This window comes from Lycium barbarum, chromosome 7 (assembly GCF_019175385.1).
Source record: "Lycium barbarum isolate Lr01 chromosome 7, ASM1917538v2, whole genome shotgun sequence".
In the NCBI taxonomy this organism is placed as follows: Eukaryota; Viridiplantae; Streptophyta; class Magnoliopsida; order Solanales; family Solanaceae; genus Lycium; species Lycium barbarum.
Window position 1 is genome coordinate 10157051 of NC_083343.1, and position 68840 is coordinate 10225890.

The 68840-nt window shown below is 36.3% G+C and overlaps 2 protein-coding genes and 1 long non-coding RNA gene across 3 annotated transcripts; 2 read left to right on the plus strand and 1 right to left on the minus strand.

Annotated features, from left to right (window-relative positions):
* The first annotated feature begins 23526 nt into the window (after window positions 1-23526).
* Window positions 23527-25629, plus strand: LOC132603099 (premnaspirodiene oxygenase-like). The gene is made up of 2 exons (XM_060315992.1): window positions 23527-24467; window positions 24800-25629. Exons 1-2 carry the CDS (start codon window positions 23574-23576, stop codon window positions 25409-25411), a joined length of 1506 nt encoding a protein of 501 aa, XP_060171975.1. The 5' UTR covers window positions 23527-23573; the 3' UTR covers window positions 25412-25629.
* A 10929-nt stretch (window positions 25630-36558) lies between these two features.
* Window positions 36559-42465, minus strand: LOC132602118 (uncharacterized). Its single transcript, XR_009567604.1, has 3 exons — window positions 42246-42465; window positions 41674-41750; window positions 36559-36921 (listed from the first exon to the last, which is right to left on the minus strand). It is a non-coding gene; the product is annotated as an uncharacterized LOC132602118 (long non-coding RNA).
* Window positions 42466-48180: 5715 nt separating this feature from the next.
* On the plus strand, window positions 48181-50872 carry LOC132601264 (uncharacterized). The gene is made up of 4 exons (XM_060314363.1): window positions 48181-48440; window positions 48500-49428; window positions 49722-50521; window positions 50666-50872. Exons 1-4 carry the CDS (start codon window positions 48181-48183, stop codon window positions 50870-50872), a joined length of 2196 nt encoding a protein of 731 aa, XP_060170346.1.
* The last annotated feature ends 17968 nt before the right edge of the window (window positions 50873-68840 follow it).

Consider the following 68840-nt stretch of genomic DNA (forward strand, 5'->3'; position numbering starts at 1 on the left):
TTAAAAAAAAAAAAAAAAAAAAAAAACTGAAACTCTTAAACTAGTACTAATAATTATAAGGAATGAGGAAGATTGGGATTAATAATTCAGATTTTTGTTATAATATAAAACAAATTAAATTAGGTGAGAAAGATCAAATAGAGGAGAAAAAATATAAATGAAATTCCTAACCAAAGAGAGTTGACACCTCACTTCTCTATATGCCACAATTTTATAATGTATGAATTTGTGTAGATTTGCAGGAGGTGGAGCTTTAATATATGATTCTGTTTGTATATTAGACACAAGTACTTAGGTATTTGATTTTTTTCTTTTCAATAGATAGTATATTTTACCTTTTAAAAAGTTTTTTCTATTCAAATAAAATCATGAAATGAAAATTAGCAAGACTAAAAACAAAAAAATAAAATAAAACCAAATAAATAAGAGGCATCAGTTAAATTCATTTCCGTTATGCATTTCTTCTCTTATTTTATTTCTTTATTCTTCTTCCTTTTCTTTTCTTGTTATTCCTTAATTCTCCGTCTCCTATTCAGGAAACTAATCCGTGGGTATGTACTCATAATATTCTTTTTTTCTCTTGCTTGGTGCTTCAAAGCCGTCTTTAACGTTCATTAGCAGCACATATTGCAAGACACATGATAATGTGAAAATTTCGCCGCTATCTTTTTTGTTTCAAAAGTAAGGCCATGTATATTCAGCCAAGAAGCTAAATACCACCACTAATTAGCTAGTTTTTGGTGGAATATTAATAAATAAATATAAAAAGTAATAATTTAAAACCATAATCATAAAATTTAAATCTATCAACTTAAACAAAATATTTTTTTATGCAAAATTTTCAAGGTTTACCATGCTAAGATATATCATCATCTTTATCATCTAAGAACATTTGTCATCAAATTCTTCAACTTCGAAATAGAATCATGAAGGTGAAAATTAAAGTTTAGTTGAATTATTTGAATTAATTTTGTAGTATTTTCATACTGCAAAGTTTATGTCTCTTTTTGTTAAAGGGGGGTTAAAAATTATAGTTATAAGTCAAAAATTGCAGAAAACTTACCGTACTTGATGGGAAAAATATTTCAAAAATAGTAGTATCATTATGGTGAGGCAAAACACGAGCAATATTACGAGTTTCTTCCTACTTACCCCTATCATTTGGTTCTCTAAAATATAGCATAGCCTCCAAGCAAGTTAAATTATGTTTCATGTATGGACGACTTAGCAAAAATTATCATCATAATTTTACCTTTAATTTGAATGGGGGAGATATGGCCTCTCTCCTGATCTTTTCAACTCTTTCAACTTTTTCCGGCTGATATAAGTTCTTCTGATTGGCATTTGCGGGAAGAAAAGATATAAAATGCACATTAAAAACATCGATCTAACGGACAATAATTAAAGCTTGTAATTGACAATGATAAAAAATATGGTTTTTACTTGGAAACTAATTGTATAAATACATTGAAATCCAAAACAAACCACACGATTTGTACAACGATATTCCAAATTAAAATTAATCTATCAAATTGATTTTAACAAAAAAAACATCAAGATGAAAAAGTAGAATTACTTGAAAAATTAATTGTAAAAACACACGAGAATGCCAGACAAATCTGATATGGTTGGCTACTAATTGTATAAACACAGGAAAATGCCAAACAAAATGTGCGACACCCAATAAAATGCCAAACAAAATGTGATCAGTACATGCTTCCAAAATGAATTTTTGGAATGAATAAATTGCATTACTCATGAGAGTTAAATTGGACTTTAAAGATTATAACAAAGATAGGAAAACACAAGAGACTCAAATCATTATGTGTATAGAATTTAGTGCTATTTAAAGCTATAATGAATGATTTTCAATTGAAATTCATGAAAAATTAATATTAAACATTTTTATTTAGAGGAATAAGGAAGAAAAATACTAAAAAAAGAAGAAAAAAGATAAATAGAATCTTTAGTCATAGAGAGGTGTCACATTACCTTATTTATGCCTAATTTTATATTATATATAGATATAGATTAATTCTGTTGAAAGGCCAATCGAATGACACTTAAACGGTTAGGGAAAAAAAGAGTGTAAAAGTTATCACACAACTTTTTAACTTTTGTGGATGTCTACTTCTGTGAAAGTTTAGTATTCCTTCCGTCTCAAAAAGATTGTTTTGGTCTAACTTGACACGAAGTTTAAAAAATAAAGAAAGACTTTTGAAATGTGTGATTCAAAACAAAATTTAAATATTTGAGTGACTATAAATTATCTCACGAAGTCAAATTGTTTTTAAATTTTGTCTTTTTGGAACGGAGGGAGTAGTATAAAAGTAGGCAGAGAGTTGGGACGAGTATCATTTTGGAATGTGACAATTTTAATGTGAATTTTAAAAGCTGTCATTTGAAGTTATTTTAAACCACATGGTGTTACAGAAGTGATCACATTTCTCATTGTTGATGACATTCAATGCTAGGTTGATGCAGAATAGTACAGTATATCTGTCTAAAATGTAGATATTTTTGAGCAAAAATCAAACAAATTACTTCACCATTAAGGGACGTAGTGCGATGGTTCAGGCTTTGAAAATTTGATACGCTTAATCAAGGGAAAAGGTGTAAATATACATATCAATTTTGTAATTCAGAGCAGATATACTCCTCGTTAACAAAGTGTTGTGTGGGGGTGGGCGTTCGGGCCATCGGATTGGATATGAATTTTCGGTTTGAATATTCAATTTTCGGATTGAAGAAATTACAATCCAATCCAAATAAGTTCGGATTGGATTGGATATTTTAAGTTTAGTTCGGATTTTCGGATTTGACTCTTGAGACTTAAGGTAAACTTATTAGAAACGAAATTCATGTGTTAGTTCCACAGAGATAAATCTAAATCTTAATTGCTCAGTAAAAAAAAGCCTTCCGTCCAAATTAGGACTAACAAATCCAAGTCATGTCCAGCATAGTAAATCCATACCAAATAAAAGCATTCTGGAAAAGTGGTAATGAACAAAATAAAATCTTAGTCTGGAAAAATAACAACGAACTTTGCCGTGTGTGAAATTAACGTGAGACTTTTGAGACTTGAGAAATAAGAACCCTATATTATATTTGATTTAATAGAGAATTGTATATTGGACTTAATAGTTTAATAGATAGGGCCTTAGGTACTAATCTATCGGACCTTTAGAAACTAGACTTATTAGTACTGGGCACATATGATATAGGTAGGGCTAGATATAAGGTATAAAAATTTCGGATTTTCGGATATCCAAAAATCCGTAGTACTAAATCCATATCCAATCCGAAATCCATAAATTTTAAAAATAAAATCCGAAATTCAATCCATAATTCAAATATCCAAACCAAATGTTTAAAAAATTTGGATTTCGGTTTGGATTTCGGGTTGGCCCAAACTGTGTCAACCCCTAGTGTTGTGTATATACCTCTGCCGCTACAAAAATAGTGCAAATATATAAGCAAGCCCTCAAACTTGGCCTCAGCTGATATGCCTCCAACTTTGGGTATGCACAAGTAGGCACATCAACTCGTCTCCACTTTGTTAGTTGAACACTCCAACTTACAAAATGATCATCTAGACACCTCCAAAATTTATGTGCTACGTCAGCATTTGTGTTTATGTGTTCAACTTTATACAAGTTGAGGTGCCTACTGTGCACACCTAAAATTGGAGGACATAAATACTAGCTGAGACCAAGTTTGAAAGCTTGTTTATATATTATGTCATTAATGTTCGAGCTTAAGAATATAAAACTTCTTGATTGAGCACTTTATTCCCTTAAATTCGAAGTAGTCGAACCTGAAAATTTTGAATAGAGATTACACTATTAAAAAAAATACAATATACTATTCTCTCTGTACCAATTTAAGTGTCTTACTTTCTTTTTTAGTCTGTCTAAAAGAGTATTTCTTTCTATATTTAGTAAGTTTTTCAATTTCAAGGCAAGTTTAAGACCACAATATTTAAAAGATCTCACACATCTTTAATTTACGACAACAAGATTCAAAAATCTCCCTTTACTTCTTAAACTTCATGCCTAGTCAAACTAAGACACTTAAATTGAGATGGAGGGAGTACTATTTTTTTTTTTTTTTTTTTTGGGCAATAACCTAGAACCTAGCATAGAAATTTATATCTTTTAAAACAATTTTACTATACATGTATGTAGTTCGAGTTGGTGCCAGGCTGCCCAGCATACTGCACCACCTTAATGCTAGATATTAAACCGTTTGGTATGTTATCAATTACTATCCTACTGTATTTGTATTTTGTACAATATCAACCTCCCGGAATTTACACCGCAATAGAAGATACAAATATCATTAATTGGCCATTTTTTATTTTATTTGAAAAAAAATCACAGTTTTAAGAATTCATATACGATCCGAGGGCGACCCGTGTAAATAAATCAATTTCTTACTCGTGCAAAGGAACTATTTCTTGATAATTTGTCCAACTTATAACAAAATTTGTTCGACAAAAAAAAAAAAATCAAGAAAAACAATGTTTGTCATGCATATCATTAGAAGATCAGGATCTTTACAAAGTTATATTTCTTTCGTCTCAATTTATATTTAGTTGCGAGCAATATTAAATAGTTTCTTGAGATATCTTTACTCCAAATGGAAGCAAGCTATCAAAGAATTCTGGAACTAGAAGAAAGACACCAGGGCTACGCTAGGACCAACAAGCAATGATTGTGGAGGCAAACAATTACTATCAAAAAATTTAAATTTCATAAGTAAAATTTCATGACATTATGTTATATTTTTTCTTGTGAAATTCGAAACTCTAAAATTTAATAGTTACTTTTTAATTACAAAGCTAAAAAGTAATTATTGGTAAATAAACATTTCCCTAAAAGATACCTTCGATACAATAGGACTCCCAGATGTAGTGGTGGCTTGGAGAACATTTAAATCATATCATATTAGTAAATACGTGGCATCCATTTTTCACCTATATTTTATCACTTAATATTAATTAAGTAGCCGTTACTCCAATTTATCATTTCTCATTTAATCATATTAATTGATATGATTTGATGTAAAATTGAATATGACTATCATTTATTTCATAAGCATGTGAACAAAACACCAACGCCATTTGGAGAAAAGTTTTGTAAAGCTAAAAATCTACTCCAATATATGTTTTTCAGTTTTTCAAATACTAAACTTTTTTTCTCTAATGATATTTGGTCGTAAACAATTTTCAGAACGTCACTGCCATTGAGAGTGGACAAATTCCCTATAAGTTTGTCTTTTAACGAGCATGTAGTGACCTTGCCTTCACAAATATATACATCAAAACATTCTAATTTTCTGCATTATGGTGGTGTTTTGCTAAGTTCGGAACCAAAATGACCCCTAAAAAAACACAGTGAACCAAAATACCCCAAGAAAAAAAACTAGTACCAAAGTACCTTTAACACAGTAAAATACTGCGTTATTGGACTTAACTGTAACGGCTCAGTTAAGTCCAATAACGCAGTATTTTACTGCGTTATTTTGGGTGTCTTTTTTTTTTTTTTTTAACATAATTCTTACACTTTTTCGTACTTTGGCCATAGATTAATCATGCTTAGAGATTCCGGAACTTCAATATTTTATATAGAACCCATTTTTTTTTTTTTTTGTGTGTGGTTAATAATGAAGGCTCAATATATCAAGGATATGCAAAACTTCAGGGTCGTCATTTTAGTGGTTGAAAAGTGCTCGAAGTAAGTTTTGTTTGAAAACTTGTTATCATTAGCTTAAAGTTTTTTATTTTTAGGGTTAGATTTAAGTGAATTATATTTTAATGCGTAACTTTATTTCAAATATGTTGCGATCTTTGTAAAATAAGATTTATTATTAAAATTGAAGTGTGTTATTTTTTAATCCGTAACTTTATTTCGAAGCGATTTTTTTTAAAAATAAAATTTATCATTAAGAAATAGATACACAAAAAATATACTTAATATTTACTTAAACATGCACCATGCACCCAACCAAGGCTTTGGGGCATAATATATCTAATGTGGTTGGGACATACCATGCACTCGCCTAGCTAGGTATATCCCTGGTGGTTGGGATAAAAACGAGGTAAAAAAGAGATGGGTAAACCACCAAGCCAAGTTTGTGAAAGTGATAATGTAGACATTTTTTTTATAAAGTTCACTAATGCCATCAAACTTATTTTCATAAATTGAATTTCGAACCTTAAAATTGACATTCAAACATCATGGGATAAGGCATTGTTACCCTCATGAATTTTGGCCAAAGTTACTACGACATACCGTCAGGGGTGGGTCCTATTATCTCCCTGAACTTTTTTAAAATGGAGTAATTAACACCCTAAGCGCTGACGTGACAAGGAGAGTGTATTTCACTCTTTTTGGGAGAGTGACAAGCATAAAAATCTAACACGTGTCATTTTTTAATTGTGTAAATTACATTTAATTACACCTAATTAATTATCATTAAAGCTTAAAGTTTTTTTTAAAAAAACTGATTACTTTTTCTATATATGAAGAAAAATCTAGTTTTCCAGATTTAGTTTAAAGAAACGGGTTTTCCACATTTTAAAAAAATAATTAGTTTTTCCATAAAAATTTAGCTTTTCACATTTTGACAAGAAAAAACACTTTTGCCAGATTTTTTTAAAAAAATAATCCAGATTTTATTTGAAAAATAAAAGTGTCCTAAAAAAATGAAATCATGAAAATGTAGATTTTAAGACATTTTAAAAACAAATCAAGTTTTCCATATTTTTAAAAAAATCCATTTTTTTTCCATATTTTTAAAAAAATCCATGTTTTCAAAAAAAATTTAAAAGATGGGTTAAAAAAAATCAAATTTTTAGATTCTTTGCTAAATATCCATTTTTCATTTTTTTTAAGAAAATTTAGTTTTTCAAATTTTTTAAAAATTGCCACGTACGCAAAAATAATAATAATAATATATATATATATATATATATATATATATATATATATATATATATATATATGTGTGTGTGTGTGTGTGTGTGTGTGTGTGAGAGAGACAAGGAGAGTGTATGACACTCTCTCATAAGAGAACATATATCCAGTTTCAGTATGGTAAGTATTCTGTTTTAAAAAAGTTTAGGAGGGTAATAGGACCCTTGAAAAGGTAAGATGTGTCGTAGCAACTGCGGACAAAGTTCAGGGGGGTAATAGTGTCTTATCCCAAACATCACTACCACGGGATTACCATCTTCAAATATATTTTTTATCACTAGAGTTTTACTAAAGATGAATGAAAATTGTGCACCAATTTGGGGCAAAATTCAAATTGAATGGGAAAAAAGAGGTTTTTCTAAAAATAGTGCTGGCCAAACCTGCCTTGCGGCAGTTTGCGCGGCTAGATCTCCAAAAATACCCAAAATCAAAAAAAGAATCACGTAAATTGGACGACCGGACGCAAAGTTATGACCATTTAAAGCTTCACCAATTTACAACTACTTTTTCTCCTTATACTCATTATTTGATAATTTTATCTTTATCAATTTATATAACTACTTAAGTTCATGCCACATCAAATATCACTAATAATCGAGCACTTTTCAACCATGCTTTGTTTGGGTGCATGGTGCATGTCTTAATAATAAATCTTATTTTAAAAAAATCGCAACATATTTGAAAAAAAGTGACGCATTAAAATATAATTCACTTAAATCAAACAAAAACTTACTTCGAACATTTTTCAACCACTAAAACGACGATCCAAAATTTTGCGTATCCTTGATATATTGAGCCTTCATTATTAATCTCACAAAAAAAATCGTATTCTATATAAAATATTGAAGTTCCGGAATCTCGAAGCATGATTAATCTATGGCCAAAGTATGGAAAAAGTGTGAGAATTAAAAAAAAAAAAAAAAAAAAAAAAAAAGACATCCAGATTGGACTTAACTGAGCCGTTACAGTAAAAGGTACTTTGGTACTAATTTTTTTCTTGGGGTATTTTGGTTCACTGTGTTTTTTTGGGTTATTTTGGTTCCGGGCTCGTCTTTTGCTAGCACTTCACATTTTAATCATCTTAGTTATTTTTCTTGGTTACTTTTAGTGATTGTACATTTGATAAGTGACATCAGAAAGGTAAATTCTTTCCTCCTACTAATTTACAAGATTGAAAAGTAAAATCGAAAAGGGAAAGACACATAAAGCGTGCAATTATTTAATTATAGAAAAAAGTGGTTTTTGGCAGGAAAATCAAACGAGAGGGCTTGTGGAATAATCTTGTTATCTCTATGTCTGCACAGAAAGAGTGCAATTAGGGACCTCTTTTGGCAGGAAAATCAAACGAGAGGGCTTGTGGAATAATCTTGTTATCTCTATGTCTGCACAGAAAGAGTGCAATTAGGGACCTCCTATAATATAACAGCAGTAAACTTTCTTTCTCTTTTTTCTTTTCTGTTTTTTCACATTTTCTCTTTTTGACAACTGAATCAGTGACCTCGAGCCATCTAGCTCCAGCTGGTTTAGTTTCCAATTTGGAATAAAATAACATAGTTTTATCTGTGGCATTAAAGAGTTATGATGTTTTGGTGAAACAAATATTAAGATGAAAATTATCATCTTTTAATATCTATCATGTTAAATTATCAAAATAAATAAATTATATACGTATATGAATTTATAAAAATTGATGATTTTTTTGAGTCTAACAATTATTATTCTTGCAAGCTCGTTGTGTATATTATGTGTAGTTCCAAATGTGAGTTCCCGTTAAATACTCTCTATTTTCACAGTTCTGATAATTTAACAATAAGAATTTTGTAAATATTTGACGGAGATAAAAAAAATGCTCACTTTGACAAATTTAAATGACCAAAGATGTTCAATTATACTTAAGGGACTATCTTGAACCTACTGCCACACATAACGAGTTTTTTATTTTAATTTTCTATACATTAGAAGTTAATCAAATCTACTTGACTTTTTTACGGTAGAGTCAAAATTTTCAATTGTTTCCCTCATCCTCCATCCAATTCAAGCTTCATCAATTCATTTAACTTGTTTTCTTTTTTCTTAATTCCAATTATCCAACTAATGCTGATTATTCTAATAAAGAGAGAAAGTTTAATCGGGGAATAGTTTGGCATATACTAAATGTCAATAGTTGAAATAAAAGGGTATATTTGTAAAGATTTAACACGCAAAATGCACTGATGTCATGTTGTTAGCTAAATCGACAAAACATGTTATTATTCACATAAAAATGTTATTCCTCCTATAATTATCAGGGGTCGTTTGGTAATTTGTGAATAATATACTGGAATTATAGTACGTGAATTTATTAGTGACGGGGTTATTCACTGGGTATACTTTTTTGGGCGGATGTTTACTGGATCAAAATGTGATATACATTGAATAATATAAAACATATGTTTGGCTTTTAGTATTTTTAAATCGGAAAAGGCTTAAATATGCCGTCGAACTATCGAAAATGACTCATTTATGTCACTCATCAATAATTTGGCTCATTTATGCCATCAAACTATCGGAAATGACTCATTTATGTCACTCATCAATAGTTTGACTCATTTATGTCATCGCCCGTTATCAAAATGACCCATCCATGCCATTTTTCATCAATACCGATTTTACAATACCAAATATGATACGTGACCTCCAACTAGATTATGGTTATGGCTGGGTCGGGTGTATGGGTCGTATTTTTATTAACTTCGGATTTAAAATTGGGCTGGTTTAATTAAACGAAATATACCTCTAATCATAGACGAAGCTAGAATTTGAGGTTTGTGGGTTCCGAATTCAAATCTTTAAATTACTTCAGTTCTAAATTACTAATTTATATATATTACACAAATTTCTTAAAGTTTGTCACTGCCATTGAGAGTGGACAAATTCTCTTTCAGTTTGTCTTTTAACAAGCATGTGACCTTGTCTTCACAAAACATACTAATTTTCTGCATTATGGTGGTGTTTTGCTAGCACTTCACATTTTAATCATCTTAGTTATTTTTCTTGGTTACTTTTAGTGATTGTACATTTGATAAGTGACATCAGAATGGGAAAATTCCTTCCTCCTACTAAGAGCCCGTTTGGATTGGCTTATAAATTGCTTATAAGCTGTTTTCAGCTTTTTTGAGTGTTTGACTGGCCAGCTTAAAGTCATTTTGTGTTTAAAATAAGTTCAAAAAAATAATTGGGCCCATTTGACTTAGCCTATTTAAAGCAGCTTATAGTTATTTTTCTTGGTTACTTTTAGTGATTGTACATTTGATAAGTGACATCAGAATGGGAAAATTCCTTCCTCCTACTAAGAGCCCGTTTGGATTGGCTTATAAGTTGCTTATAAGCTGTTTTCAGTTTTTTTGAGTGTTTGGCTGGCCAGCTTAAAGTCATTTTGTGTTTAAAATAAGTTCAAAAAAATAATTGGGCCCATTTGACTTAGCCTATCTAAAGCAGCTTATAAGCTGAAAACAGCTTATAAGCCAAAAGTAATATTATAGGAGATTCTAAGTTTGAATTTTGAGAAAAAGTGGCGTACAACTCGATTAAAATATCTACAAAAAATCTTCAATTAAGGTTTTCTACTATGAACTTTTGTTATTATTTTGTTATATACATTATATTGCATGCATGTTTAACATTTAATCATCATTAATAAGAATCTGTCAGCCCTGGCCCGCCGTAACTCCGGAGGCAGAAAATGACTAAGAAAAGCCTGAGAAAAATCATCCCAAACTGCTGGGGGAGCGCCGTCACCCCTAGATAACTTCCATGACTCGTACCAATTAGCCGCCACATCATACAACCGGTACGAGGCCAACGCAACTGACTCTGTCTCGGAAGCATTAATCAGCTGTAAAGTGCGCCGCATCTTCCTGATAAACTCCTCAGGATCCTCCTCGGGCTTAGTCCCGAAGAACTCTGGAGGACCACAAGTCAAGAACTCACGGGCTCTCGAACTGTCACGCCTGTAAGCCCGGTCACCTCCCAGTCCGTGCCCCTAAACCTGTCCTGCCACAAGTCTGGTCAATAGCTGGACTGCCTCTCTCATGGACTGATCCTCAGTGCCTGGCCGTGGAGCTGGGGGCTCAGGTACTGGAATCTCGGGAGCTGGCGGTGGAGCCGCCCCTCGACCTGCAGCTGCTGCTGCTCCAATCTCCTCTACAAGTGGCGATGTGGAAGAGCCCTCTGCCGGGGGCAAAATATCAGGAGCAATATGTGCATGGGCCCTGGTAACCCTCTGGGCCCGACTAGTCTCTCCCACAGCTGCTGCTTTGGCCTTTTGGGCCGCTGTCGCCTTTTTTGGAGGCATAACTGCAAATGTAACAATTCGTTAGGGAGGGATCATCCTGATAACACAGCTCTATCGCACGATCTAAGACAGAAAGAAGGGTAGTATCCTAAATGCCCTGTAGCCTCCTGTTTATAGGTGTGGTGCACAACACACCGATAAACAAGACTCTACTAGACACGGTCTGTAGACATTCCGAGGACGAACCGCTCTGATACCACTTTTGTCACGACCCAACCCCGTGGGCCGCGACCAGTGCCCGAGCTGGGCACCTATACGTACCCGATACCCAAATTATCATATTAACAAAATAATATAATAATAATAATAATAATAGTGGACGCTACAGAATTTAGCAGAAAAGTAGACTTGGCACGCATAGGCCGATAAGGCCATCATAGAACAAAATATCCCAAACATATGTACAGAACCCACACAGATGTATCCACAGACCTCTACAGAACATAACATAATCATAAGACGGGACAGGGCCCCGTCATACCCTGAACAATGTACATATCCAGATAGCAGTGACAGACTGTACCAAAAGATGGGCTCTGAAGAAGAGAGCGCCCCAAAATAGCAGAAGTGGGATCCTAAACGGGTGGATCAGCGAACCTGTCGTCTGTACCTGCGCGGCATGAAAACGCAGCCCCCGAAGAAAGGGGGTCAGTACGAAATAGGTACTGAATATGTAAAGCCTGAATTACAGAAACAAACCCATAACTGGTGCAGAACATACAGAAAGTAAACGGAAAATCCAAAGTATCATATACATAATTCCAAAACATGCAGAGTGTGTACAGAACATATGTCGTATCAAATCCGGCCCCTGCCAAGGGACTCGGCAGACAGAAAGTGGCCACCCTCCCGACGCTGGTGCCACAACACAGAAGAATCAGAATAGGGGCATAACCCCGTAGCATAGTATGTCATATCAAATGGCCATAGCAAATCATATCAGAACAAGCGGACATGGCACATCATACTCCACAAACCCATGTACGCAAATACCTGCCCCCTCACATCGAGGCACGGCGAACAATGCAGAGGATCACGCTTGACAACATATCCTGGCCCGGGCTCAGTGTGGGAAACATTGGGGCATCCACGAATGGAGTAGTGAGAGACTAATGCAATTTAAAAATATCATAAATGTTTTCAAAGACTCGGTGAAGCGTATCAAAGCCAAACAAATCCAATGGAGTTGGACGGGATCATAATAGATGCATTTCGGATATCATAATAAATTACAGAAGTATAACCTTCCTGAAGTCGTTCCGGGTGTCAAAATAATTTACAAGACTTAATAGGATATTTAAAACAATATTCGTTAGGTAATTAAAAAGGGTAGTCAAACGTTTCTTTCAAAAATCGCTTAAAAGGAAAGCTTTAGTACATTAAGGGCAAAACCGGGAATAGTGGGCCCGCCTCGGGACAAACAAGGCGGCGGGCTCAAATTGTGCCCTCTAAGCTTATGGGGTCACCTAAAAAGGTTCTACAATCATTCTATGACTTTCCAAGTAATTTAGAGCAAAGTTGCATTATTTCATGCAAAGCGTACTGAAATGATTCAATTCTACTGAAGGAAAAACTGAAATTTTCTCTTGCGGATTCCGAGGGCCAAGAAGTCTTTCGAGGCCCGGATCCGACCCTAACACACTAAGGGCATGCCAAGGGAAGAATTGGGGTTGCTTTACATACCTTTCAAGCTCCTCACGCCTTTCCAAACTCACTTCCCGTCTCGTCAAAAATCTGCAATTGGTCAAGTTTACCAATTGTGAGTTATGAATACCAAAGTTTCAACTTAATGCATAATTGTCTACCGAAATTTCGGCAGCACTTCCCCTATACATATAGCACCCCCGAGAATTCAACTCGGTTAGAAACCATCAACAACAACCCAAACGACAACATCAACATCAACAAAGAACATTAAAAACACAAATATCCTTCAACTAGTCATCTTTCTCACAAGTTGCCATAACCTTCATTCTAACCCAAACTTTCAAACTAATATCAATAATTTTACATTCATCAACAATCAAGATCATCACCATATAGTTCTAGAAACATTTCATATCGTTTTCCTTAAGTTATACACTCGATATACATAATATACAACTTTCCATCAAAGTCATAACTTGTGCAAAACATCAAATCTTTGGCATACAACTTCATAACATGTTTCCAACTTCCAAATTCATCAATGATCATCATAATTAACAACCACACAACTTTATTTCCTTACTGTCGGAAAACCATACTAAAACGACATAAGTTTCTACATTCCAATTCAATACAAACTTATATCATTCTAACTTCATTTGCATTACAAACATCACAATAACACACTAACATACTAAACAACTTAATTCATTCCCATCCCAAGTTCAATACACCACACGGCCGGCCATAAGCCTTTTTTTTGTCAACTTCAACTAAATCATTCAACTTCCAATTCCAATATGCATTTCATCACAACCACAACTAGAATATAACATGAATTCAACATATTGTGGCTATACCACCTATACATACACACGGCTACAAGACATATTCCAAACCCACTTTGCAAACTTCCATTTTTCCATACAATCAACACATTTCTACATACTACAACACAAACAAAACTTAACAACACAATAAAAAGGTAGAAATTCTTACCTTCTCCTCAAGTCTTCTTCACTTGGAGATATGATCACTTTGAAGAATCTAAAGCTCCTCCCTCCAAACCAACTATACCAAAATACAAAGGAACCTTAACTTAGTAGGAAAACCACAAAAGAAAAATTTTAGGAACAAGATTTTTGGGGGTCAAAATTCCAAGCCAAACCCGAGAGCTTCTTGCTCTTCTTCTATTTTTTGCTCTTGATTATCTTCTTGTTGATCTTATCATAAGTCTTCTATGTATAAATAATTGAAGTGCTTGGTCACATGACCAAGCACATGACCCATAAAATGGGCTTGGACCAAGCCAAAGTGGCCGGCCAAGGACCCCCTTTTGGGCCTCACTTCACTTCAATTTTTTTTTTAGCCCAATAACTTATGGATCACATTTTGTAATTCCCGAAACTAATTTTCAAAATTCCAAAATTGCCCTTAGTCTTGTCCCACACTTTCATGACTCTATTATTTCATGCATAACTCCTATGTTCAACAAAATATCAAATTTGACCTTACATCTCAAAAATCCAATATATATCAAGTTTTTTCCAAACGTGTGAAAACACGGGATATAACACTGAGGTTCTGAGCGTGCCAGCGGGACAAGATCCCAAGAAGAAGCACGTTCTAGTTAAGGGCGCAAGGGCTAGGGGAAGAAGAGATAATCATGACTTGGAGCGCCCGGTTATTAAGAGGAAAAAAGGCGACAGAGACGATGGCGAGGGCGGTGGGGATGGTATGAGCCTTAGGCCTAGGGATAGTCTCCGCCATACTACATGTGGGACCCATCCTCGATAGTGTATATACATTAGTGTTATACAATTTATCGTAAATATTATACATTTTTTGCATATTTATAAATATTATCATTAGTCTTTATTATTGATAATAAAAAAAAAACGTGACACATTGGAAATAAAGTTAAGCATTAATTTAAAAATAAGACGAAACCCTAAAAGATAAATAACTTAAAGCTAATGACTACAAGTGTTCAAACAAAAAAGGATTTCGAGCACTTTTCAACTATGAAAACGACAATTGAAAGTATCACGTATTCTTGATGTGTTGAGCATATTTTATTAATTGTACAAATATAACTAGAGTTCTATATAAAATATTAAAGTTTCGGAGTCTTAAAGCATGATTAATATACGGCTAAACTACGTAAAAAAGATAAAATTACGTAATAAGGGAAGAATGGAAAGGGGGACTTGTGATTTAATGGTCTCCTATAACGCAGTAAAATCATGCGTTATACGTTGGACCGTATTCCGTATAGCGCATTATTTTACTGCGTTATAAGACTTAACGGGGCTGTCTCCGTTAGTGCTATAGCGCAGTAAAGTACTGCGCTATAGGTACTTTGGTAACTTTTTTTTTGTTGGGGTATTTTGGTTCAAAATGTTTTTTTTTGAGCCATTTTGGTTCCGGACCCAGCCATATAGCTCCAGCTGGTACTTCATGAATTTTAATTTCCAATTTGGAATAAAATAACATAGTTTTATCTGTGGCATTAAAGAGTTATGATGTTTTGGTGAAACAAATATTAAGATGAAAATTATCATCTTTTAATATCTATCATGTTAAATTATCAAAATAAATAAATTATATACGTATATGAATTTATAAAAATTGATGATTTTTTAAGTCTAACAATTATTACACTTGCAAGCTCGCTGTGCATGTTATGTGTAGTTCCAAATGTGAGTTCCCATTAAATGTTCTCTATTTTCACACTTCTGATAATTTAATAATAAGAATTTGGTAAATATTTGACGGAGATAAAAATGCTCACTTTGACAAATTTAAATGACCAAAGATGCTCAATTGATACTTAAGGGACTATCTTGAACCTATTGCCAAACATAACGATTTTTTTTTTCTTTACAAAAAGTTAGAAGTTAACCAAATTTACTTGACTTATTTACGAAAGAGTCAGAAATTTTCAATTGTTTTCCTCCTCCTCCATCCAATTCAAGCTTCATGAATTCATTTAACTTGTTTTCTTTTTACTTAATTCCAATTATCCAAGTAATACTGATTATTATTCTAATAAACAGAGAAAGTTTAATCGGGGAATAGTTTAGCATATACTAAATGTCAATAGTTGAAATAAAAGGGTAAATTTGTAAAGATTTGATACACAAAATGCACTCATGTCATGTTGTTAACTAAATCAACATTAGGCTAAATAAAAAACATTCACATAAAAATGTTATTCCTCCTATAATTATCAGGGGTCGTTTGGTAATTTGTGAATAATTACTGGAATTATAATTCGTGAATTTAATAGTGACGGGATTATTCACTGGATATACTTCTTTGGGTGGATGTTTACTGGATCAAAATGTGATATACATTGTATAATATAAAACATATGTTTGGGTTTTAGTAGATAAACTTGGATAAACTTTTATTTTTAATTTGAAGTTGATTTTCCGAGAAAATAGCCAAATGAGCCCCCAACGTTTGGTCGAAATCTCAACTACACACTCAATCTTTGCAGGGGTCCAATCACCCCACTGGACTGTTTAAAAGTGAAATATCTTGCTCCCTAAATGCTGAGGTGGCAAGGAGAGTGTATTTACTCTCTCAAAGAGAGTGAGGGACAAAATTTTTTATTAAAACATTATTTTAATATTTCTTTTAATAAATATATGTATTTATATTTTTATTTTCTTTTCTCTCCCTCTTATTGCTGCCGCTAGAGCTGACCACCAGCCAGCCGGCCGGCGACCACGACCATTGCCACCCTCCCCTCTCTTTTATCTTCTCTCTTCTTTTTCTATTTTTATAAATACCAATGTTGGGGAAAATGCTTTCAGATCTGGCCAACCTTTTCAGATCTGGCTGAGTTTTGTTTTTTCCGGCAACTTTTTTAACCGGGCTTGTATTTTTCCGGTGGATCTTGTCGTTTCGGTGTTGCTACGTCATTGCTCCGACGGTGGCCATTGTAGCACCACCATCAGATGTGTTGCCATAGTTTCGGTGGATCTCTTTCTCCCTCTCCTCTGTCACTATCGTCGGCTAGTTGTGTCGCCACCGAAATTTTCTTCTTCACAGAGCATTCACCACCCTAAAACATCCATTGTTTCCACCATTAACGCCACCCTTTAGAACCTCCATAGCACCACCACTTTTAATCACCAGAAAAACAGAAGCTCTAACTATCGAAAATAGAGCACCATCGATTGTCGTCTTCTTCAACCCAATTCTCTAGCATGTCATAATTGGCCTTGCAATGTAAATTTGACATCCATGAGCTTATTTGCTAGTACAAGAAATGTAGAATGGTTTCTGCATTGACAATGGTCGAATTATTGTCGATTCCGTCCGACGGTCGAATAAAGTCACATTAATGGCAACAAAAAAAAAGTGACTCCTATTGCTTCATGCTTGGCCACTGAACCAGTGTTCTTCAGTGGTAAGAAGGAGACATGAGGAAGATAAAAGAAAGAAAGAGAAAATGAAAAAGAAATTAAAAAAAAAATAGAATAACAAATAAAAAAACTAAAGCTAATTTTTTTTTTGAAATTTTACACGTGTCAAGCGCGTGTCCTTCACATAAGAACATATATGTGGGTGTAGCTTTTTAAGAGTGTAATAATTACACTTTTAAAATTTCCAAAGGTAATATAGCCCTCGTAAAGATAAAGTATGTAGTTGAGATTTTAGTCAAACGTTAGGGGCTCATTTAACTATTTTCTCTTGATTTTCATATTGGACTTTAGGTGAAGAGTTTTGGAGAAGGAAATTTTTATCATTTTGTTGTTTTATCACGTGATTAGCAATTTTGGAATCATCATCACACATAAGTATGATATATATATATATGGCCAAATTACATTGATAGCCCCTTTAATTTGACTAAAATTTTTATTTTAGCACCTCAACTTAGATTAATTCCTATTGAACACTCAAGCCTCGTTCCTTTTGTGCCTATTGAACACAAAAGTTAACATGGCGCAAAAGAAGAAGAAGAAGAAAGAAAGTGTATTTCACCCTTGTTATGCGCGTGAACAAGTTTAAAATAATGTGTTTTCACTTTGTTCATTTTTCCAGAAACCCACTTTATTTAAAGGCCACCACACCAACACAACAACAACAACAACAAGCCCAGTATAATCTCACTGAGTGGGTCTGGGGAGGGTAGAGTGTACGCAGACCTAACCCTCACCTTGAAAGGTAGGGCGGCTGTTTCCGAAAGACCCTCGGCTCAAGAGAGGAAAAAAAGAGAGGAAAAGACAAAAGGTTATATATGGTCAAGCGTATCGAAAACAATATGAAAGCAAGAAATAACAAGAAATAACAAAACAAGAACGTCATGGTAAAAGGAGTATCAACTGCTATAGATAACTATGAAAATGAAACAATAAGAGTAAATAAGTCATTCGAAACCAACAGATACTCGCAGAAATCAAGATACAAGAAACTATAGAACAACATAATTACTCTTAAGGGAGGATAAACGCGACTACCTACTATCCTTCTACCCTAATATGAGTCCTCCATACCCTCCTATCTAAGGTCATGTCCTCCGTAAGCAGGGAATGCTCCATGTCCTGTCTAATCACTTCCCCCCAATACTTCTTCGGCCTACCTCTACCTCTTCTGAAACCGTCGCTGGCCAACCTCTCGCACCTCCGCACTGGGGCATTTTCATCTCTCCGCATCACATGCCCAAACCATCTCAGTCTCGCTTCTCGCATCTTGTCTTCCACTGAGGCTATTCCAACCTTGTCTCGGATGACTTCATTCCTAATCCTATCACTCCTAGTGTGCCCACACATCCACCGCAGCATTCTCATTTCCGCCACTTTCATCTTCTGAACATGCGATTTCTTGACTGGCCAACACTCCGCCCCATACAACATAGCTGGTCTAACCACCACTTTGTAGAACTTGCCTTTGAGTTTCGGTGGCACCTTCTTATCACACAACACTCCGGAGGCAAGCCTCCATTTCATCCATCCCGCACCAATACGATGTGTGACGTCATCATCAATCTCCCCACTTCCTTGTATAAACATTAGCGCCGCTCCTCTGCTACTATTTCTTAATTTTTAGCACGATTTCTGTCATAAACAAATGCTTAAACAAATTGTAGAGATCATTTCTAAATAAATTATTACTCAAACAAATGTGCGTTAGTGTTTTTTCAATTTGAAATATGGCCGGTGTACAGAAAGTAGAAAATCAAGAATTTCTATACCCACCAACAAATCTTGTTTCCACGCCACGTTCTTCCTACTGGAGATATTGAAGTCTTGTAGAGAAAATTAGTTCATAATAGCACACAATGTCAGCAGATGCCGTAACCACAGAGAAAATTCCCAAAATCAACTTGCTGAGATAGTTCATCACATTCCCAAAGTTGAATTTTTTTGTTGTTGTAACTAAAAAATTTCAAGCCAAAAATTATTTGCCCCACCAATTTAGTTTTGACTTTTTATTCTTCCCCAAGTTTTTAGATTTCGCCACTTTTTTTCTTCAAATTCCTAACATTTTTTCTCAAACTAAATCGAGGAAGAAGAAGGGCAACAACGTAAGAAAACTTTTCCTTTCAGTTAATCATTTTCTCTTTTTTCTTTATTTAGATTTTTACTATTTTTCCCTTTGTTGACTTGTCCTTTTTTTTAATTGGTTGTATTTGTTTGGTCTATGGCGAGTAACCTTCACGCACTTAAGTTTGTTTAGGGCTGTCAAAAGTGTGTTCAATTGGCGCACAAGCAATGAGGTTAGAGTGATTAATAGGAACTTATATAAGTTGTGGTGTCAAAATGGAACTTTCAGTCAAATTTAAGGCACTATTTATATATTAGGCCTATATATATTTATAGATATAATCTTGAGATTACTTATATAGAAATAAAAATTCAACTAAATACGAGATAAAATAATCTCACATTTTATCTCGCATCTCGTAACCAAATGGCACCTAGTGTTTTCCTTATTAAAACTATAGTGTTTTCCTTATTAGAACTATTTCCAACAATGGCGCTATGACATCAGCAATGATGCAACAAATTAGCATACATTTCAAACCCGACAGAGATTTTCCTTTGATTTTGAATTCGTTTTGGAAATGATGCGGTCTTCTTATGCATGCGTCGTTGATGATGAAAACAGGGAAATATTTTAATTAAAGTTCAAATTTATTAGTCTTTTATTGATACTAGTATAAAGTAAATACCGTGGAATTAACAATAAAGTAAACAATCAAATCGAGATAATCAGAGAGATAAAAAAAAGAGAGTAAATCTTATTGAATTTTCGGCCCACTGAACAACGAGCAACTATCAACAGCAACAATAACTGGAATTATTTAAGTAGAAAATAAGTATAGTAATGTGTGTATTTAAGTGTATTCAGATGTCTATAATGGTAGGGAAGTGGGGGAATTTATAGAACAACCTTGTAATAACTGCTTCTGTGATTCTTGCATGTTTCAGCTGTTATGTGACTGAGATTGTCAACATTAAATGAGATAAATGAAATCCTGCATATTTCAAGACTTGGCTTTTGTTGGCATTGTCATCCAGGCACTCTCTATCCTTATCTGGAAGGATTGTTTTATCCTGTGATTAGCAATTCGAGATTGTTATCATACATTGGTTATGGTATAAAAGTAATACCACAATTGTGATTTACATAACCTCAGAATTACTTATACTGAAATAAAAGTTCAATCAAACATGAACTCGAAATTGTTATGGCTTATTCTTGTAACCAAATGACACCCAGTGTTTTCCTTAATAAAAGTAAGGAAAAAGCTCAAATATGTCATCGAACTAATTGAAATGACTCATTTATGCCATTTGTCATTAGTTTGGCTCATTATGCCGTCGACAAAATGTCTCATTTATGCCATCACTATTACAAAATGAGTCGGATTTTTAATTAATTTGGGATTAAAAATTGGACTGGTTTAATTAAACAACGTGGACCTCTAATCGGAGGTCACGTGTCATATCTGGTATTGTAAAACTGAAGTTAACGAAAAATGGCATGAATGAACCATTTTGGTAACAGCGATGACATGGATGGGCCATTTTGTAATAGTGATGGAATAAATGAGCCAAAATATTGACGAGTGACATAAATGAGCTATTTCCAATAGTTCGATGACATATTTGAGCCTTTAATTATTTCCAACACTGGCGTTAATGCATCACCTTTTTTAAAAATAAAAATAAAAAATCATGTGGTCTTCTTATGCATGCGTCGTTGGTGATGTAAATACTAAATAGATAAAGGCTGATTTCAACCTTTTGGTTTAGGCAACTAAATTGACTGTGTGATGCAACAAAAGGCAGAAACGGTCTCAATTGCTATCTTTTTGTTTTCTACATGTGTGTGTGGGTTATATACCTTCTCGAAGAACTAGAATTAGAAGAATATTGAGGAGAAGAAAATACGTCTAGCATACATTTATGAATCGGAGAAAATAAGTCTGGCATATATTTATGAATCGGAGAAAATAAGTCTAGCATATATTTATGAATTGGACTTTTCGATTTAGTGATGAAAAAAATGAGTCTAAAATGAGATGTATGGTTCATACTATAATTTATGTCCTTTACATTCAAGTACATTGATTGAAAAAAAGATCAATAACTTGTTTATTTGATGAAGACCAAAAAGAAAATGGTGGTTAATTAGTGTTTATTCATTTTAAAGAGATCAATAGTCTTGATTGGAGGTCGAATGTCACCGGTAGAACATATATTGGTTGGTCATATATTGCTCCACATACATACAGAGATTGTTGACTTGTACTAGGTATCAAAACATACTTAATTTGGAACTTTAAAATAAAAAACGAGAGGCTGGGTTCCTACGAATAGTTGTTTTCTCGCATTGGCATTATCTAACACTATATATAAAACTACTTCTAGATTAAAAAATTGCTCGAAACTTAAAAGAGATTATAACTATGAAAAGAAATGAGTACTTGTGTGATTTTCGGAATAAAAAATGGAAAATAAAAATAAGGGCGCCTAAGAAATTAAAAAGTTTAAGTTTTACAAACCGACAATGCCAAAGAATTCAATTGGGCCATCAAAATGATAACTACATGTAACTTTGGGTGTGTTCGGTATAGAGGAAAATATTTTCCAATTTTCTCATGTTCGTTTGATCAAAAGTTTTGGAAAACATTTTTCATAGAAAAATAAGTTCCTAACAAATGGGGAAATTATTTCCCTAATCAAAGTAGGGAAAACAAGTCCACAAGTGGCATTTCACCAACTACCCAACCCCAACTACTCCCGCAACTCATGCACCACCCCCCAACCACCAAACCTCAGCCACTCCCGCAACCCATGCACCACCCACCCCCACGCCTCACGCCAATTTTTTTTTTTAAATTTTCTTTTGGGTTTTCTACACCATCACATCTCTCCCCCAACCAACCCCCCCCCCCCCCCCCCCCCCAAAAAAAAAAAACAATCTTAAAAAAAATTTCTTCTACTACTCCTGCAACGCATGCACCACCCATCCCCACTCCCACCCCCGCACCCCCCTCTAAATTTTATTTTTTTAAAAAAAATATTCTTTTGGATTCTGTACACCACCACATCCCCCCCCCCCCCCCCCCCCTTTTTTTTTTCTTTTAATTTGTCTTCTAGGTTTTCTACACCACCACATCCCTCCACCCCCACAAATATTTTTTTTTCTTGTAAAAAAAGTTTTAAAAGTCTATTTATTTTTATTTTTTTCATCCCACCAGCCCAACGACCCGGCCCCCCACCACCCTCTCCAAAAACAATTAATTTTTTAAAAAAGTTTTGAAAAGTTTTCTTTTTTGATTCTCTACACCCACCCCTCCCAAATTTTCAATTTCATATTTAATTTTATCTTTATAAAAAAATAATAAAAATTGAAAGTTTGTGTGGTTAAAAATTAAATTTTTTGGAGGGAGTGGTGTAAAAATAAAAAATAAAAAACGTAACTTTTAAAACCTTTTTTAAGATTATTTTTTTGGGGAGGTTTTGTTTTGAGGGGGGATGTGGTGGTGTAGAAAACCCAGAAAAAAAATTAAAAACTTTAAAATTTTTTGGGGATCGGGGGTGGTATGCGTCTGTGCGCGGGAGGGGGGGGATGGGGTGGTGGGGTTGGGGTGGAGTTGGTGGGGCTTGGGTGGGTATTTTTCAGAAAATAAATTCTACCAACCAAACGAACATGAAGTAAGAAGTTCACTTATTTTTCACTATCCAAACGAATATGAGAAAATAAGTAGAAATTCACTTATTTTCCAAGAACACATTTTTCAGGAAAATATTTTCCTCCATACCGGAAACACCCTTTATCTACAAAATGAGATTAGCAACATAAAAATAAAATTGATTACCGGCTCTATCAAATTAAAATTGACTGATTCGTAAAGATTATGCTATCGGTATAGATTATTTGTGGAAGTGGAAAAGACGAAAAGTACAATAATTTATGCAACTCCTTCCACGAGAAAAATCAACATTCCATGTGGTTCTATTTTTAATTTATAGGTTAGGTAGACACGCAGTCGGCAGTACTGAAGTTTAGCCACTATATAAGTAACCATCTCAAAACAGAAAATCCATCAAATTGAGTTTTACCTTTCTTCCTGTGTTGGAATGGAGTTTCAATACTTTGTTTCATTTTTGCTATTCATCTTCTTCCTCTTTCTACTTATTCAAAATTGGAAGAAGTCGAAAACCCTTAAGACAAAGCTGCCTCCAGGCCCGTGGAGGTTACCTATTATTGGAAGTGTACATCACTTGACAAGTGGAGTACCACATCGAGTTCTCAGAAACTTATCACAAAAATATGGGCCTATTATGTACTTACAGCTCGGGGAAGTTCCCACGGTAGTTGTATCCTCCCCACACATGGCCAAACAAATTCTAAAAACTCATGACCTCGCCTTTGCATCTAGGCCAGTAACCATGTTGGGAAAAATCTTTTGTTACAACTGTACGGACATTGCCTTTTCCCCATATGGTGATTACTGGAGACAGATGCGTAAATTGAGTGTCTTGGAGCTACTTAGTGCCAAGATGGTCAAGTCCTTCAGCTCGATTCGACGAGATGAACTCTCAAGTTTCCTATCATCCATCGAATCAATGGTAAATTCTTCAATCAACTTAACAGAAAAACTTTTTTGGTTTATGAATGCTGTGACATGTAGGGCAGCATTTGGAAAAGTATGTAAAGATCAAAATGAGTTGATAACATTGATTCATAAAGCACAATCATTATCTGGTGGATTCGAGCTGGCTGATTTGTTCCCTTCAAAACCCTTTCTACATGGGATTAGTGGGATGAAATCTGAACTAATGAAAGCTCGCAATAAAGTAGACACAGTCTTGGACAACATTATCAATGTGCATAGAGAGAACCGGGCAAATGGAAAAAAATGTAATGGTGAGTCTGGAGTTGAAGATATGATCGATGTATTTTTAAGAGTCATGGAGAGTGGCGACTTTCAATTTCCACTAACAAATGACAATATCAAAGCAGTTATTCTTGTAAGTGTACCATTTATTGCTTGCTACAATTTGTTTACGACTACACCATACCTTTTCTGTTTACTCTTAGCCTATGGTTTTTTTCATATTTATGAAACCAAAGTGTTACTATGTCGTTTCCAAACTTCAAGCAACAATTTCAAGCTTTTCGAAAAAATTGGTGGCATACACAAACTAATTTTTTTTTGAGAATATTTAACTTTATGTTAAGAAACTTAAATGATAACTTTAAAATGGTAAACGACAATTTTTGGGTGGTCCATGGAAGTAAAGGTATGTATGGTTGCTTGTTTGACTCGATTGATGACATTGGATGATCATACATGGTGTAGGACATGTTTGTAGCAGGATCAGACACATCATCTTCAACCGTCATTTGGGCATTAACAGAAATGTTGAATAGTCCAAGTGTCATGGCCAAAGCACAAGCTGAAGTGAGAGAAGCCTTTAAGGGAAAGAAAACATGCGATGATGATGCTGACCTTGAAAAGCTTAATTACCTAAAACTAGTGATCAAAGAGACACTCAGGCTACACCCTCCAACTCCCTTGTTGGTCCCTCGAGAATGCAGGGAGGAAACAGAGATAGATGGATTCACCATACCGTTGAAAAGTAAAGTCTTGGTTAATGTATGGGCACTTGGAAGAGATCCCGAGAGCTGGGAAAATCCTGAATGTTTTATACCAGAGAGATTTGAAAATAGTTCTATTGAGTTCACTGGAAATCACTTTCAACTTCTTCCATTTGGCGGGGGGAGAAGAATATGTCCAGGAATACTATTTGGTATAGCTCTTGTTACTTTGCCGTTAGCCCATTTGCTTTACAAGTTTGATTGGAAACTTCCAGAAGGAATTAAAGCAAGGGATTTGGACATGACTGAGTCAAATGGAATAACTGCTAGAAGAGAACATGATCTTTACTTGATTGCTACACCTTTTGTATAACCTGTTGATTAACTCTGAAATCTGAGGCGAAACCAAGATTTGAATTTATGGGTTTTGAGCTTGTCATTAAACTCAAACTCATTTCAATAAATGAGTTCGCAATAAAATATTTATACAGATATAATAAATTTCTTGGGTTGGTCTGAACCCGAAAGTAGTGCACTAGCTCTGCCCCAGTCTGAACATCATTTTAATGCTAGTTGTTTCTCTTGTTTTAATGTGCGCGAGTGTTGAATAAGTTAATACATGCTTGTAATGTTTTCTTACCTCTTCTTTTTCATCCTCTTTATCCAGTCTTGCCATACCATGATGACTAACGGATCAAGTAAATGAAATATGTTTTTATATTCGTTACGCCCCGCAAAATTCATTAGCTTTAAGGGTGTGTTCGTTATGAAGGAAAACATTTTTCGAAAAATATTTTTCAAATTTCTCATGTTCGTTCGGTCTAATTTTTTGGAAAATAAGTTCCTCAAAAATGAGGAAAATGACTTCCCGAATCAAAGTTGGGAAAACAAGTCCACAATTAATATTTCACCAACCACCCAACCCACCACCAAACCCCAACAACTCCCACAACCCCACGCACCCTCCCCCACGCACCACCCCCACCCACCACCCCCGCCTTTTTTTGGGGGTTTTATACACCAACCATCCCCCCATCCCCACCCCCTCGTCCTATGGGACCCCTACTCCCCCTCCAGAATATATTATTTTTTTCTTAAAAAGAAGTTTTAAAAAGTTTTTTTTGTCCACCCCCACCCCCTCCCCAAACAACCCCTCCAAAAAATAAGTTTTCAAAATTTTTTATTTTGGTTTTCTACGACTCCACCCTTCCCCCACACGCCCACACCCCTTACCCCTTCCTAAATTTTCTACTTCATATTTAATTACCCTTACAAAAAATTTATAAAAATTGAAAGTTTGTGTGGTTAAATTTGGTGTGGGGTGGGTGGTGGTGGGGTGGATAAGAAAAAATTTCTCATTATTTTATAAAAGTTAAATAAAATATATGAAATAGAAAATTTGGGAGGAGGTAGGAGGGTTGGATAGAGCAGTTGTGCGGGCTGGTGTGGGGTGGGGTTGGGGTGGTTGATGGTGTGGTGTAGGAGTGAGTGAAGATGAAGTGGTTGGAGGGTGGTGGTTGGGTGGGGGAGGGATTTGGTTGGGGGTTAGAGGATGGGTGGTGGGGGTGGGGTGGGTGTGGGGTTTGGTTGTGGGGTTGAGGGTGGGTGGTGGGGGTTGGTGTGGTATGGGGTGGTGGGATTGGTGGGGGCATCGGTGGTATTTTTCGAAAAATATTTTCTACCAGCTAACCGAACATGAGAAAATAAGTAAGAAATTCACTTATTTTTTCACTACGCAACCGAACATTTAGAAAATAAGTAGAGATTCACTTATTTTCCCAGAACATATTTTCCTCCATACCGAACACACCTAAAGGTATTTTTATGTTTGAGAAGCTTCATGACTATATATTACTACCATATATAAGGGAGAATTCCCATTTTTTTGTAGTCCTCAGATGATTTCTTTTCTCTTTTTATCCTTAATTGAAGTCTTTTATGACTTTGTAAATGTTCATGCATTTTTGTAAATTTTGAGAACTTTAAGAGATTTTTTCATGCCACTAAAATGATGATGTCATGTATAATGTTATGGTGGCCACCACAAAGCTTACCCATACATATTTGAGTCTTTTAAGTGGAAATATTATTATTGTCTTAAACATTATTTTTCCTTAAAAATTTATTATAGACATGTAAAGAATTATCTTGTCATTCACATTATATCTTAATATAGGCCTAATTACTGAATTAAAATATCTTTATAATATTATTTCTTATCATTGATGCTATTTACCATTTATCATTTGCTATTTTAAATTTTTATTCGTCCGATTAAATGTACGTTTTTTTTTTCATTTTCTCCTATAATTTTGTATCGTACATGCTGACAAACATAAGTAATTAACAAAGATTTCACTTAAAGTAGGATTAAGTTTTAAATTAAAAAAATAAATGAAAATAACTTATATAATAGTTAAATAATTTAAAAATGTATAAAAAAATGCAAATTACAACCCTTCTGCCTCAATCGAAAAAAGAATTCTGAAGTATGGTAGTTAATTAATCAAATTTTACATGCGCACAATTTTGACATAAAATTTAACTAATAAATACTATATTAAAAGTGAAACTATAAAAATTATTTTTATATATTTTATGAAAATGTTTGAAAAAATATTGTAGTTAAAGCAAATACAATTTGATCTTCAAACAGAAATAATACTACAAAATTGCAAAAAGTATATTTTTTTTACTTTTTTTTAATATAAAAGTATTTTGCAAATTATCGGATAATCAATTTTTTTTTGGCACTGTTTCTATAACGCAGTATTTTACTGCGTTATAGATTTTTTTTTTAACTGCTTCTATAACGCAGTAAAATATTGCGCTAAAGCAGTTAACAACTCTGTCTCCGTGAACTGCTTTAGCGCAGTAAATTACTGCGCTAAAGGTACTTTTATCACTTTTTTTTTTTGGTTGGGGTATTTTGGTTCCAGATGATTTTTTTTGGGGTTCCGGACTCTTTAAAACCTGACAGGGATTTTCCTTTTATTTTGAATTCGTTTTGGAAATTATGCGGTCATTTTATGCATGCGTCGTTGATGATGAAAACAGGGAAATATTTTAATTAAAATTCAAATTTATTAGTCTTTTATTGATACTAGTATAAAGTAAACGCCGTGGAATGAACAATAAAGTAAACAATCAAATCGAGATAATCAGGGAGATTAAAAAAAAAAAAAAAGAGTAAATCTTATTGAATTTTCGGGCCACTGAACAACGAGCAACTATCAAGAACAACAATAACTGGAATAATTTAAGTAGAAAATGAGCATAGTAATGTGTGTATTTAGGTGTATTCACATGTCTATAATGGTAGGGAAGTGGGGGAATTTATAGAATAACCTTGTAATAACTGCTTCCGTGATTCTTGCATGTTTCAGCTGTTACGTGACTGAGATTGTCAACATTAAATGAGATAAATGAAATCCTGTATATTTCAAGACTTGTCTGTTGTTGGCATTGTCATCCAGGCACTCTCTATCCTTATCCGGAAGGATTGTTTTATCCTGTGATTAGCAATTCGAGATTGTTATCATACATTGATTATGGTATAAAAGTAATACCACAATTGTGATTTATATAACCTCGGAATTACTTATACTGAATTAACATAAAAAAAATTCAAAAAAACTTTTTCCAAGATTTAGAAAATGACAATCATCTCATCTCTGCTGCTGTCCAAAAGGTAACAAAAAATAAATGCAGATAAAAAATTCAATGTTTATTCAAAAAAGCTTTTTCCAAAATTTAGAAAATGGCAATCATCTCATCTCTGCTGCTGTCCAAAAGGTAACAAAAAAAAAATAAATGCAGATAAAAAATTCAATGTTTGCATATTTCAGTCACTGTCTTTCTTCAAATTTGTTTCAACCCAAAGTTGAATTTTTTTATTGTTGTAACTAAAAAATTTCAAGCCAAAAATTATTTGCCCCACCAATTTAGTTTTGACTTTTTATTCTTCCCCAAGTTTTTAGATTTCGCCACTTTTTTTCTTCAAATTCCTAACATTTTTTCTCAAACTAAATCGAGGAAGAAGAAGGGCAACAACGTAAGAAAACTTTTCCTTTCAGATAATCATTTTCTCTTTTTTCTTTATTTAGATTTTTACTATTTTTCCCTTTGTTGACTTGCCCTTTTTTTAATTGGTTGTATTTGTTTGATCTATGGCGAGTAACCTTTACACACTTTAAGTTTGCTTAGGGCTGTCAAAAGTGTGTTCAATAGGAACACAAGCAATGAAGTTGGAGTGTTTAATAGGAACTTAATTCAATTAAGGTGCCAAAATGAAACTTCAATCAAGTTTGAGGGGTTATTTATGTATTAGGCCTATATATATATAATCTCGAGATTACTTATATAGAAATAAAAATTCAACTAAATGTTAGATAAAACAATCTCACATTTTATTCCGCATCTTGTAACCAAATGGCACCTAGTGTTTTCCTTATTAAAACTATTTCCAACAATGACGCTATTACATCAGCAATGATGCACCAAATTAGCATAAGTTTCAAACCGAGTCCGGAATCAAAATGCCCCAAAAAAAATCATGTGGAACCAAAATACCCCAACAAAAAAAAAGTGACGAAAGTACCTTTAGCGCAGTAATTTACTGCGCTAAAGCAGTTCACGGAGACGGAGCCGTTAATTGCTTTAGCGCAGTTAAAAAAAAAATTGGCCAACTTTATTTTTTGCAACACTTAGTGTTTTTTCCATACTTTGACCAATGATTAGTCGTGTCTTTGAAACGTCAATATTTTATATAAAACCTGATATTTTTTTCTGCGTACAATAATGTAGGCTCAATACATCAAGGATACGTAAACGTTCGGATCGTCATTTTAGGGGTTGAAAAGGTGCCCGAAGTAAGTTTTATTTGTAAACTTTAGGTTTAAGTGTTCTATATACATAGACGTCCATTTTTGTTTGAAGACTTGTTGTCATTAGCTTAAGGTTTTTTATTTTTAGGGTTTAGATTTATTGAAAATAAAGCCGTTGCCAAAAGGGTTTTAACTGCTTTAGCGCAATATTTTATTGCGCTAAAGAATTTTTTTTGTTTGTATATCACAGTAAAATAGCGAGCACTAAAAAAAAAATGGCCAACTTTTTTTTTTGCAACACTTAGTGTGTTTTTGCATACCAAAACCAACGATTAGTCGTGTGTCAAGACTCCGAAACATCAATATTTTATATAGAACCTGATATTTTTTTCTGCGTACAATAATGTAGGCTCAATACATCATGGATACGTATATGTTCGGATCGTCATTTTAGGGGTTGAAAAGGTGCCCGAAGTAAGTTTGATAATTGATAATTGAAAAGTTGACAGTACTATGACTTGTACTTGTTGTTTTTATACTGGTGATATTGTTGAGAATGATATCATGCATGACATGCTTTCCATATTATTCTTGTGATGATGGTGAGGTGAGTGATTGAGAGACTCCGAGGTCTTTGCCGGAGATTGAGAGTGACAAAGAGACTCTGAGATCTTTGCTGGAGATTTATAGTGTCAGAGAGATTCCGAGGTCCTTGCCGGAGATTGAGAGTGATTGATTGCCTTCAAGGTTTTTGCCGAAGAGCACGAGTGGTACATGGACTTCGGGGGTCCCCCATGGGTTATGGCTTTGAGGCACTTCCCTTAGCATGTGTGTACGAGAGAAGAGTGAGAGAGGTGCCTGTTGCATTGTATTGCATTCATCTACTCATACATTTGATTGGTCATTATGGTGAACTATATATGTCTTGGTTGATTTCATGATTCCTTTACACTTTACTCATTTATGATACGTGACCATACCTGTTTGCTCTATATGCTACTTGTTAGTTTCCACTTCTTCATGTGTTATCTAATTATTGTCGGCCTATTATACTTACCGGTACTAGTGTTGTGCTGATACTACTCTTGTTGTACTTTTTGTTGAGTGCAGAGTAAGATCCAGGCTCCAGTTCTACGCCTCGTGGCTGATACTCAAGGGTAACATCTTTTGGTCATTCAAGGTGAGCTACTTGGTAATCCGTGGCCCATGAAGGACCCTCTTTATTTTTTTTATTTTTTTTTATTTGACAGACAGTATGTAGCCTTTGGGTATATTTCAGCTTGTATTCCAGACTATGTTTAGCGCTCTTGTATCCTTTGACCAGATTTTGGGGGTGTCGTGACATTTCTAGTTATGATAAGTATTTAAGACTTGATAACTTCTTCTTATTTAATTTTCTGCTTATTTAACTTGTTCTTGGGAATGTGGTTCACCTACTCGGGGGGGGGGGGGGGGGGGGGTAGTGTAGGTGCCAACACGACTCCCGAATTGGGTCATGACATTCTCATCACATAAATTTTTAGAATGTAAAAAGAAAGTCTTATTATATTAAGAAAGTGATTAATTTCTTCATCTTTACCATATATACTTTGTAAAATTTAATTGAAATTAACATCAACAAACATTTGTAAAGTATAAATTTTATTTATTATTTATTTGAAAGTTATCTTTGTTTATAATGAACCTCATTAAAATCTCAGCAAAAGAATAAATATAACATATATAATTGATGTCTTTTGAAACAAACTATTTTTCTTCTTTTTGGAAGAAAACGTTATAGTTCATATTGGATGTTGTCAAAAAATAAGAGACATTATCTCATGTATTTGTTTGAAGGTAAACAAAATGTCTAAAGTTAGGACAAGAAAAAAAATTTGTTCAATTTCTAAATATTTCTATGCAATTTAAATATTTGGGAAGTCATTAATTTTTAAGAGTTTGTACAATTTATCAAAATAATTTTTTAATAACTTAATGTCACAAAGAGCGGGAATAAAATAAAATAATTACAAATTTAACTTTTAATCATAATAAATATTTGTTCAATTTCTAAATATTTCTGTGCAATTTAAATATTTGGGAAGTCTTTAATTTTAAGAGTTTGTAGAATTTATCAAACTAATTTTTTAACAGCTTAATGTCACGAAGAGCGGGAAAAAACAAAAGTAATTACATATTTAACTTTTAATCATAATTTTGGGCCCGAGCTTAGCACGGCCAAATGTCACTAGTTTAATTATGGGCAACTTACATAAATGACTACATTTTGAGTTTTTTTTAGGCATAGCTACATTTTAGCTAATTACATTTCATAGCAGCAGTAGATCGTATTCGCGCGCTCCAGTAGATTGTATTCAAAATTCGGCTGAGTCAGATTTCGCTGTATTCAAGTTCAGATTTCGCTGTATTCAACTAAGTTGTATTCAAGTCAACTGTATTCATTTGCAACTTCTTTTACACTGTATTCACTTTATTATATTTAAAATCGGATGTCTACAAAAAAAAAAAAAAACAATCCTTTAAAGTATACCCCCAAACACTGAATTTTGCACTACACTCAAATCCTGAATACAGAAAATAAAATACACCCCAAAAAGAAATAAAATACACTCAAATTTGAGATACAAGAAATAAAATACACTTCAAATTCAATGTATTTATTTGTATACAAAAAGATATCATTTGAATACACTCAAATACTGAATACAGAAAATAAAATACACCCCAAAAAGAAATAAAATACACTGTATTTCTCGATCAGATCTGGAAAATACAGTTTATTTCCAGTTGCCAGAGATTAGAGAGATGGCGATGGCTCAGATCTACCCGATGCTTCCACCTCTTCCTCCAACCACCGCCACCAACAATCCTCCAAAATATTTCCAAATGAAGTTGACGTTGTTTCTGCTCTTCTTCTTATCTCAACTACACCTTCTCAATCTCCAAAGTATAATGAAATTTCAAAAAAAAAAAAAAAAAAAAAAAAATTCAATTTACTAAAATTGTTGCTATTATGACCTTTTTTGTGTAGTTATTTTGTTTACAGAATGAAGAGCATATCTGAGATTTCATAGATAGATGAATTGAGTTATACGACGCTAGTCACGAATTCGAAGTCGACCACCACCAACAACCCTCCAACCACCGCCACCAACAACCTTCGTCCACTTTCACCCATCTCGTCGGGCAGATCTGAGCCACCGTCACTCCCATCATACAGATCTGACTGCCACCACACAAATCCATACAAAAATCAAATGAACTATTAATAATCCAAAACCCTAAGTTTAGATTCGACGGCGACAGCGGCAACTATTAGACTCGTCGGAGAAGATAGAAAGAAAGAGAGAACCAAACGTTAGAGAGAGAAAGTAGACGATAGAGAGAGAGAGAGAGAGAGAGAGAGAGAGAGGAGGTGGTTGGAGCTCATTCGCTGGAGCTCTAGTGGCGGTCTGGCTGAGAGTAGAAGCAGTTAATTTTTTTATATAAATAATAATAATAAGGTATTCTACTTTAAATATGTATGTAGCTATTAATTGTATTTAACATATTACTCTTAGCTATAAGATGTAATTTATCTAAATTATAGCTATTAAATATAAATATGTACTAGTATTAGTTATGCCATGTAGATTTCCCTTTAATTATTATCGCAAGTGGGTTGGAACAGGCAGTTGAGTTATGTCTTAACGGGTGATTTTTATTTATTTTAAGGGAAAATACATAAAACCCCCCCAACGTATACTCGGATTAATTATGACGCACCCAACCTTTGCGGGCGACCTATTACCCCCCTGGCCTTACTTTTTCTGTATTTTTGTACTTTTTTCGGCTGACATGGCACAATCAAAATTTGATGCTCAGTTGCACAGTGGAGAGTGTTGCACACTCTCCGCCACATCACCGCCACATCACTGCCACGTCAGTGACGCTTTTCCTTTCCTTTTTTCATTTGATTTTTGTTTCATTAATTATATTTACACTTATTAACCTCTAATTCACCATTAAACCTCCATTAATTTTGTCTTCTTCATCACTAAACCCTTTTTCTTCTTCTTCTTCTTCTTCAAGAAATATATCAACCCATTTTCTTCCTCCATTAACACACACACATTCAACTCATTTTCTTCCTCCATTAACACACACACGCACACACATTCAACCCATTTTCTTCAAAATTAACAACACACATTCAACTCATTTTCTTCCTCCATTAACACACACACATTCAATTTCTTTCATCAATCATAAATTTCTTTTCAAGAAATATGAAAGTGCAAGAGGGGGGGGGGGGGGGGGGGGGGGGGTGGTGAATTGTAAAATTTTCGATCAGTTAGTCGACTAGGTTGAACCAGTAGTCGACTACTTACTCAATGAATGCTAAAGTAAGGTGCAGAAAATAAATGACACAAGTATTTTATACTGGTTCAGATTCAATGTGAATCCTAGTTCAGTCCCCTTGGGTTGCAAGGGTGTTCTCTGCAGCTCTTTTATAAAGGTTTCGTACAATGGAGGTTTTGAATGGAGTTCCTACGTCTACACTCAAATCACTCTTATTCTTTTTGATGCAAAGCTTCACAAACTATAACTCTCCTTTCTTTTTTGTTACACTATAAATCACTCAGACTAACAATGTTTGTTTAAAAGTAAAGCAGAGCACTTGAGGGAATGAGACTAAGCATAAGTCTTGTGTTTGTGAAGCAGTCCTTTTAAAGTGTTGTTAGACTTTTCACGTAGAGAGATCAACCCAAGGGATTTGATCCTTGGAAATAGAATTAACGATCCTATTTCCAAGAATAAAGCTGAGCTGTTGCTGCTTTCCTTGTGCGTTGAGGCAACACTATCAATCATCATGATTATTACACTCCATCAGATATTTCTTTTAATGTTGGAGATGGCCTTTCCTTCCTTGAAACGATTTGATACTGCTGGAATATTCTTTCTTTAATGTTGCAGATATCTTTCCTTTGTTGAACGATTTTGTACTGCTGGAGAGTACTACTGTTAGCCACGTTAGGGCTGGCAAATCTTCACTTGAGTGAGCCCAGCTCGTTGGGGCTGTTTTGTGGGCTCCCATCTTGTTGGGACTGTTTTGTGGGCTCACATATATTCCTTGTGCGATTCAATTACTTTACCTGCACAAGTAAAATTGTCATCATAAAAACTTGACACTAACAAAATCAACCAACCCATATTCTTCCTCCATTAACACACACACATTCAACTCATTTTCTTCCTCCATTAACACACACACATTCAACCCATTTTCTTCAAAATAAAAAATGGAGAAATTGCACGAACTGCCCTTCAAATGGACTGGTTGCCCTTCATTGGACTGGTTGCATGAATTGCCTTTCATTGTTTACAAAATAATCAATGAAGAAATCGCACAAACTGCCCTTCAAATGGACTGGTTGCCCTTCATTGTTTACACGAATTGCCCTTCAAATGGACTGGTTGCACGAGTTGCCCTTCAATGAAGAAATTGCATGAACTGCCCTTCAAATTGACTGGTTGCATGAATTTCCCTTCATTCTTTACAAAATAAACAATGAAGAAATTGCACGAACTGCTTTTCAAATGGACTGGTTGCCCTTCAATGTGTGTGTGTGTTAATGGAGGAAGAAAATGGGTTGAATGTGTGTGTGTTAATGGAGGAAGAAAATGGGTTGGTTGATTTCTTGAAAAGATATGTATGATTGATGATGAAATTGAATGTGTGTGTGTTAATGGAGAAAGAAAATGGGTTGAATGTGTGTGTGTTAATGAAGGAAGAATATGAGTTGGTTGATTTCTTGAAAATAAGCTTTTTATGATTGATGATGAAATTGAACATGTGTGTTAATGGAGGAAAATGAGTTAATTGATTTCTTGAAATGAAGAAGAAGAAGAAGAAGACAACGACGTGGCAGTGATGTGGCGCCAATGTGGCGGAGAGTGTGCAACACTCTCCACTATGCAACTGGGCATAAAATTTTGATTGTGCCATGTCAGCCGAAAAAAGTACAAAAATACAGAAAAAATAAGGCTAGAGGGGTAATAGGTCGCCCGCAAAGGTTGGATGCGTCATAATTAATCCGAGTATACGTTGGGGGTGTTTTAATGTATTTTCCCTTATTTTAATGAGTCATTTATTATATATATATATATATATATATATATATGTGTGTGTGTGTGTGTGTGTGTGTGTGTGTATAAGATATGCTAATTGAGAATCGAAATTCATGTGATCTATAGATTCACGGATGCATAACTCTTCACGGTGGATAAAGTTTTGACTTATGCGACAGATTAATGGGCAATATAGTGGACTTATATAGGCTGCCTACGAATGGAATAATGGTATCGTGACGGATTAATCGAAATTTATGTGTTTAGATAGACATTTCACGTGGTACATACACATATGGGACTATTTGATACGAATTAAAATACGTGGAAGTAACAACTTGGTAAGAAAACAATAACAAGGTAATATAAAAAGGATAGAACTAGAATTAGAAAGGGAAGGGGATCAGACTAAGAAGAAATTTCTTTGACAGCTTTTGTCTTTGGTTAAGTAGTACTACTAATTAATACAAGTACTGAGGGGTATTTTAATTACTGGAAGGAAAAGGTAATGAGTTTATAAGGTATATAATTCAAAAGAGAAATTTAAGATTTCTCTTTGTCACGATCCAATTTCACTAAGTCGTGTGGGCACCTATCTTTCCCACCTCGGTAGGCGGACCCTTAACTCAGCATTCACAAATAATAGAAAATAACGGAAGAAGTAAAATAGCGAAAGTGTCACAATTATAATATAAATAAGAAAATGCGGAAGTAAATGAAATTCGCCCCGGTATCTGGTCTGGTCATATAAGAGCATCTAACTAAAATCTATAAGTCTCGAATATTAATAATACATCAAGTCCGAATATGTCTCGGAATAGGAAATAAGACATAATTAAGAAGAATCTTTAAGACGGCAGACGTCTTGTGCTCACCCCGTAGACTCTAAGCAACTCTCGGGGCAACTATCAGCCACGAGAAGCAGAAGCAGATCCAACCTGGAATTCTGCATTTATAAAAGAATGCAGCAAGTGCATGTCAGTACAAAACCACAGTACTGGTAGGTATCATAGGCCGACTAAGTATAGCTAACATAATTCAGACAATAAAGCAAGATAAGCAGGTAAATCAATAAGTATAGGTCAAACACAAGCCAGAACCAAGTACACGTCATCACCTAGGTTGAAACATCTAAACCCAAGCGTGCCAAGTCTTAATATATCCAATCTGAAACTAAACAATACAAGTAAATCACCAGATCATCACAATATAAGCCATAATGCAATGATGTATGAATGCAAATGGGGTCCGTGACTTTTTTAGAGTGGAAAAACAAACAAATTAACACAAAAATAAATAAATACATAACTAGGTATCACGCACAGATTCTGTGCGTTAAAGGACCAAACTGTAACTTTTGTAGTTTGGCCTTTCACGCATAGATTCTGTGCGTGAAAGGCTACTTTTTTTTCTCTTTTTTTTATTTTTTTTTAATTTTTAAAACCTATCAAAGTCACGCTTTTTCCATACTTTGGGCAAAAATTAGTCATTTTTCAAAACCCCGAAATATCAATATTTTATATAGGACTTAATATCTTTTTTTTTGCGTACAATAATGTTGGCTCATTACATCAAGTATAACTATACGTTTGGATCGTCGTTTTAGGGGCTCTAAAGTGCCTCGAAGTAAGTTTTTTTCTCTTCTTGTTCTTATTTTAGCAATGACAACAGCAATTTCAGCTAAAAGACACTTAACCTAGAGGCTGAAGAGTTCAAACCAAATTCCATGGAGAAAAATGGAGTGCCTTCTCTTCCCCACTTAGCCATTTTTCAGCAAACTCTTCTCCTTCATTTCCTCCATTTTCACCCCTTCAACAAACTTTGCTAGAAATTAATAATAGGCTTAAATAATCAAAGCAAATTAAAAACTTACTAATTTTTTTCTTATTGATGACTTCATCATAAACTAACAACACAAATTAACCGCATGAGTCATAAATTTAAAAGAATTTAAATAACTCCTAATTTTCATCAGAATAGAAGTCCTCAATATCGTCATCAGAAAAATATTGGCGGTTTCTTAAGACATATCGTTTTTCAGTAGATGTTAGTTCTCTACCGGTTGATGATGCTTGTTCTTCGGCCAACTTTAGCATGTAAAATCTACAACGTCTTGCCAGCATTCTGTTGTTTTCTTTTCTAATCCTTTGTACTGCAAGCTCGCAAGTTTCTGGACCTACTTGAGGCATGGTTATTGAGTACCTTATTGGGATTAGAGCGTTGAGATTTTTCAAGTCATGAATAAGACGTTCTGATTCCGCAATCTGATGTGACCATTCTCGGCGTAAACAACAATAATATTCTCACGGATCTGAATATTTCACACTGCAGAAATCGTCATTACGCTCTATAAGAAGGTAGGGATTTAGGTCATCTAGTCTAAAATCACTTCAAGGTCGTGATGATGTATTTGTCTTCACAAGAGAAGATGATCACAGTCGCCTAAAAACCTGGATTGAACCAAAGGATCTCAACAGAGATCCATGCTACCTTGCAAAAGTAATGTTGTTCGCATCCAAAAAGGCGTTGCAACGGGCTGTCAAAATTTATTGTTTCAAGGACATGATGGAGTTTAAGGTTGATCAGTCAAACACAAAGATATGGAGGCTAGTTTGTAGACGACGGTATCAAGGCTGTGAGTGGTTGCTTCAGGGAATTGTTAAGCCTGATGGTATGTGGGCTATCACAAAATTCCGCCAAAAGCACACTTGTGATATGGAAGATAATTGAGTAGATCATTATAATTTAGATACAAACATGATTGCTCAAGTGTTACTTAAAGACGTTGCTGAAACGCCAAGGTAACTTATCCTACCTAGTACATTATATGTCTTATATCAGTTAAAAGATCATTAATAAATGTTGTTTGTTTAAACTTGTGCAGGATCCCCATCAAAGATTGCATTAGAAACGTTCAAACTGCATATGGTAAAACTATAAGCAATAGAAAGGGATTTCTCGGGCGTAGACGTACTTTTCAGATGATCTTTGGAAATTGGCATACCTCTTTTCAATCGCTGCCAAGGTATATGGCGGCTCTACATCATTTTAATGTCGGTACTATTGTAGAGTGGCGGCTTATAAAGGTTAAAATTTTCAACTTCGTATTCTGGACATTCAAACTATGTATTGATGGGTTTGCTCACTGCCGGCCAGTGATATCCATAGACGGCACACATGTATATGGTGCATACAACAACAAGCTCTTAATTGTAGTAGGAATGGATGCCAATGGGTCAATATTCCCTCTTGCTTTTGCAATTGCCGCTAACGAGAGTAATGACACATGAGGGGTATTTTTGACACATTTGAAGACTCATGTTATTAAGGATCGTACCGGCATATGCGTGCTGTCTGATCATCATAAAGGCATATTGCATTGTATGAATAATTTGTCGGGGTGGCAGCATCCCCTTGTTTACCGTCGCTATTGCTCAAGGCATTTCAAGGCAAATTTGCAATCAACGTTTCACAATGACACTCTAAACAAATTGATGTGGGGGGCTGCGATAGAGCACTAACAAAGAAAATGGGCTGCAAAAATGGATCTGATCAGGGAAGTTAGTGAACCCGCATACGTTTGGTTGATGAAACTCGAAATTGAAAAATGGACGCTTCATGCTGATGGTGGCAAAAGATGGGGCATGCTCACAACAAACAACTCAAAGTCTTTCAATGGCTTGCTGAAACCTGCTCGGGGACTACCTGTCACAGCAATGGTGAGAATGACTTTCAAGCAGGTTGTGGAGCGATTTGTGGTTAGGACAAGGCAGGCCGGAGTGATATTAGCCGAAGGCGGGACATGGATGCCAAAGCCCTACGCTAAGATGGAGCATTATAGAAGAAAAGCGGAGGGTCACCAAATGACCGAGTATGACTCCATTCAACGTGTGTATGAAGTTAGGATGGGTTATTACAACGGTAAAGGTGGAAATGTGCGTACCGTTTATGAGGCAACAAGAACATGCACTTCTGGTAAGTGACAAACGTACCACATGCCGTGTTCTCATGCAGTAAAGTGCTTTGAGAGAATGAAAAAAACGGTAACAAATTATGTGGCGTGGGAATACAAGGTCCACAGTTACCTTAGGGCACATTCCAGCCAATTCCACCCACTTGGTAATGAAGCTTATTGGCCAAACGAGCCATTTTTGATGGTTGCTAACAAGGATTACATCAGGAAATTGGACATTAACTTACGGAGTCGTAGACCCAATCAAATGGATGTTAGTGAAAGAACTTACTCTCGCAAGTGCTCTACATGTAAGCAATATGGCCATGACAAGCATTCGTGTGGGCAAAAGGCCGTGGTGGTACAAGCACGTCTCGAAGTAATAGAGCCTCTAGAACTTGAAGATTGTATTGTTACTGTAATTTAGTATTGTATTGCTTTGAATTAGTATTGTAATTTAATGGAATGAATTATTTTTGAATAAGTATAAACCTCTTGTATTGGATGAATTATTTTTGAATATAATATTTTTATTTGTACATTCGACTTGCCTAAATAATAAAACATTTAAATCAAAACCCTATAAAATATGATACTTAAACTTAAAGAAGACAAGTTTCCAAGAGAAAAATAACTTACTTCGAGGCACTTTAGAACCCCTAAAACGACGATCCAAACGTTTAGTTATACTTTATGTAATGAGCCGACATTATTGTACACAAAAAAAGATATTAAGTCCTTTATAAAATATTGATATTTTGGGATTTTGAAACATGACTAATCTTTACCCAAAGTATGGAAAAAATGTGACTTTGATAGTTTTTTTTTTTTTAAAAAAAGTAGCCTTTCACGCACAGAATCTATGCGTGAAACCTAGTTATGTATTTTTTTTTTTGTGTTAGTTTTTTTTTTCCATACGAAAAAATTCGTGGACTCATGCAAATGCAATGCAATGCTGTGTACACATGTACTCTGGACGGAAGTATCGACGTCTCGGTAGCACAACCCAAGGTGACTCGCGAAGTCTAAGTGCCACTTGTCCCGGATCTTTACCCAACAGACAAACGAGACCCGGATCTTTGCCCACGAGAGTTCTCACCGCACCACCTGGGGGACCCGCGGAGTCCATGCACTCACTCAATCCACGATTCCGGGACTAACATCAGAAATCAGACTCTCACGTCATTCTCATTTAAAAATCGAGCCAAGCTCATCATAATGTTTCATCAAGTAATAACAATATAACATGAAGGATGAGAGTGCATGCAATTGATATGTCAACATCAATAATGAGATCAATATCACAAGTACCAACATGGGTGCGCCAACAATATCATGATAGACTAAACAAGTCATACGGAACTCTATCCTCGTATCAACATCAATGATCAGATCAATATCACAAGTGTCAACATGGGTACACCAACAATATCATGAAAGACTACACAAGTCATACGGAACTCTATCCTCGTATCAACATCAATTAGTAAGGTTCTACCATATCACAAACAAGAGGGAACAATAGTTTCCAGTATCTACTATCAATCACGTGGCATCAAGCCAATCACAATAGAATAATCAAATCATAACACAACGGGGCGGCTATCCCCAAACAGACAACAGGGTCCAACCCAAGGCAATATCCAACCAACTTCATACCCGAAAGTTTACATGCTGTCTCCGATAATATCATCTAAATATATGCTTCAATACACAAAGTCTCACTAAGGGTAAGCCATAACCTACATGGAAGGCCGGACAATAATATCACCAACAATCACACCTTAGCCTTTCCTTTCCTTGAGCTTCGAGATCAAGAAAGTCTATTCATATCCGAAATCTAGATTAGAAATCATAAAGATCGATATCTATATTGCTATCACTCAAATTGGGTCAAAACCAACCATCGAATTTGGGGAAACGGGGCCTACAGAGGCAAAACGGTAAATGTGGGGGTAAATTATCCAATTAAACACTAGGTGATCAAAACCCATCAACTAATTGCTAAGTTAACTCAAGGATTCATTCAATTTCGAAATCCAAGCAAAACCGCCAACTCTTAAATTCAATAATTCAACATTATAATGGAAGGTATATGATTATCAACCTTAGATACATCATAATCTAGCATAAACCCAATCAATTTCATCATTTAAAGCAACTTAGGAAGTCTAAACAATTTTATTAACTTCTCAAGAAAGACCCATTAAACCTTCTTCATGAAAAACCCCAATTTCTCACACTAGAAATCATGGATTAAAGCTTAAACCAAGGGAAAGAATCAAAGGGAAATACTTAGATTATGATTTAGACCTTACCCCATAGAAGAAACTTGAAAAACATCCTTGAATTCTCCCAAACCCAAACTTTCAAGATGAGAAAAACTCCAACAACATTAATAGCCAAAAACGCCCAGCTGTTCTGCCTCGTTTCTTGTGCCAAACGATCCTGAAACTCGCTTTTGATGCCTTCAATGGATTCCTTGTGAAATTCCAGTCAAGTTAGGCTTTTGAATCACTCCGTTTGACCTTATAATGAAGGAGATATGTTGGTTTAAATATTTGGAAAAGTGCAGACTTTTAAATACGAATTCAGTGGCAATTTCGTAATTAATCTGAAAAATTTGGCAACTCAAATCTTAGTAAAATGACCATAAATCTCTCATACGATGTCGAAACTTGATGCTTTCAGTTGCTATGGTTCCAAAATTACGCTACAGATATAATGGTTCAGTCGAAACACGAATCAAAGGTTGTTTGCTCAATATGGTACCCTTTATGCTCAAATCGACGTTGAAACCGAAAACAATCACCATACAACCCAAACTTATCCAAAACTCATTGGAATCTAACCAAACTTTGTGAACATGTCCAAAATCATCATGCAAACTTATTAGAACTTTTAAAACATCGACATGGGATCATCTTGACCCAATATTGACCGTGGTCAACTCCAATTCTAACTTAACTAGTTTCTCAACCAATAACCCAAATCACACCTGAACACTTCGGGAACCAAATCAATAACACCACTAAGTCATAAATCACCCTCCGGACGTAATGGAGCTATCGGAATTCGATTATGGGCACGTTTACCCAAAAGTCAACTTCGAGTCAAACAGTTTTCACTTTAAGAACAAATTTTCAAAAAGTCATTCCAAAACCCAAAATGATGCCTAGGGAACTGTGTCACCGGTCCCCGCGGATCAAAATAGTACTGACAAAGCTTGAGGACGAGTTAATAGGGGCAAAAACAATAAAAATGCAATAACGATCAAACAGATCGTTAGATCATATACCAATTAAACAATCGCTCGTCCTGGAGCGACAAGGGAATGAAACGAGGGAAGAGTACGTGACTCGAAAAATAACTGGGGATATCTCTCACGTATCTCAGACTCAGTCTCCCAAGTAGCCTCCTCAATCTGACAATGCTCTTACTGACTTCCACTAATGCAATCTCCTTAGATCTCAATTTTCTAACCTTCCTATCCAAGATGGCAGTAGGCTTCTCCTTACAAGACAAGTTCTCATCATACAATGTTGAATCCCAAAGAATGATATAAGACCGATCGGAATGATACTTTCTCAGCATAGGCACATGGAAAATCGGAGGAACACCAAACATCTCCAACTCTATGAAAAACCTCAAACGCATCAAACCAATCCCACGGGAGAACAATCCTTCCTACCATATAAAGATTAACTCGAACCATGCTGACCCGGAATGAATGCACAACTCTCGAATATCACTAATAGTAGTTTGAACTGACTCCGAATTCTCGAAACCAATCACAGTCCTATCGCACCTCTGTGGCGGTCAATTCTCATCTTTTCCTCACACACAACAAATCATGTCTATCACCTTCGACTCCACAAGTTGAGTCCTATCTGAGTTATCAGCTTAGTACCGAGGAGCTATACTTTACGATTTCAATCTTCATGTTTCTCAACCTTTACCCGATACGCAAATCCGATACAAACCTCGAACTTTCGACGCAAAACATGAAGCCTCATATAGTAATTATATAACCATCGAACCTCTCATAGTATCACTTCGATATGTTCATAAATTTTTCGGAAGTATCCAATCTTACACTGCCGCTCGAAATCTCACGCAATCACCCCCAAGTCTTTAATAACCAAAAGCGCTTACCCAAACTGTCCAGTCAATACTACTTGCAACATAAAATATCACCACGAGTAGGGTCTCACCTCGAAAATATAACTCTAGTCCTCCCATGATAGGGGTTCCACAATCTTCTCTCTTAAGGCATGCTAACTCATCCACTGTAGAAGGTCATGAAACTTATCCGACGGTGTACCACCAAGACATTTTAGTCTTTTAGTTTGGGTTAAGCAAGCTCCGATAGAAAAAACTCTTCAAGACGTTCTAAAGTAATCAGTTATATATAGTTCCATTTTTGATAATTTATATGATGTGACGTTATTCGTACAATCAGAAGTCATAATATTCTTGTAGTAAAAAATCTTATGATTGTCAAGGTATGGCTTACATATTTAGGTCACCTTTGCTTACCCTGTTCAATTGACATTGAATCTATGCAAGTAACAGTTGTGCGCTTGTTGTCCAAAAGGAAGGAACTGCACTTCTTGCATCCCACCTCTAGTCTAGAGAACACAAATAAATATGAAAATTCAGGTATTAGTAAGTCAATGCACTTCTCTAATCATGAAAGTTGTTAATGGTTCTTATCAGAAATGACAGGATGAATTTGGAACTAGCACGGAATATGCGTGAAATAAGTGAAAGTAGGATTCACAAGCAAATAAGTGAAATAAGTTGCTACGTAAAATAACAAATTCTGATAAGTAGCAAAAAAGTTATTTGCATATGAAAACTGTAATTGAAAAAGAGAAAAAGAAGCAAAAGCGATGAATAAGTCACTTGTTACCTCTTATAAGCTATTTTCTCTCTGTTTCAGCAAAGCAAGCATGCTGCTAACATGGATGCATAGACAGAAAAAGCAGACTTCTGTAATAGAAGCAGTCACTGAAAATTATGTATATAACCAATACAAGAACTTCTACCACAATAAAATACAAGATTCCTACTAAAATGGAATTATATTTTGTGCTCAGGTCTGTTTCTTTATTGTTCTAAGTTTCAACAATTTGAGGAGCTTTATAAAAGTATTAAGCTAAAATATCACAACGAAAATTAGTGTAATAATTTCCTCATTTTTTTTTCTCATCATTGTAGTTAGAAGTTAGAGAAAAATTAGATAAGAAAAGACACCATACCTCTCTCTACAGTTACTAGTATACATTCCCTTAAATCTTCCTGAGAAGATTTTCAAATTAGTGACTTGATTATTTGACTAATATTGTCTCAAGCCATCCCAATGTATATGACTAATCCACTTTGCAATTTTCTTAGATGGGCGTAAAAACAGTAATCATGCAAGCATCAACCCCATACAATATTATAATGAAAAGTTCTTCACCAAACAACTTTTAGCAACATCCCAACCAAGTAGTACAATTAATACACGTGAACAAATTTCTAACAATAGTAGGATTAGCTAAGCTTAAAGTTTACAGGAGCAATTGTTTTGATAAGTAACTTAGCTTAAAGCTTTTAAGAGAAACTAGTTTCTCGGTACGTGCATTGCACGTATACGCCGAATCATGTAGTATGTGAATTTATAAAGTACAGTTAATATTATTCAAATTATTTGAACAAATATTTATACATGAAATAATAAAATACGAATTTGTGTGAATGGTCGATACAGATCACCTTATGGTAACATATTAGTCACCGTCAAGATGATTGCATGTTGTTGGAACCTACAAAGATGAACAATTAAAGTTTATTTAGATACCTATAATTTTTTGCTTATTTTGATTTTATGACGTACAAACATCTAATGAATCACATCTCGTCAAATATTTCTTTGAAGAAGCATTCTTGATTTATATTCTTTTCATTAGTTGTGGTTGCTCTATCATTACAATGTTGGTTATGTGAGGAAACATATTATAGTAGATACAATCCAACATTGGTGATTGACTACTTCAGTTGCCATTTTGACTACACTTGAGATGGTTTGTTGACAAAATAAAATAAAATAATAATAATGATGATGATGGATCACATTACGTACCTTCTATTATGATTAACATTTTTGTTTGATATAGACAATAATTTAAAATAATTTTAAAAGATTTAAGATTTTTTGCTAAAAAGCAAATATTACCAATTTTATGATTGAGTCATCCAAGTCCTATTAATAGAGCACAAAGTAAATTTACATTAGATGCAATATTTAATTTGTAAGAAAAAGTTGTCATTTTGACTACACTTGAGATGGTTTGTTGACAAAATTAAATTAAATAAAATAATAATAATAATAATAATAATAATAATAATATATTACATTACGTGCCTTCTATTACGATTAGCATTTTTGTTTGATATAGACAATAATTTAAAATAATTTTAAAAGCTTTAAGATTTTTTGCTAAAAAGCAAATATTACCAATTTTATGATTGAGTAATCCAAGTCCTATTAATAGAGCACAAAGTAAATTTACATTAGATGCAATATTTAATTTGTAAGAAAAAGAACAACAATTTTAAAATAAAAAATTGTTCCAACAACGCTTTGCGTACAAACGTTTAACTTAAACCAAACAATATAATTTCTGAATGTGGCACAGTAATTAAACAAATGAAACATGAACTCAATGCTAATGTCTTCGTAAAAGTAAATGTATGGAACACAACCGATTTGATCAGCAATTTAATATTTAATTAAAAATTGAGCCTAATTAATAGAATAACTAATTTGAAAATATTTTATTTAATAATTAATTAAAATATCTTATTTTGGGATACATAGCATCATCTTTCTTTTCTTTTGATGTCAAAAGTATTATTCATTATCTCCATTATACTTCAGAAAATAATAATAATAATAATAATAATAATAATAATAATAATAATAATAATAATAGCACGTTTGGTTTTACATTTAACCGGTCTATTATAGCCATAATAACATTCTTTTTTAAAGATAACAACTTTGGTACATGTTATATGCAATGTTTTAGTTCTGGACATGCAAGCACTTGTTATTTTTCATTTAATTTGTTCTAGCTGTATTTATTATTGCTGAAAGACATACATGAAGAACTATAAAATATCTTTAATAAGATATTATTTCATAATCTTTAATATACTTCCTCTGTTTCAATTTAAGTGAACCTATTTGACTCGGCACAGAATTTGAGGAAAAAAATAAAACTTTTGAAGTTGTTGTGTAAAATGCCACATATATTTTGTTTGGCTATAAATCCTTACATAAAAGTAAATTGTTTTCAACTATGAAAAAGATCATTCTTTTTTACACGGATTAAAAAGAAAATAAGTTCACATAAATTGAAACAGAGCGAGTATATTTCTTACTAAAGGTATGCAGGGATTTCATTTCAATACCCATCTAATATTTCTTTCAAATTTTCTTATAGTCAATTGCTATTATCATAATTTAAAAATTCTAAACACAAAAGAAATATCAAGAGATTAAAATAAGTAACATGAATACTAATTGAATTAGATAATAAAAAAAATACATAAACTAAGAATCATACTAAAACTGACAGGTTCAAAGAGCGAAAACGCTTGTAGCCACCGATGAAGTTGCAACAATTAAATACACAAAGAAAAAAAAGTGTTTGTAAGTGTGTTAAAAAATAGCGTAGTATTAAAAATAAGAGCAAGAATTGTGATTACTTTTTGTCGCGTTTTAGCCGAAAATTTCTGAGATAAATATGAAAAGGTGTTTTCAAGGCTTTTTAATGTTTCTGGCTTTTCAAATAAGAAAAAGTAACTGTTCGAAATATCGGTAACTAATATTTAGAATAGATGAGCATGTAAATGTGAATTGAGAAGACAACAATCTTATAATTGTTCATAACTTAGCAGTTACCATGTATATAGAACCATATTAATGACAACCAAAAAAAAAAAAAAAGGCAGATTGTTAGAAAATGTATTGTGACGTCATTTGCTAATATCTAAAGACAACCGAACATTAAAAGTAGTAACTAATGAGAAGGGTTGCATCCTTTCGGATAAATTTTTTATTTATTTATTCTTTATAAAGTAAATTATTTAGAGGGTTATTTAGATAATTTAACTTTTTGACTTAAGAAAGGGTATTTTATACTGAATAAAAGGATCAAATTAGTTGGCTTGATTGAAACAAGGTTGAAGGAACACAATATGCTTAGTAGGCTGAATAGCATAGCACCAGGATGGAAAATACTGGCTAACTATCAACAGGCAATTAATGGAAGAATATGGTTTATGTGGGATCCAAATTGGTTTGATGTTAGCCTTAGTCATGCAACTGCTCAGCAGATCCACTGTACTGTGAGAGACAAATCATCTGATGAACAACTTGTCATTACTGTTGTATATGGGTTCAACACTGGAGACTTGAGGAAAACTCTGTGGCAGGACATGAATATAGTAGCTCAAGGGTCACTCAACCATGGATTATTGGGGGTGATTTTAATGCTGTATTGCACATGAATGACAGACTATTTGGTAACCCTGTAACTCTGCAAGAAATTCATGATTTCTCTGAGTGCATCCAACATATTGATGTCCATGAACTTCCTTGGCAAGGTGAGTATTATACATGGTCCAACAAGCAACAGGGATCACAGAGAATAACTAGCAGAATTGATATAATCTTTGGCACCTATGAATGGATGCTCAAATGGGGACAAGTCTCTACACTTTATGATCTTCCTTTTATCTCAGACCATGCCCCCATGATGATAAAACTGCAGCAGCAACAAAGACCAAAATACATCCCATTTAAGTTTTTCAATATATGGGTTGACCATGAGAACTTTCTCCAAATTGTGAGTGACAACTGGCAGGTGGACAAAGCTACTAATAGAATGCAAAATGTATGGCTTAAACTAAAAGTACTGCAGCCTGCTCTGAGACTGCTCAACACTCAGGAATTCAAATTCATAAGGCAGAAAATAGACCAAACTAAAGAAGAACTGGTAGTCCTGCAAGAAGAACTGGCTAAGCAAGCTGATGCTAATTTGATCCAACAAGAAAAAAAAGCCTTACTTAATTTGGAGAAGTGGTCCTTGATAGAAGGGAGTGCACTAAAACAAAAATCTAAGGTCAAATGGGTGAAGTTGGGTGACTCAAATAACAAATATTTTTCTGCTGTTTGTAAAGAAAGAAACCACAGGAACCAAATCCTAGAAATCACATCTCTAGCTGGTACTAAACTACATGACCCAGAGACTATCAAAGAAGAATTTGTTATGTTCTATAAGGGGTTGAGGGGATCCTCAGTTTCCATGCTTCCAGCAGTTTGTAAAACCACTATGAGGAAAGGTCCCAGACTTTCTCAGCAACAAAGAATGGCACTATGTGCAGAGGTGACAAAAGAGGATATCTATGATGCCTTAAAGGCCATAGGAGATGACAAAGCTCCAGGTATTGATAGCTATAATGCATTTTTCTATAAAAAAATAAATCATGGAGCATTATAAAGAAGGATATCATAGCTGGAGTCCAAGAGTTTTTTACCACCAGCTCACTATATGGTCCTGTTAATTGCACTATTGTTTCCTTGGCGCCTAAGACTAAAAACCCAGTAAATGTTAAGGAATTTAAGCCGATTGCATACTGTTCAGTCCTTTACAAGATCATTTCCAAGATTCTAGCTAATAGGCTCCATAATGTCATTGGTACTGTGATTTGTGAGGCCTAAGCTTGGTTTATCCCAGGAAGGAACATCTCTGACAATATTATTTTGGCTCATGAGTTAGTTAAAGGCTATAGTAGGAAGCATATCTCAGCTAGATGTATGATCAAAATTGATCTACAAAAAGCGTATGATTCAGTGGAGTGGATATATTTAGAACAAGTGATGACAAAATTAGGATTTCCTCATGTGTTTACTACTTGGGTTCTAGATTGTGTCAAATTTGTAAGCTACTCTATTATTGTTAATGGGGAACGCACAACAGCCTTTCCAGTAGCTAAAGGGCTCAGGCAAGGTGACCCCATACCACCATTTCTCTTTGCCATAGCTATGGAATTCCTAAGTAGAAGCTTGAATAGTCTGAAAACTATCAAATCCATTAAATTCCATCCCCAATGTGGCAAACTGGGTGTCACTCACCTATGCTTTGCAGATGATCTGCTAATGTTCTCTAAAGGTGATCTGAATTCTATACTGGCAATGCAACAGTGCTTCCTGAATTTCTCTGCTGCTTCAGGGCTTCAAGAAAACCTTGGTAAGAGCTCAATTTATTTTGGGGGTGTGTCCCAAGATATTAGATCTCAAATTCTACAACAGTTGGGGTTTTCTTTGGGGGAGCTTCCTTTTAAATATCTGGGTATCCCACTATCCTCCAAGAAACTAACTATCATGCAATGGTACCCCCTCATAGAAAGAATCACTACTAAAATTTCAACTTGGACAACAAAGAAGCTATCCTATGCAGGCAGGGTCCAGTTAGTTCAGTCTGTCCTGTTTAGGGTGCAAGCTTATTGGTCACAATTGTTTATGATCCCTGCCAAGGTATTGAAACTGATTGATGGTTACTGCAGAAGTTATATATGGTCAGGAGAAGGAGTGATTACTAAAAAGGCTTTAGTAGCTTGGGAGAACATGCGTTGTCCTAAGTCTGCAGGAGGATTGAATTTAATACATTTACAAAAATAGAACCAAGCTGCTATTACTAAGCTATGTTGGGATCTTGCACACAAAGAAGACAAATTATGGGTCAAATGGATCCATGCTTATTACATTAAAGATCAACAGTTGAGTGTGTGTCCAATACCTCAAATTGCTAGTTGGATGACTAGGAAAATTGTGGCAGCTAGAGGTGTTATAGAGCAACAGAATACACCTCCTTCTCCTGGCAAATGAATGATCAAGCATTTCTACCTTCAGTTGCTAGGAGATTTACCAAGACCATCATGGAAATGCTTAATGTTTGGCAATCCAGCAAGACCAAAACCTTGCTTCACCATATGGCTTTGTATGCATCAGAGGCTGCTAACAGCTGATAGATTGATAAAATGGGGACTTGAGGCTACTATAACTTGTGTCATGTGTCAACAAGAAAATGAGACCAAGTTGGTTACTTGTGTCATGTGTCAACAAGAAAATGAGACCAAGTTGGTTTACTTGAGACCAAGTTGATAACTTGGCCACCAAGTAGATATCTTGCCCACAAAGTTAATTTGGCCACAAATTATTATGACTTGGCCAACAAGTATTTTTGATATTATATATAGGAGTTCGTATGTATTGTAAAGCACAGAAAGAAGCATTATTAGAAACAATAATAGTACTTCAGTTACCCTTCTCCCTCTTTGTAACTTTTTCCATGTAATTTTAGTTTAGTCTTTATTATACAACAAAAAAAGAAATTTAAGTTTCTCTTCCCAACTAATTCGTGAAACAAAACATATCTAGCCATTGAGAATTCTATGCGTTGGAAAGTTTCAATATTAAAATCAAAGTGGTCGTCTAAGAATTGACATGGATCATTTCTCGAGGAACTTGAATACATCCTTCTGTCCATTTTACTTATCATGTTTTTTCTTTTTGCATGTGTCACGCCGCAACTAGGGGAACATGCGGGCACCTACCATATCTCACCTCGGCATGCGAACCCATCCCTTATTCACAACCAAACAATAAATAAAATAAATCTAATCACCTAGAATTACATAATAATAAGTCTAACATAGATAGGTAAATATAATAAGTGCGGAAGACACATCGAATCCCAAAAATCTGGTCTGAATAGTACAAGAGCCACTACATAATGTCTAGGGATATTGATAAGTTGGTATTTTACTATATTTTTGCTATGTTTGCTTGAGAAAATAGTGCATTTAATATCGTTTACATCTATTTTACAGGTTTTATGTGATTTAGAAGTGATCGGAAGAAACCAAGTGAAAATTAACTCAAAAAGAGGCCAAATGGGACAGTTTTGCAAAACTGTCCAAACTGGACAGTTTTGCAAAAACGGGCCAGATCTGCAAAAACGGGCAGAATTGCAAATCTGAAAAATGGGGAATAAAATAGAGGCTTAGGGCAGAAAACATTTATCTTTGGCATAACACAAAAATTGGAGGCTAGGGTTTCATCACCAACACCTTGGAAGAGAAGATTTGGAGGCACCCAATGAGAAATTCTTTACCCATTTCTTCATCTCTTGCTATTTATTGAATATTTATGTGTGTAATATTTCATTTCAATACTTGAATCTCGTTTATGGAAATATTCTTGATTAAAGTTTGGATTGAATCTCTTGTTTTGCTTATGTGTTGAATGATTTTATTCCTAATGAAGTGAGTTATTGTTTCTTTAATTAATCTCATTTTGAATGATTCTTAAGGGAGTAGCTAACCCTAAGACTTGCCTATTTATTTCGGTTTAAACTTGGAAGAGGCAAACTCGGAATTGGGAAAGATTAATTAACAAGAATTTGGGGCGTTAACCCTCATCTAATGGAAATCGACCTAGGGATAGGCGACACCACTTGTAGCCATATTCGGGTGTTCTTAATGCTCCTAATTGCTTTAGGGATATTCAATTAGGTAGTCTAGTTAGTCTTCGGAAGAAGCTAATTTAGAGTCATTATCCGAGGCTAAGTAATAAAATTCACCATTATTTGTAAATCATGAAATACATTGGATCGTTACTTGAGCGTAGCTTCCCTTGTATCCATGCTTGTGGCCATTGATCATTTTACTTGCTTTCTAGGTTAGTTTACATTTTTGCATTAGTTATAATTTTCTCTCAAACAAAACCAAAATATTATCCATCGTTTGGCTTTAGCTATTATTGGTGAAAATTCCTACTTTTCCTAATCGCCTACATATTGTTCTCTGTGGGATTCGACCCCGACTCATAGTTGGGTAAATTATATTTGCATACGACCGTGCCCATTCTAATTAATAGGGTGGATTTGGACGTTATCAGATATGCAAGTCTCAAATATCCATAAATATTGTCTATAAATACAGGAATAGATAGAGCCATCCGGGCAGCGAATCCATCCAAGTGCTCACCCTGGAATGCTAGCCAGACGGCCTCGGGACTCAGTCATGAAGCGCAAAAGTCGATCCGGTTACAAACTCTGCACTCAGCAAGAATGCAACAAGGTAGAATCAGTACAACAACACATATCGAGTAGGCATCATAGGCCGACAACAGTTAGAAAAACATATATATAAGAAAGAGACTGAAAAAGTAGGCATGCTCACAATCAAATAAAACTCAACACAGTCCAAATATCGAATCTAGTACCAAATCACAAAGTCTAGTATATCACCTCAAATTCCACTATAAGTCCGAAACACAATCTCAAGAACCCCTATCAAGTACACGTATCACCAAAGATCAACCAACAAGTTCAATACAATGCCGTAGGTAAATATGAGATGAATGCAATGATACACACACGCTTCGGGCCGAATCTAGTCGCCTTGACAGTCATGACCCATGAGGGACCACTAAGTCCATGTACCTGCTGTAGTGCACAACCAGATATAATAGTCAATGTTGCGGAACGTGCAACCTGATCCCAGTCAGTGTTGCGGTAGGTACAACCCGATCCAAGTAAGTGTTGCGATGCGCAACTCGATCCCAATATATGTATAAATGAGTGAATGCATGATAACAATGCCAATAAGAATATATGAATCAATGGTGCCAGACATGGACACATATCTCAATCACCATACCAATATCATAACCTTTCTTTCCTTCCCAACAACCTCAATCATGAAAAATATACTTTCCGACACATAAGTAATCACTAAGCATCTGTCACGACCCAGCCCCGTGGGCCGCGACTGGTGCCCTACTTGGGCACCCAAACGGACAAACATACCAAATCGTCATATAATAGCTTAGGTCAATTTTCAAATTCATCATTATAAACAGATCTGAAAATCATTATCATCTGAAGCGGTCACGTGTACAGAGATATCATATCAGAACAAAAAGGGGCGGCGGAATACACATCGCCGAATATATACACACATATACGAACATACAGGCCATTTAGGCCGCATCAAAATCTAATAGATTGGCGGAATGTACATCGCCGGGCACAAATATCACACGCTGCCTCAAATTGTATCAAACTGTCTCAGACACATTTCAAACACAACCATATATATACATATATATCAGAAGCCGACAAGGCTATCAAATGGCACAACGGCCCAAAACATATACAAATGCGCGCCGACAAGGCGGCCATGACGAGTGGGATCATACAAACACACCTGTACAGAAGTAGGCACAACCCACATATACGTCTACAGACATCTAAACAGACCAACCGAATCATATGGCGGGACAGGGCCCCGCCGTACCCCTGAACAAATACATACATATGTAGTGAACGAAGATATATACCAAAATGTAGGCTCCGGAATAAGAGGAGCACTCTAAATAGAAAAAAAGGGTGTCCTAAACTGGTGGATCACCAAACTGTGCGTCTGTACCTGCGGGCATGAAACGCAGCCCCCCCGAAGAAAGGGGGTCAGTACGAAATATGTACTGAGTATGCAAAGCAGAAGATACAGAAAACACACCTGAGGCATAAACGAAATAGAAGTACAGAACATAAGTGCAAACCCAAAATATCAAAATGTTTACTCTCAAAATATAAGTCATGCATAGGGCACAGAGAATATGCTCGCCCGCCCGTCGATGGCGCCATAACACAGCATAACACTAGAAGGTTTCAAATCTCCGTATCCCCGTCACACATCATCACAACATATCATAAGCCATATCACAGCATAACTCCATAAACGGAACCCGGCCCTATGGCGAGGTCTCGGGAACCGTAACACAGCATACTGCCGAATATATCATAGTGCGCACGATCACAAAACCGGCCAGGGAACCGGCGAACGATATCATAATAATGGGCACGAGCAGAGTAGTGTGGAAACTAATGCAATTTACATATCAAAACATTTATGAAACTGGACATAATCATATGACAACCCGTTAGGCAAACTAGTCCGGACAACTGATCAATACGGAGTTTATCTCACAAAAGTACTTCTGAAATCGTATTCATAGTTCAAAATGTAAATCAGAATATCATAGAGTAATCAAACATTATTCTTTAATAGCTAAAGTCATAAGCAAAAGTCTCTTTTCGATATCGAACAAAGTTAAGTCAATTAGGGCAACGAAGGAGACTCGGGGCTAGAGGGCTCACCTCGGTCCAAGTCGAGGCGGCGTACAAATTTTACAGACATTTGACCTTATGGAATCAACCATGAAAGCTTAGGGGTGATTCAATCATGTTTACAAAAGTTATGAATGTTCGAACGTTTCTTTTCAACAAAGCATAAGTTTCTAATTCAATTTCACTGAATAGAATAGTGCTAAAAGTAAACTCGGATTTCTATGAATAGAATGATCCCCGAGGTTCAAACTCAAACCTAGTACATCTAGGACATGCCAAGAGAAGAAAAGGGATAGCTTTACATACCTCTCTTGCGCCTTACGCTCGTCCAAACTCAATCCCCGTTTCGTCCAAAATCTACAATTGGTCATAGTTGCCAAATATGAGTTTCACGCTTTTAGAATTTCAAGTCTTAAATCCATATTTGTCTACCGAAATTTCGGCAGCATTTCCCTTATAAATTCCACATCCCCGAGAGTCATCTCGACCCAAAATATCAACAACAACAACACAACAATACCAACAACCACAACCAAACACATTCTAACACAACTAGTCTTCTTTTCTACATAATGCAACCCTTCCATTCCAACTCCACAATTCCAAACTAATATCAACACTTTCCATATTCATTAACTAGTTCAAGATTATTCAAACATATTTCAATAATATTCTAATCAATACCCAAGGATATAAACAATTCTGCCAATTCCATATTCTATCCGAAACTTCAACGAATGCAACAACACCACCAACTCGCCTTGTTTCCTTTCAAATTCATGAACAACAACCGTAATTCACATCTAGAATCTTACTTCCACAATTACATAAAAATCATATAAAAATCACATAACTTCCCATAATAATATACAACCATTTTCAATACCAACTTAGCTCGTTAAACCTTTATTTACGTCATAAATGCCATGACGGCACAACTAACATATCAAACAAAGTTAATTCATTTCCATTTCAACTTCCATATACCACACGACCAACATCTATATTTCCAACTTCAACCAAATTCATTCAACTTTTATTTCCAATATAAATTTCACCATAACCACAACTAGAATACAACATAAAATTCAACTCATCATATTCATACAACATCACACACACACGGCTACATGCCTACACACACACCCACTTTGCAAACTTCCATAATTTCTACTCATTTCCACATACTACAACACAAACAAACCTTCATAACATAAGAAAAAGGAATTGATTCTTACCTTTTTCTACAATCTTCTCCACTTGAACAAGTTGTCAACTTGATGAAACAAGCTCTCTATCTTCCAAAACAACTACACCAAGTTGTAAAGGACCCTTGAATTAGTGGAAATACCACAAGAAAATAATTTTTGGAGGAAGATTTTAAGGAGCTAGAATTTCATGGTCATGGCCGAAAGCCATGTTTCTTGCCCTTCATCTTTTGTTTTGTTCTTGCTTTCTAAATTTCTCTTGAAGCTTCTAAGGGTTATGACCCCTTATATTTAATAATCACATGACAATTTCCATGGGCTTGGGCCATGTAGCATGGCCGGCCAAGCCCCTTGAATTGGGCCTCATTTTCTCTTAATTTAACTAATCTTTTTTTTAGCCCAACTAGTGATGGATCACACTTGGTAATTCACGGAACTAATTCCCAAAATTCCAATTTTGCCCTTGGCCTTCCTCGGTATTTCCGCAACAATATTTCTCCTAAATATCACACACATATGTTAGATAAAACAAAAACATAGCCTTATTTCCTACAAGGCAAGATTATTCCAACTTTTCCAATTGCGCAAAAACCCGGGATATAACAACATCAGCTCTAGAATCAATCACGTTGCGATAAGCCAACAACTCACAAATAAGCAACAACTCAATAGAACACAATAAGGTGACAAATTGTAATCAACCACAATACCAACCTAAGTATTCCTTCCCAACTTTATACACGAAGGTTTACATGCTTTCTCCAATAATCACTAACTATACATATGATCTGCTAACCGAAGTCTAATAAAAACGGTAAGCCGTAACCTACCTGGAAAGACGAACAGGAGCTACGAACCGTCACACCTTGGCCTTGCCATTTTATAGCGCCTCCAAGTGCTCAAAGTCTATTCATAATCGAATTCTATATTAAAAACCACGAATAACGACACCCATACTGCTATACTTTTAGTTAAGTCAAATTCTAACACAAGGAATTTGGGAAAACGGGCCCACGAGGGTAAAATGAGAAATTAACAAATGGAACATGTAATTCAAGCTCTAAGTGATTAAATCCACTAATCAATTTCTAAAACAACTCAAGATTAAGCCTAATTCGGATTTAAAGTAAAACCCCCTAATTTGGGTATGAACCCTAATTCTTCAATCCTCAATTTAACTACTAATAATGGAAGAAATAAGCTTAACATCAAGGAATTCATCAAATTCTATGGTTATACTAGTCAATTTCACCATTAATTTCCATTTCAGAAGTCTAAACCCATTTCAAGAAATTTATCACAAGACTCATCTTCTCTATTTTGATTCTACTGATTCTAATCATGGATTAGGATTCTCGGAAGGTAAATGATGAAGTCTAGGGTCATAGATCTTACCTCAAAGAAGATTTAGTCCACAAGTTGATCAATTCTCCCAAAGAGTGCTTATAAAGTGACGAAAAGAAGTGATAGGGTTTAAAGGTTTTAACTTGAGAAAAAGAGAAAATTCTGCTCGAGATCGATTGCAGCGGTGTCATGGGCCAACTGCTGCGCATGCGCTATGGTGCACAAGGGACAGTTACAGCGGCCCACTTACAAATCCCAAAACCGTTGTAGCGGCAACCCTACCCCAACTGCGAGCCGGTACAACGGCTGGTTGACCCCTATGGCGGCTTGCCACAATTATAGTATGACTGCTATAGCCGTCAGCCCCTCACTACCGCAGGGCCATTGTGGCGGTTCTGGTGCCATTGCGGCGGAAACCAGACACCAGAATGCTACTGGTTTATGACAATCTCTAACCCAAAATCCAACTATCACCCGAGGCCCTACAAATACAAAACAAACATGCAAACACATATAAAAACGCGCTACAAACTCACTCGTGGCCTCAGATTTCCCAACGGAGGTCTATTTAACAAAGTCAACCCCTAATGGCCTAAACTTAAATTTCCAACCCAAGTTCTAAAATGCTCCCAATTGCATTGGGAACCGAACCAAACAAACTACCAAGTCATAAATGATCATCCGGACCTCTCGAAATAGAAGAAATTCTGAAAAAGGGTTGTTTACCCAATAGTCAACTTTGGGTCAAAAGAACTCCACTTTAAGGCTCAAATCCTACAAAAGTCACTCCAAAACTCTCCCGATGACCTCGGGAAAAGGTCAACAGGGATAAAAGTGTCATTAGCACTATAACAACCAATCGGGTTGATACATTAGATACCAATTAAACAATCACTCGTCCTGGAGCGACAAGAAGTAGAAATGGGGGGAAAATACCTGAATCAGCAAACAACTGGGATATCTCTCGCGCATATTGGACTCGGTCTCCCAAGTAGCCTCCTCAACAGGACGATGCTTCTATTGAACCTTGACCGATCAATCTCTTTCGACCAACTTTCTAACCTGCCTATCCAAAATAGCTATAGGCTCCTCCTCATAACACAGAATCCCAGCTAACTATATTAGAACCATCAGAATGATACTTCTTGAGCATAGACACATGGAAAATCGGATGAGCACCTAACAGGCCTGGTGGAAAAGTCAACTCATAAGCAATATCGCCAACTCGACGGAGAACCTCGAATAGGCCAAGGTACCTCAGGCTCAACTTGCCCCTCTTTCCAAATCGCATAACACCCTTCATGAGTGGGATCTTCATAAGCACCTGCTCACCCACCATAAACTCTAAGTCCCGAACCTTCCGGTCCGCATACATCTTCTGTCGACTCTAGGCTGCTAGAAGCCTGTCCTGAATAAACTTCACCCTGTCCACGAAATCTCTCAACAAATCTGGGACCCACGGGTGAACCTCAAAAGCATCAAACCACCCAGTAGGAGAATGGCACCTCCTACTATACAAAACCTCAAACAACGCCATAACAATACTCAAATGGTAGCTATTGTTGTACGCAAACTCCGCTAAGGGCAAAAATTGGTCCCAGTGACACCAAAATCAATGAAGCATGCTCTCAACATATCCTGGATCACTTGGAGATGAAAAGCTGTATTAAGGTCCAACTGAGTACCAAACTCTACATGAAAATCCCTTTAGAAATTAGAACTAAAATAGGGACCACGATCCGAAATAATAGAAATAGGGACCCCATGCAATTATACAATCTCACGAATGTAAATCTTGGCTAAATTCTCCACAGTATAAGTGTCCTGAACTGGAATGAAATGAGCGGACTTAGTCAACCGATCAACAATAACCCAAACTAAATCAAACTTGCCCAGGGTCTTCGGAAGACCCACAACAAAATCCATAGCAATCCTCTCCCACTTCCACTAGGGAACGGGCATCCTCTGAAGCACACCACCAGGTCTCTAGAGCTCATACTTGACTTGCTAATAATTCCCACACTTAGCCACAAAATATGCAATATCTCTCTTTGTCCTCACCCATCAGTAGTACTGCCTCAGATCTCGATACATTTTCATAACACCAAGATGAATGGAATATTTGGAGCTACGAGACTCCTCCAAAATCAAATGAATCAAATCACTAACACAAGGAATGCACACGTATCCCTTGATCCTCAGAATACCCTCACTATGAAGCATGGCCTCCTTGGCCTTACCTCTCAGAACCTTATCATGAATCTTACACAACTGGGCATTCTTAAATTGTTGGGCCCTAATCAACTCCAAAAGGGGACAACCTCGCCTCAACACAAGCTAAGACTTTGCCCGGAACTGAGATATGAAGGCGCACAAAACTGTTAGCTGGAGTCTGAACCTCCATGGCTAAAGAAACGCTCTGAGGCAACCAATCGGGCTAAACTACCCATACTCACTGCCTTGCGACTCAGGGCATCAACTACAACATTGGCTTTCCTCGGATGATAGAGAATGGTGATCTCATAATATTTCAGAAACTCCATCTACCTACGCTGTCTGGAATTTAGATCTTTCTGACTGAACACGTGCTAAAGGCTATGGTGATCGGTGAACACTTCACAATGGACTCTGTACAGGTAGTGCCTCAAAATCTTCAAGGCGAAGACTACTGCTAATAACTCCAGATCATGGGTAGGGTAGTTCTTCTCGTGGATCTTCAAATGGCAGGAACACGGGATGCATCACAACACACTGAGAAATCCTTACCCTCCACGGGTAATGCCAGATACGGGGCTGAAGTCAAAAGAGTCTTGAGCTGTGTAAAGCTCTCTTCACAAGCATCAGACCACTAAAACGGAACCGCCTTCTAAGTTAATCTAGTCAACGAAGAAGCAATGGAAGTGAAACCCTTCATAAATTGACAGTAATAGCTGGCTAACCTTATGAAGCTACGAATCTCAATCACAGTAGTGGGCCTCGCCCAATCTCTAACATCTTCAATCTTCTTTGGATCAACCATGATCCCATCCTTAGACACAATATGGCTCAAGAATACCACAGACTCAAGCTAGAACTCACACTTCTAAAACTTGGCATAAAGCTCTTTCTCCTTCAATAACCCAAGGACAATCCTCAAATGACGCTCATTCTCCTCCCTACTCTTCTAATACACCAAGATATCATCGATAAATACAATGACAAAGGAATCAAGATATGGCTTGAAAATGCTATTCATCAAAGTCATAAACTCAGCTGGGGCATTCATAAGCCCAAATGACATCACAAGGAACTCGTAATGATCACAACGAGTCCTAAAAACCGTCTTCGGAGCATCTTCGGCCCGAATTTTCAGCTGACGGTAGCCTGACCTCAAATCAATCTTTGAAAAAATCGAAGCGTCCTGAAACTGGTCGAACAAGTCATCAGTGCGAGAAATGGGATACTTATTACGAATGGTGACCTTATTCAATTGCCAGTAATTTATACATTTCCTCATCGTACCATTCTTCTTCTTCACAAACAAAACAAGAGCACCCCAAAGGGAGACACTCGGCCTAATAAATCCCTTACTCAAAAGATCCTGTAGCTGCTCCGTCAACTCCCTCAACTCACCATGTGTCATCCTATAAAGAGGAATAGAAATAGAGCACGTGCCCGGATCTAAATCGATGCAGAAATCAATGTCGCAGAACGTCGGCCAACCATATGTTTTTTCAAGGTTGAGCTTGTTCAATTGAAGCTAGCGCAAGGTCACTGAATGAAGTCCTCTATTTCTTTCGGAGGTGCTGACCCGCAGCGAGTCAGAGATGACTAAGTGACATATACAACCTTACTAGTAGAAAAGGTATGCACTCATGCATGCGAAGAAAGCCGGAAGAACTTCTCTTACATTATAGAAAGGTTTGTTTAAGCATACGCAGCAAATCAGGAGGAAAGACCTCCGTGAACTCACATACAATAGACACAAACTCAAGGGGCGGAGCATCAACGCTAGTATCATGAACATGGGCTAAGTAAGACAAACACCCTTGCTAACTAACATCTTCGCGCGGAGATATGAAATGATCTTCTTCAGAGCGGCCTTGGATTACCCCTCCACTCTAATCTAAGAATCCTAGGCATAGCTAATGTGACTGTCTTGGCGTGAAAGTCTAAGATAATATCAAAGTCTACCATATCCAATATCATTAAATCTACCCAAGTATTATACCCCATAAAAGTAAATAAGCAAGACCAAAAGACTCGATCAATAACAACTGAGTCTCCAACCGGAGTAGATACATGAACAGACACATCATGATGATCACTAGTCTAATCCCAACCAACAGAATGATAGGCAGATACATATGAGAAAGTAGACATAGATCAAAAAAGACTGAAACAGGTCGATGACGAACATAATTAGTACCTGAGATCATAGCATCAGAGGCCTCAGCCTAGGGCCTACCCAGAAAAAAATAGCAAAGACCACCACTACGACCACTCTGGCTTGTAATAACGCTCCATCCGCTGATTTTGGGCGACCGTTCGAATGTACGCAAGATCTCTATGTTCTTCTAGTAAGTCCAATTGCACCAGCATTTCCTCCGTGTTGGGTTGCTCTTGTGCCCAATCGTATCTTCAACTTAGAGCACCAATTTCTACCGGGATCAATGCCTCTGCCTTATATACTAGGGAGAATGGAGTTTCTCTGGTACTCGACTTTGTCGTGGTTCTAACCCCACAGCACCCCCAGTAATTTTGAAGCTCCTTTGGCGTCCTCTAATTTTTTCTTCAAAATCTGAATGACGGTTTGTTCGTTGACTCTACTTGACTAATACAGCTAGGGCGATATGGAGAAGAAGTTATGCGTTTGATGTTCAAATCCTTGAGGAACTTAGTGACCTTAGTCCAATGAGCTGTGGGCCATTATCACAAGTTATCTCCTTCGGCATGCCAAAGCGACATATTATGTTTTGCTAAATGAAGTCGATCACCTACTTCTCTAGGACCTTCCGATATGCAGCTGCCTCGACCCACTTAGAGAAATAAGTCGATCACCATCAGTACAAATCGTACTTGGTCTGGTCCTGCCCGAAATGGTTCGACTATGTCTATTTCCCATTTCATGAATGGCCAAGAGGAATCACCGGATGTAGCTCCTCGCTAGGTTGATGTAGCATTTGAGCATGCCGCTATCTACGGACGAATGCCTTCGCATCCTTCTCTATTCTAGACTAGTAATATCCAGCCCTAAGCAATTTATTAGTGAGTGACTCCGCACCTGAATGATTGCCGCAAATCCCTTCGTGGACTTCCCATGATTGAGGTAGTCTAGAAATTTATTCCGTCAGTCCCAAACTAGGCTTGTGGAATTGATCTCATCAAAATATGTCTGAACCAACACCGAGTGTAATAACCAGACCACTGATTCAAAATTCGAGCCTGATGACTCCGTTGAAGAGCCCAGATTGGCAAGCACATCCGCTTCTACATTCTCTTCTTTAGGCACGTGTACCACAATTCATTTTTGAAACCGGGTAAGAAATTTTAGCACTTTATCAAAGTACCGCAAGATGCGCTCCTCTTTGGCCTCAAATACTCTGTGTACTTGATTTACTGCTAGTAAGGTATCATACTTTGCCTCGATGACTTCTGCACCTAGTCCCCGGGCTAGCTTGAGACCTGCAATCAAAGTGTCGTACTCTGCTTCATTATTAGTTAGAGGCATGCTATTAATTTCTTGCTTCAAGATTTCTCCCGTAGGGGTATGAAGGACTACGCCCAGCCCCCCTTTTACGTTGGACACTCCATTGGTGTAAAGTATCCACACCCTGGGTGCAGGCCCCGACACCAAGAAAGCTACCTTTTCAGCCTGGGAGCTACACCCAGACTAAAATCAGCAACAAAGTTCGCAAAGACTTGAGACTTGATCGCAGTACGGGGCTTGTACTCAATATCAAACTCACTCAACTCAAACGCCCACTTTGCTAATCGTCCCGATAATTCGGGCTTGTGAAGCACATTCCTTAAAGGGAATGTAGTTACAACGATAATCGAGTGGCACTGCAACTATGTCCGGAGCTTTCGTGAATCCATTACTAGCGCGAAGGACAATCTTTCCAGGAGTGGGTACCGTGTTTCGGCCCTAGACATCACTCTACTTACATAATAGACAGGAAACTACGTACCTTGTTCTTCTTGTATCAAGACAACACTTACCGCTACCTCTAAAATGGCTAGGTAAACTAACAAAAGGTCATTGTCATTCTGCTCTAACATGAGTAGAGGAGAAGATAGGTATGCTTTGAGGTCTCAAAGCTCCTATTGGCATTCCGAATTCCATTCAAAGTTGTTCTTAGAAAAGAGAAGAACTTATGGCACTTTTCTGAAAATTGGGATATAAACCTGTTGAGTGCGGCTATAATGCCGGTTAGCTGCTGCACTGCCTTTACATCCTCCAGGGTACCTGAAATATCCTCGATAGCTTTTATCTTCTCCAGGTTTATTTCTATGCCTCTTTGAGAGACAAGAAAAACCAGGAATTTTTCGAATCCAACCCCGAATGCACATTTCTCTGGATTTAGCTTCATGTTGTATTGCCTTAGGACCTCAAATGTTTTCTGCAAATGACTAAGATAGTTCCCATTGCGGAGACTCTTAACTAACATATCATCAATGTACACTTCCACTGTTTTGCCTATTTGTTGCTTAAACATTTTTTTTTACGAGCCACTGGTAAGTGCTCCGACATTCTTTAACCCGAAGGGCATTACATTGTAATAGTAAGTCCCAAAATTGGTGATGAAGTATGTTTTCTCTTGGTTTCTAGATGCGTCTTGATTTGGTTATACACGGAGTAGGCATCGAGAAAACTAATTACTTCTTGAACGGCCGTAGCATCGATAAATGATCGATGCTCGGAAGTGGAAATGAATTCTTCGGACATGCTTTACTGAGGTCTTTAAGATATATGCACATTCTAAATTTATTACCTTTTTTTGGAACTACAACCACATTTTCCAACCAATTCGGGTATTTAACTTCCCGAATGGATCCTATATTGAACAAGCGAGATACCTCTTCTTTGACAAGCCTGTTGCTGACTTCGGCAATAAGCCGCTTCTTCTGATGCACAGGCAAAAAATTGAGGTCCAACCCGAGCTTATAGGTTGCTACGTCTGAGGGTATATCTGTCATATCCTTCTGGGGCCAAGAAAAACAATCATTGTTATTTTTTAAATAATTAATTATTATTTTCCTGAGCTCTGAGGTTAACCTTGTGCCCAGGTATATCGTTCATTCTGGTAGATTCGGCTGCAAAATGATCTGCTCGAGATCCTTAGCCATAGACTTGGTGGCGTCTAAATCATTGGGTGGCTTAAAATACCTCGGGACTCTGTATTCGTCTTCAACCTCTTCCAATCTCACATTGCTCTTGTTCTCTGATGGAATCTGCTGAACTATGTCTGATGTGGGCTCCGGGTTCTGTGATTGCTATTGATCAGGCACGGCTAAACTTCTAAATATCTCGGGTTGCTCGATCGTGAACATCTTTTTTGACGCCAGCTGCTCCCCTTAATCTACCTGATCCCCTTCGGAGTAGGAAATTTAAGCTGCAAATAGAGAGTTGAGGGGATAACTTTCATGTCATGGAGCTAAATCCCCCCACAGATTGCATTGTATTGCATATCGCCATTGATCACATATAAATTTGTTATACTGATGACCCCTCTAACTTCTACTGGCAAGTCGATCTCTTCCTTGGTAATTTCACTGGATAAATTAAACCGGCAAGGGTCCTTGCTGCCAGTATGATTTGATTTCCTCCAGAAGTCCCCTTTCCTCCACTACTTTCCAATAGGGAATGTTGGCCGAACTCTTTGGATTAATCATTACTCATTTTACCTGACAACAGCTAATGAGCACGATGATAACTAAGGCGTCATTGTGGGGTAAAATAAATCCTACCGCATCCTCGTCGGAGAAAGCAATCAAATCCTCATCTGAGAAGTCTCGAGTTTTTTTTCCCGTGTTACTGAGATATTCATCTTTCTCGACGCAGTAAAGCTGGGCCCGGCGATCATGGATCCGCCAAAACTCATATTGATGACATGCGAAGGAACGTCGGGTGCCCCTTTTTCTTCGACTGATATGTCTCTACCATATTTATTTCTCGCTCTTTCACTCAGATACTCTCGAAGATTACCCCTAGCGATCATGTTAGCCACCTCCTCCTAGAGGTGCCTTCAGTCTATAGTTTTGTGCCCAGGGTTTCCATGGAACTCACACCAAATCATCTGATCTCTAGTTCTTTTGACCGCAATGATCTAGGAGGGCGTGATGATGGATAGATCTTCAGCACGACCACCATTTGAGATTCGTTGATGCTGAAGCTGTAATCGGCGAGTTTAGGATGCTCTATACCCTTTGAAGAGGTCTCGAAAAGATTGTTCTTAGGCTGCAGCCCGCAACCGTTCTTCCCGGGGCTCTTCTTCTTGCTTGCGTTCAATATTTCCAATTATTGGTAGCCTGACCCACCACTAGTCGTTTCTGGAGGTGGGTAAGGTTGGAAATGATTCTTCGATGAAATTCAGTCTGACCCAAAACCTTTGTCCGCCTTTGCTGGGGGATCTACCGAGGTTGTCCCCAACAAGTCATCTTCCACCCGGATCTTCCACTCATATATGTTATGGACGTCTTCCCAAGTAGTGGCCTAGAATTGCAGGAGGTTCTCTTTGAGCTTTCAAAAAGCATCTGAACTTAAGGGGTTCAATCCTTTGGTGAAAGTCTCAGCTACCCACTCGTCTGGTACGACTGGCAAAAGCATGTGTTCCTTTTGAAATCGTGTGACTAAGTCTCGAAGGCGTTCTGATTCTCCTTGCGCGATGCGAAAAATATCTGTCTTTCTATTGTTCACCTTTGTCTCACCGGTGTGAGCTATGATGAATTTATCGGCCAGCATAGCAAATAAAGTGATTGGGTGCTCTAGCAGTTGGCAGTACCACGTCAAAGACCCCAGGGCGAGAGTCTCGCTAATTTTTTTGATTAGGACCGACTCGACCTCCTTCTCTTTCAAGTCGTTACCTTTTATCGCCATTGTGTAAGCCATAAGTGCTCCTGTGGAACTATTTTCCTATTGTATTTAGGAATGTCAAGTATCTTGAACTTCTTCAGGATTAACTCTGGAGCGGCTTCAGGTATAAACGCCCGCTGGATATACTTCCTTGCATCGGGGCCTTCTATAACCGGGGGAGCCCTAGGAATTTGATTTAAGCCCCTTTGGAATTCCTTCTCATTCTTCTCGGCTTCCTTGGAGTTTTCATCTATTTTTCTAGTGATTTTCCTCATGAGCCGCTTGAATTCGGCTTTGAAAGGGATCGTCGGGGGCAGACTCGCTGCCGGAGGCATCTCTGTTCCTCCCTATATTTTGTCCGCTACCGACGTAGCGTTTCCATTGGTAGGAATCATGAGGTTTAAGCCATGAGGCGCAACTCCGACCTGAGGAACGGATGTGAGGGACGCGAAGACTTGCCTCATCTGTTCCATTTCCGCCCTCATCGCTTGACTTTGCGCCCTTAGAATCTGCTAACTCCTCAGGAGTTTCATCGGTAGGAACTTCATCTTCGTTAGTGCGGTGGTCCAGTTCTTCTCCTGTTGTATCCCCACCTGTATTCTGGGGCTGCAAACCTCCTTCTGGTAGTTAGAGGGGCGAACCGTATGGACCTAACCGAATGTTGCCTGACTGGCTTCCAGTATTCGCGTTGTTGTTTGCTCCTGTCATAACTGAAGCGGATACTTAGGCAAACACGGAACTCAAGAAAAGTTAGTAAGACAAACAATGGTCACAGTGACAACCACAACTATTCTGGCCCCACAGTAAGCACCAAACCGTTTACCCGAAAAACCATTTAGTTGAATCATGTGTGGTCAAGGACACATGGATCAAAGTGACCAGTAAATTAACGCAATATGCAAGTGTAATTTATATGAACGAAATGTAAGCAAAGTAAAGTTAAGAAATAGCCTGAGCCGCGTTAGAACCCACTGTGAATTCCTCGGGTTAAGATTGTGATCGGAGACGTAATAAATCAAAGAAGAACTTAAGAATGGAGCAATTGTATGATTTGTGTTGTGTATTGTACTTGAATTTCATGTGTTATAATGGGAATGATAATCCCTATTTATACTAAGGGCTAGGGGTACATATTCCATGTATTGTGCCCCTGCCAATAATGAGCATTAACTAAATAATAAAATCAAGCAATAAAGTAGACCATTAAGCCTAATAACACCACACGGATAACGTTAAGCCCAATTTGTAACTGTAGTCTGTTGAGCTCTCCTCCGGAGCTATTCCAACGATCTAGCAGTATCTCTCGTATAATGAAGCCATCTCCAGTGAAGATGTGTGCTGACTCATTCTTGACTATCCCCCCTTTCCACGTGTCGTAATGGCATTGGTACAGCTGTGTTATACGAATTTAGCCCAATACAATGAAACTATGGATATTTCAAGACCTAGCTGTTGTTGGGATTATCATCTGGGCACTCTGTACCCTTATCCGGAAGGATTGTTCCAGACCTCCATCATCAAATGTGAGTGAAGCGGGTCTGAGAGTTAATTCTTGGATATTCATATATAAGTATTTAGTTTGACTGACATTGTCTGACTTAGTGATTGATTATAGTCCCCACTATGCTTGCCACATGTTTGGTCAAATATTCTTTGCTTTCGGTATACTTTTACTAATAAAGTTTTCCTAAAAGACTTTAGAAGAAGGTCCTTTTGAAAAAAAAATATTTTTGTCATTTTGTTGTTTTATCCCGTGAATCGTGATTAGCAATTCAAGATTGTTATTATACATTGATTATGGTATAATAGTAATATCACAATTGTGATATACATAATCTCGGAATTACTACTAAAATAAAAATTCAATCAAACACTAACTCGGAATTGTTATCGCTTATTCTTGTAACCGAATGACACCCAGTGTTTTCCTTACTAAAACTATTCCCAACCCTGGCGCTACTACATCATCAATGATGAAACAGGATAGCATACATTTCAAAATCCTATGAACACCCCACCACTAAATGATTCACTTTTAAGTTCTCGACTCCT

What these genes read in the sequence shown, in the direction of transcription:
- LOC132603099 (XM_060315992.1), top strand. Translation starts at nt 23,574, where the DNA reads ATGGAGTTTCAATACTTTGTTTCATTTTTGCTATTCATCTTCTTCCTC. An exon ending in ATATCAAAGCAGTTATTCTT is followed by an intron (nt 24,468 to 24,799) that starts GTAAGTGTACCA and finishes TACATGGTGTAG; the next exon opens with GACATGTTTGTAGCAGGATC.
- LOC132601264 (XM_060314363.1), top strand. Translation starts at nt 48,181, where the DNA reads ATGCTTAGTAGGCTGAATAGCATAGCACCAGGATGGAAAATACTGGCT. An exon ending in AGGAGATGACAAAGCTCCAG is followed by an intron (nt 49,429 to 49,721) that starts GTATTGATAGCT and finishes GGTTTATCCCAG; the next exon opens with GAAGGAACATCTCTGACAAT. An exon ending in TGTTTATGATCCCTGCCAAG is followed by an intron (nt 50,522 to 50,665) that starts GTATTGAAACTG and finishes TTACAAAAATAG; the next exon opens with AACCAAGCTGCTATTACTAA.